The sequence below is a fragment of the Nymphaea colorata genome, chromosome 11 (assembly GCF_008831285.2).
Source record: "Nymphaea colorata isolate Beijing-Zhang1983 chromosome 11, ASM883128v2, whole genome shotgun sequence".
Lineage (NCBI taxonomy): Eukaryota > Viridiplantae > Streptophyta > Magnoliopsida > Nymphaeales > Nymphaeaceae > Nymphaea > Nymphaea colorata.
The window spans coordinates 17,008,181-17,079,441 of NC_045148.1; the positions used below are offsets into that span (position 1 = coordinate 17,008,181).

The 71,261-nt window shown below is 39.9% G+C and overlaps 6 protein-coding genes across 10 annotated transcripts in view; 1 reads left to right on the forward strand and 5 right to left on the reverse strand.

The window, feature by feature from the left end:
* Positions 1-1,166: 1,166 nt before the first annotated feature.
* LOC116264698 (uncharacterized) lies at positions 1,167-1,789 on the reverse strand. The gene has a single exon (XM_031645045.2). The coding sequence runs from the start codon at positions 1,706-1,708 to the stop codon at positions 1,268-1,270; it is 441 nt and encodes a 146-aa protein (XP_031500905.1). The 5' UTR covers positions 1,709-1,789; the 3' UTR covers positions 1,167-1,267.
* Positions 1,790-10,573: 8,784 nt separating this feature from the next.
* Positions 10,574-11,424, reverse strand: LOC116264630 (uncharacterized). The gene has a single exon (XM_031644957.2). The coding sequence runs from the start codon at positions 11,164-11,166 to the stop codon at positions 10,735-10,737; it is 432 nt and encodes a 143-aa protein (XP_031500817.1). The 5' UTR covers positions 11,167-11,424; the 3' UTR covers positions 10,574-10,734.
* Positions 11,425-31,632: 20,208 nt separating this feature from the next.
* Positions 31,633-33,544, reverse strand: LOC116263912 (universal stress protein A-like protein). 2 transcript variants are annotated; one of them, XM_031643736.2, is made up of 4 exons: positions 33,241-33,539; positions 32,998-33,101; positions 32,107-32,225; positions 31,633-31,888 (listed from the first exon to the last, which is right to left on the reverse strand). In XM_031643736.2, exons 1-4 carry the CDS (start codon positions 33,422-33,424, stop codon positions 31,798-31,800), a joined length of 498 nt encoding a protein of 165 aa, XP_031499596.1. In that variant the 5' UTR covers positions 33,425-33,539; the 3' UTR covers positions 31,633-31,797. The 2 variants fall into 2 exon arrangements, with proteins under 2 accessions (XP_031499596.1, XP_049936537.1); XM_050080580.1 differs by lacking the exons at positions 31,633-31,888; positions 32,107-32,225 and adding an exon at positions 32,232-32,796 and having other exon boundaries at positions 33,241-33,544.
* Positions 33,545-36,803: 3,259 nt separating this feature from the next.
* LOC116264638 (MAP3K epsilon protein kinase 1-like) lies at positions 36,804-52,149 on the reverse strand. Its single transcript, XM_031644970.2, has 24 exons — positions 51,700-52,149; positions 51,015-51,149; positions 50,476-50,496; positions 50,304-50,377; positions 50,058-50,148; positions 49,898-49,981; positions 48,914-49,015; positions 48,001-48,132; positions 46,472-46,543; positions 46,202-46,308; positions 45,605-45,719; positions 44,922-45,386; positions 43,840-44,148; positions 43,414-43,458; positions 42,155-42,334; positions 41,910-41,993; positions 41,641-41,732; positions 41,489-41,572; positions 40,510-41,333; positions 38,976-39,364; positions 38,738-38,872; positions 37,921-38,327; positions 37,547-37,661; positions 36,804-37,213 (listed from the first exon to the last, which is right to left on the reverse strand). Exons 1-24 carry the CDS (start codon positions 51,760-51,762, stop codon positions 37,037-37,039), a joined length of 4,302 nt encoding a protein of 1,433 aa, XP_031500830.1. The 5' UTR covers positions 51,763-52,149; the 3' UTR covers positions 36,804-37,036.
* Positions 52,150-61,766: 9,617 nt separating this feature from the next.
* Positions 61,767-66,867, forward strand: LOC116264640 (uncharacterized). The gene is made up of 3 exons (XM_031644971.1): positions 61,767-61,940; positions 62,718-63,664; positions 66,682-66,867. The coding sequence occupies exons 2-3, from the start codon at positions 62,720-62,722 to the stop codon at positions 66,685-66,687; spliced, it is 951 nt and encodes a 316-aa protein (XP_031500831.1). The 5' UTR covers positions 61,767-61,940; positions 62,718-62,719; the 3' UTR covers positions 66,688-66,867.
* A 2,307-nt stretch (positions 66,868-69,174) lies between these two features.
* The window catches only part of LOC116264637 (protein PHOTOPERIOD-INDEPENDENT EARLY FLOWERING 1), a 24,661-nt gene continuing 22,574 nt past the window's right edge, over positions 69,175-71,261 (reverse strand). For all 4 annotated transcript variants that reach the window (XM_031644966.2, XM_031644967.2, XM_031644968.2 and 1 more), the window contains 2 exons: positions 70,398-70,945; positions 69,175-70,097 (listed from right to left, as the gene is read on the reverse strand). In XM_031644966.2, coding sequence (XP_031500826.1) covers positions 69,662-70,097; positions 70,398-70,945 — 984 coding nt within the window. In that variant the 3' untranslated portion in view covers positions 69,175-69,661. The remainder of the gene's footprint in view (positions 70,098-70,397; positions 70,946-71,261) is intronic.

Consider the following 71,261-nt stretch of genomic DNA (forward strand, 5'->3'; position numbering starts at 1 on the left):
ATGATCTTGTCCTTTATGTCCCAAATCTAATTTGTGGGTCAGTATCAAATAACATATTCCATTGCAGTTTGCAAAAAATGATCTTAATTTAACACTAATAAAGAAAGCTACAGTCGCAATCTTATCGCCTCTTTTATAACATTCAAGATTCCAGGAATATAAAGTTAGCCTAACTTTACCTTGTATTTAAAGAATAAGAACAAGAATACCAAAGTAGGGTCCTGCCATGGCTTATTCTATTTTTCAATGGGAAAAAGAATAGAGCAAGGGTCGGAAAAGGAGTGTTATGTTTTTTTATTTTTCCCTTATGGGTTCCAATTAACTGTTTAAAAAGGGCTTACCTTCTCCTTTATAACTCAATCCAAGTTAAATTAAAGAAAAACATGGGTTGCAGGAAGTGAAGAAAACAACTATGTCCGCTTTTCTGCCAAAATTTGATGGATTACCTTTTCTCTTTCCTAGAACCTGAAAAAACCGCCTTTCTTAGATGACATGCACTAAATCAAGGTCCGTACTCGTTCAGTACTGTCTCGAATGCTGTAGAATATGCAAGAAACTTCATGAATGTGAAACCTTTTTAATTTATATAAGATTGATTTAAGTATATGAACTTACTTTTTTTATAATACGAAAGGAATAAAGACAAGTGCTAGCTTATAACAACAGCCAGCATAGCAAATTCTTTCTTCGGTTTACGATTAATATAAAAAATCATGGCCGCTTTATTGCTTTTGGCCGACCATCCTTTTCTTAAGCGTTCCTGATTAGAACTTCAGTTAAATGTGTTAATAATGAAAAACTGTTTTCCAATTCATAAAACTGCACAGCTATCCCTACACAAGAAGGGAAGAAATGTTTAATAAATTGGCATATAAGTACTCCTCAAATACCAGGCGCTTAAGTTGTAAGCTTCTAACCATGGTTAATGCAACGAAATGATGAATTTATCTTAAAATTTCCGTACAAATATCGGGAATGAACTTGTCAGTGTGCTGAATTCCCTGCAATTGGGGAAAGAATTTAGGAAGATAAACATTAATCCTTCTTTTCTGTTCTTGTGATGAAATAATTTCATATGTATCTTGAAATATGACCATGGAAACTACGCCTTTCTGTGTGTTTGATTTGATGTACGCAGAAACACCTTAAATCCCAACAGCCAAAAAGAAACAGAACACTAAGAACTTCATTGGGAACATAGAAAATTTTTGTATTGAACAGCGAATAATTAAGCAGTACATCAGTCCAAGAGCATGCAAATGGTTTTCTAGTGGAGAGTAGCAAGATCTGCGACCCCCTTTCCTACTTCTATCAAGTTGATCAACAGCAAGAAAACAGAAGAGGGGACGCTGAATCCCAGCAGCGCCAGCATCCCCAGAGCCACGCTGGGCCTTGTGTTCATCAAAAACGTCTGCAGCATGCCCACCCCTTTGCATACATCGGAATCATATGAGGCATAATACCTCTTCTCCCACTCCATCCAGTCCGCGGGGGCCTCCTGGTTCCGCTCCACCATCTTCATTTCATTAATCCTCATCCTCAGAACGATCATGTTCTCGTCGACAATCTTGCTGCTGAATTCCCGACTGTTGGCGTCTTTTCTTGATGCAGCTACCACTTGCACGCACAGCCGGCCGGAACTTTGCCTGGAGACCCGGTGGCCTGAAACTGGCGGCCTGAAAACCAGAGAGCTGGTGGCAGCTTCCATGTTGGTGGTTGTAGTGCTTAACTGTAAGCTTTTAAAATCTGAGGAAGCAGCGAGGAAGAGGGACTTTATTTATAGACTTCTTGAAAGGAGGAGCTCTTCATGTGCGTTTTGATGCTTGGTAGAAGGCCGCTTTTGTTACGCGTTTGTACTGTACCGAAGTGACAGACATGCGGAGCTGTTTGACAGCGACACCTGTTTCACATCATTCTTCGTTAATTGTTTCATAAAGTAGAAAAGTTATCATCGACAAATTTGCTGATCTTTTTAGTACTTAACTTTTAAGCCAGAATCGCGTGCATTGGACCGTATCATTTGATTCATATCATATTCTCTGATCACTTCCTTTTAAAATCCGCCGACATGAAGCAGGATCAGATCATATGAGCCAAGATCGGCCGGTAAGTACAGCCATCTATTAATAAAAATTAGGCTGAACTTTATCTTTCTTTCTAAGCCGGTGGACAATATTGCATCGGTTTTCTTCGTTTCTGATACATGACAGGAACCAGCATGCTACGGGGTTATCGCTCATGGCTAATGACCCGCAGCTTGGTACTGTATTAGTTGAGAGCTGGCACCGAGTGCATTTAATATTTAAGCAATCAAAGGGTTCCATACAGAAACCACACGGTTTGGCTTTTTCACATGCAAGAACATGACGAACTTTTGTAGGGCCGAAACATAGGCTTTGTATTTAGACGATTAGATTTATACATCAGAGAGATACTTCAAGTTCGTCGTATTTCTTTGTATTAATTATGTTCCTCTAACGCAGATTACACCTTTAAATGGGGATGGTAATCAAAAGCGGAGCCAGAAATTTCTGGTTAAAGGGCACTCGTAATAAATTCTAATTTTTTAATGGTCATCAACATGTAAATGAAAAGAATTGCTCCTCCAAGATGTCAATATAAAAACAAGTACTTTTTGTGGTTTCGGCAACTGATGCTAATTTATAACGTGTATTTCTCCAATTGCTGCAAATAAATTCCATAAGTCGATTGCGGATTTAATTAGTTTAGGGTTTTGCATGCCGAGTTAGCTCAATGTGATAATAGTAACATCCAACCCGCGTCTGGCCAACTTGGGTTTATGCCGAAAAAGGTCTTGCAATTAGTTCTTGGATTTGGTCTAGCAACTGCATGACTTGCACCTTGAGTTAGTAGACACATATAAATTTGCACCTGCTAGATCAGGCTGACTCCACTATTATTTGGTCCAATGAAAAATAATTCAGATGCTTCTACAATTTCATGTCCAAACCTTGGAGTTCAAATGGATGCTTGGATTTACAGAGAGCCTGTTAGTGTGCTCCAACTCTATAAGTTGTCATTTCTCGCTCTACTAAACTATCAAATTAAGGAGGTCTGAATATCATATTAATTAAGTTGGAGGACGTAGAAAGGTCTACAGTTACTGAATCTGATACGAGTAATCCTAAAGCCAGGTTTTTGGTAACCTCAAAAAGCGCGTCAGATGGCAAACCATGCAGTGGTACCAAGATCTGGATTTGGTGAAGCAAGAAATGTGAAAGAAAAGTGGCAGCCATAAAGACCAAAGTGGACTTGTTTAAAAATTATTTTTCTGTTCATTTCCAAAGTTTCTTTGCTGAAGTGATAAGGAAATGGGGGCCCTCCTTTCTTGAAAGATATAAAGATACAAGTAAAAGTCGAGCAACGAGTCCCAGAAAAAAGTGAAGGTCAGGAATGATAGAAGGAAAATACGAAGGTCATATGTGAACTCACAAGTATGAAACCCCGACAAATGAGAAAAAATCCAGACTCGACGAGTCCCCATCAGTCCCCTCCCCTCCGCCTTCATCTTCTTCGTGAATAGACACACCAGTTTACAGTAGTCAAGCAAGTCATGAGGAAAGTGGGGAGCAAGATTAATGAATAACTGATGAGACAGAAAGTTACTGTGTGAACTAAGTATGAAACTCTTGACAGTGGGAAAGAGACCTGGACTAAACGAGTTCCCATCAATCCCCGTTGCTTCTTCTTCTTCCTTTCTTCTTCTTCACACATATCAAACGATATCCACACACACACACCAAACGATAGGCACTGGTGCACCGTGCACGAGTTTCCTGTGTTTGGGTCGGAAATTTTTCATGCGTTTTCTCCTCAAGGCATGGAGAAAATTGTATCCCTCTTTTCAAGCAAACTAGACTCTGGAAGCGTACTACTTTGGTCTTTTCTTCGAGTTTGGAAAACTTTCCTTTCACCGACCAGATATTGTCAGGCCTCTGGTAGGCCCGGCTTTGCCAACTTGATTTTAAACTTGTACTGGCCCATCAACTTGGTATCCCTCAGTCTCAAACACGTTGGGACGTTTTCGAAAATATGTGATATGTACGAGAAAATCAAATAACATAAAAAAAAGGGAAAAATAATGAGATCTTGAAAGTTTTACCAAAAACGTAAATCTTGTGATTTTATAGTAATTTTTCATTGTTCTTCTTGATATTTTCATAGTTTTTTTTTCCAATTTTTTAGTTTTTTTTTTTTTTAATTTTTCATGATTTTCCAGAGGCCCTCAAAAGGCCAATCGCCAAGCCTCTCGTAGGGAATGAAATTTAAGAAACTCAAATGGAAGAACAGTCCCCTGTTAAGGACACAATAGAAAAGGCCAAAAAACTACAGTTTCGTCACGGTCCCGCTCAAAACTGAGGCCACAGCCTCTTGTTAAAGGAGGGTCGAACACATCAACAGTGCGTGTTTGATAACTTACAGACGGCAGTCCCCTGCAGGCCTCCCTAACAAAAGGCGATGTTTATTTGGCTTATTTGAATGCGTAGAGGCAATCAACTTGCAAGACTTCTTCATCATTGACGTATAACCAAATTTCAGTTGATTTCATAGAAAAAATGCTTACATTTGTTATAACCGCTGCAAAAGGACTCGTTACGCTCATGATTATCAAGGAACAGAAAGGCATTTCAAAGAATCAAGGGAGCCGTGGTCGGTGTTAGGTGGCTTTCAGGGGCCCCATGTTCTATTGTTCCCGGACAGGAGCATTTTGCACTTTTAAGAAAAATTCTTTTCAGGTTTTACTTTTTTCTTCCTAGCTATTTTTTTGATAATTTCTGATCGTTAGAGTTGTTTGGCAATATGAACACTCTAACAATGTCTCATGAATCTGTCCCAAAATTTTTGAAACATAGAGTGTCCCTGATATCAAATGACCTCTTAACACACACAGTTAGGCATAAAGAGCGTAACATATAAGCTGCTATAAAACCAAGGAACATGACGTACATTAGCAGTGGGATTTTGCAACACTCCAAGAGCAGCCCAGCGGAATTACTTTTCTTTGCCGACGGTTAGGGCCGTAGGCAGTTATCAAGAATGTTGTAGTTGCAAGAAGATGTGAATGGGGAAATACGTGAAATTGACGCTTCTGTTGCAATAATAGAGAAGTTAGGATTAAATAAGAAAGCACCAGGGATGCGATGGAAAATATATATATATACGATGACATACACAAAGTATTTTTGGTTCATACATAACGGCCTGGCCGGGCCATTCCAAGCCCATGTTACTTTCTTATTTACCTGATCAGATGGTAGATATACCAATATGTGAAAAAAAAATGTGTTTCTTGATTGTCATTGAGAAATGAGGCACTGGGTAAAAAGATGTGTTTGTTGATTGCCACCCAGAAGCTTGTGAGCAGTGCAACTAAAGTTTAAAACAGCATTCAACTTGACCTCAGTACCACATGAGACCAAATTAACACATCAATTAGTCTACCTGTTGTATCAAACAAATTAACCAGTGTGGTCTCCCTCTCTCTCTCTCTCTTTCTCTCTCTCTGTTTTTTTTGCTTAAAATACTGGCTGGAGAACATGTTCATGGAACAAAAGCTCAATTCAGTCGATGGTGACCTTAACAAAGTGAACTGACCAACAGCAACCACATAATTAGTTGTGTGACTATCATGCCTCCCGTCAACTGTACAACAAAAGCTACTTTCATGGCGGACGACCTTCCATAAAACAACTGATGGCGTAGAGAGAGAGAGAGATGAAGTCATCTCCTTATGTTTCATCAACCTTGAAGGCCTTTTTACTTACCATCACCATTGTCGCATTCCGAAACAAATTCTAAAAAAACCCTGCTGGAGGATAGGCCACTGACCATATTATTACAACAACATATAAAAAATTGCTATGTATAGTGAGAGTCAACCAGTAAGGACAAGAGCTGGTATTTACAAATTAGAGAGCATGCAACATATTCATAACATGGGTTGATTCGGAGGATGAAAATTCTACTATGTCACACTAGAAATGTTAGGCAAAGTCTGATTGTGTACAACTCTGCCTTCAAAGTATCTACACTGCCAGTTCAGCCATAACTTCTTGTTGGCGATCAGGAAGACATTCATGTCCGGTTGTGAACAAAATTAGGGAGGATCTCCTCAAAGGACTAAAGTTTCATCAGGAGAGCCCTTGTGCTAAAGGCCTTGCCTGTAGGATATGGACCCCTCATTTCCCCTTTTAAAGGCAAAAATCACTAACTTGCTATAGTTTGCAAGATCAGATAGACAAGGACGGAGCCAAGATTTTTTTGTCGCAAGTGCCAAACTATGATTTCAAAATTTTAACATGGATCAAAATAGAAATTTTCAAATTTTATATGTAATATTAAACTATTTTTTTGTATATTTACATATAACTTTTTAAAGTTTTTAAAATCTAGGAAGGGGCCTTGGCCCCTCCTGACCCCTCCTTCCCTCCGCCCCTACATACAGACAGTTCTTTCTCCAAGATCACAGGCCAAGCCTCAACTTTACAATCTGTGTTGAGCCACAGATCAAGCTCTTCTTGCTTATTTGAGTTAGACAGGTGTTCGACACACGTTGCCGATCACCATTGGTGCATTGATAAAGAAATTAAAAACTGTTATGGTGTTTCATATCAGATAGAGCTTCTTTGCACACACAACAGGACGCACCAAAAGGGGGTGGAGGGTATTTTTGATTTTTTTTATAAAATAATAGGTATTTTAGACTTTTTAGCCTTTTTACCATCCCTTATTATGTTTTTCAAAGAGTTCCTTTTCATTTTTTTTAACTTTTAATGAAAATATTTTGGTTATTGCATAGCTCTGTACACACAAAAAATTGTACACAACCGGCTTCGGTTTCACACAAGCACCGACCATGATCAGCTCCCTAGTGGCGGTAACCGAAACAAGTCTAATAACTAGAACTCAGTCAGGAAGCTCAAATGTAACCGGACTCCGGTGACAAATGAGTCGAGTTTGAGCTCAATATTTGAACTTTAGTATCAAACGAGGGGAACTCTAGTTTTCAAAATATTGTATCCGGTACCACTACACTCAGAAAAAGTATATGCCTGGGAATGACTTCTTCTTTCTTATCTCACTTTCACTCTCCACCTACATTCTTTTTTTCTCACTTTCACAAATAAAATCACTCTAAAATTCGCTAATCACATGAGAAGAAGAATCTAAACACCATGATTGTTTCAGCTTAAGCTTACCAAACATGTGCACAAGTAGAACTTGAGTTTCATAGCTTGGTCGACTTGAGTTTCTGGGTTTGGGTACCTAGAGAAGCCAAATCTCCTTTTTCTTTCCCTTGAGAAATTGAATGATGACCGGATTTCAATAAGCCTATCGGCCCAACCAACTATGCAAATGCTTATTGAGTTGTCAAGCAGAGTTTCATTTGCAGCTAAGCTCTAACTCAGTGATGGAGTCAGATTTTTTTTTTTTTTTTTTGAAAAAGACACTAAGCATATAGTTAACAAATTTTCAGTTGACCATTATATGAGGGGCCACACACATTTTGTGATCAAGCCGCTGCATTTGGGGTCAATGACTAGATAGCCAAGGTTAGATGAGACTTTCTTTCGTGAGCTAACCTTCTTTGCTTCCTCTTTTCCTCTTTGTTTCGAATGTCCATCCAATCTCTGATTCCAGTCCATAACTTCTTTGAATATAGACTCTGACCCCGGTTTTAGACGGCAGCCCTGACGTGATGAAAGCATCTGGTATGTGTAGAATGTACATAGTTGGGTTGTCGGATCTACTGTTTCCACAGTAGCTTCCTCTGTATCCGCTGATGCCTTTTGACAACCCCCAACAAGGATCCATGTTGCCCTCGCTGCCGAAAGGCAATTACAATTTTCCATCAAACCTTGATGTCCCCCAAAGCTAAAAGACACAAACCACTCGCAAAGTCAAAGACAAAATTCACTATCATGCACCATTGGGAAACCTGTCGGAAAGCCATATATAACAGATTCAGATACACCTAAATTTAACTATTAATTTAGGCTTGCATAGAATGAGGTGCATGCCCCATGAACCCGACATACTTCCACTCCTGCTCTAACTTGGACTCAAATTCAGACTGAGGTAAAACCAATATTTTCAAAGCTGGAGATGCCTTTGCTAGAAAGTAACTCGGCTGGTGTGCAGCCCTGGCTAACGACAACAAACGACAGGAATACGGTTTTCCACCAATCTAGTGACGGTGACAAAGCACAAGGGCCAATGAGTTGAATGCAGAGGCGTTATCGCGGTCTCTGGCGCGCGGATGCATGAATTGAATGCAGAGGCGTGTCAACTTAGCTTTCCCATCGCGATCAACTGAAATGAACAAGCCGAAGTGTTCCTGTTCTCATCACTTCTTACGATGAAAACATATTCAACCAAGGCCTCGCGAGCCCCGTCCAGCCACATTGTCGATTCTTGAAGTATTGTTTGTTTTTCTTATCTGTTTTGAGCTTAATTATATGCTAAATTGATTAGCTAATTTTGGATTAATGAGAAAGAATCCCACCGTTCGAGTGAGAGGCTAAAACCCTTTCCACCCCCTTTCTTTTCTCTCGTTGCCTCTTAGGTTTATAGTTGTTTGAGGTTCTAGAGTGGTAATACGGTACACTTTTCGACTCCATGTCACACGTCACCATTCTCAATTCAAATGAGTAACACTTACAGGAAGACCCTTCCGACTCAGGCCAACCATACTATGTTGAAAGCTATTAACTAATTAGTAGTATTTCTGATCACCTAAAAAGGACCATACGATCAAGTAACTTAATGGTAATAGAATTTATAGATGTAACTTAAGTAAATTGTTAACTAAAAAAATTAATCATGTCAAAGATCAAAAGATGCAATTTTTATGGCTTAAAAAATTAATATAGTTCTGTAAAGCTTAATTTGAAATACCGCCTGCTCATCCATTAAGTGTGTTGAGCTACGTGATCTATTGAGAATGTGTATTTAAGCTAGAGAACACACGGATCCAGGTACAGTGGCGCACCGACAACTTTCAAAAAGTAATATTAGTGCATAAAATTAATGAATGTATAAAAAGTTCTAATTTTTAAAATAAGGTCGACGTTCATGTTACAACGCTCGTATCCCTTTAATGTATACGGACTAAATAATAATAGATTATAATAATACAAGCTTATACACAAGGAAATCCTAAATGGTACTCCATGCTCATATGCATTTGCATTGGAAAAAACCAATGAAATTTATGCTGCTTTCTAAGCCTACCTAAATGAGCTTTAACAAGCTGAACCGAGTGGATCCACGGTTCTTCCTGCCGCTTTCTGTGCATGATGCCTAGTGATGACATCCAGTGGAACAACATGTACATACTTGTGAATCTTTGCCATGAAATGAGCCACTAGGAAAGAAGATACATGAACCACCATCTTCAATTTGGAACTGATTCCTTAGCCCAATATTTGATATTGAAATAAAAGAAACTAGTATACTTCTTTGCGGCACAGCCGCATATGCAATAATTGCCAGTGGCCCTAAGTTCAATCCCTATCTACTCTTAATGGCCCCGCCGCCGGCCACCAGCAGAGGTGGAGCTACAGTATTGCTGGTGTGGGCAATTGCCCACACTAAGACAAAAAGATTACATTATTTACATACAGGAACTTCATAAATTGTCAGTTTTTTATATATGAGTGTCCCTTAAGATTTAAAATTTAGATTTGGGGTGTCCCTCAGCCAAATATTTCTGACTCTGCCGCTGGCAACCATCATTGATCAGTCTTTGTCGTTAGTTTTTGTTCCCTAGTTCCAATCAATATCATAGCCAATGTTTTCAGAATCGGCTTGAATTAAACGATGCCAATAGGTGGCAAGGCCAAACCTGACCACCATTTTGAAAGAAATGAATGTTCAGCATATTGAGCTAGGGTTAGCAACTTCTTCGCTTCTATCTATTCAAGGGGCCAAATACATCTTGTCTTTCATAAAAGGTAATGCCGTGCTCGTGAGGTTCGGTACCTCTAGTTGGGCTATTTAGGTGTAATCAGTCACTAGTTCTAATCTTAGAGACACTCGACCTGCCTTGGGTAAGTTGACAGGATCGAGAAGTGGGAGAATGGCCTCAGCGGTTTTATGTACCTGATCTTTCAGCCCAAGACGGTTTCTTCTAAGGGTGTCCTCAGATCCATGGTTTGCATAAAATCACTAGGATTTCAAATCCGAAGATTTAAGATGGAACCTCTTTTCCTCCTTTACGAAGCACATCTTTTAATGCAGTCTCCAATCTGAAATCAGGTGCTATCAAACACTTCCTAAAGTAACAGTTCACAGAAAGAAAAAAAAAAAGGCCTTTGTTGAGCCAAGAATCGGATTCCGAACGACTAAAGCATTCATCTGGGATCTGGCATGATTAGATTCAAAGACATAAAGGAGGCCAAAATCGACCAGGCCCCAGATCCAACTCATTTGCAACAGAGTACCAAACTTTGGGGTCTGCAATTGGAAACCACCAAGTCCAACGCTACAGTTCAAACAGCGAAGATCCTCTGTTTTTCTTTTTGTGGGTGGTATATATCTGAAAGATGAGTAACTAAAATTTCAAAAGTATATATGCTACTCATTTATTTATACAATAAGTCTTGAAAGAGCAAACGAAAACAGACAACTATAGAATATGGATCATCAGTATTATCATGCAAAGATCAATATTTTTACCACCAAAGACGATATAATTGACACAAGGAGATTCTAGCTAGTACCAATGATTTGATGTCCAGCCTCAATCACATAGAGAAGGGCTGCAACAACAGAAGAGGGCACGCTGAAACCGAGCAGCAGCAGCATCCCCAGAGCCACACTGGGCCTGGTGCCCATGAGAAACCTCTGCAACTGACCCACCCCTTCGCACACGTCCGAGTCATACGAGGCGTAGTACCTCTTCTCCCACTCCATCCAGTGGGCAGGCGCCTCGTAGTTCCTCTCCCCCATCTTCATCTCCTGAATCCTCTTCCTCAGCACGATCATGTTCTCGTCCACCATCCTGCTGCCCCGCCTCCGGTCGCCGGACTCACTCGGCCTCGTCACCAGCACCCGGAAACAGAGCCGTCTGGCACCAGCGCCGCAGCAGGATTTGCCTAAAACCAGCGGCCTGAAAACCAGGGAACCGGTGCTACCCTCCATGGTGCTCAGAGAATGTAAAAGGAGTATATGCCTATACGTATATATCTGTGGACTCTGATAGTCATGTGTGGTAGGATGCTTTTGGTGCGAGGACAATCGGTGCCAACAAATTCATCTCCCTCCTTTTTCTGCGGTAAAAGAATTAAAATTACTATCGGCAGACGCGTTGGGCAGCTGATGGAGACACGTGATGAAAAACCATAAGAATCCTTGAAGAATATGGTGAATTTGGTGCTCAAGAACAAATCTTACTCGAGATCTCAACCATAACAAGTGCACTCTGTGGTTGCCTGTTGATCTCTTAACTCCATCGGTTTTGCACCTTGTTCATGATTAATTTGGAAGTTTCCCTCACAGTTAGCATGATTTTCTTCTAATTGGTAGATAGACTGGAAGAAATGGAAGGAGCCCCGCAGCTTCCCGGGAACATAAACGTCATCATCATGATTATAATCATGAAGACATTGCTCTAGAATAAATGGATCCACCATTTTCAAGGATTTCAACTTGGGGACCTTGTTTGACACTTATTCCCAAATCCCAAATATGACTTTTGTTATGATTTTCATATAATTTATGTAAAGAGGTAGAATATTGAGGATGAATTGAATCCACCACTTTGAAAAACGTAAGCTTTTGTACTCATCCATACTTTGTCTTTAATGGTCATTTAGTTACAAAAGTTCATGAAAGGGGTGCTACTGCCATAAAGTCTCCTTGGTTCTTCTAGTTCAAAGAAAAAGAAAAACTAATGCAATCATCCAAATGTATTTGCTAAAGTGCTTTTTTATTTGATATTTGAGCCGCCTTTTAAAGAGGAAAAAAAAAGAAAAGTAGTATTTGTTTCGGAAGTAGCGACAAAAGGTTGGTCCCGAATGAATCTCAAATGCAGATATAGAACATTGAGTTTCTCTTGATACAAACTATGGCTGACTTGAAAACCAATGTCACATGCCGGTTTTCTTCCTGCTTGTCTTGTAAGGAAGGAAGCGATGTACCTCCTGTGGTTCGATGTAAAAAAAAAAAGGTCATTTGTAGTGTCATGGGTTGACTCCTTTAGCCCGTGCAGCACGGCAAGAACCTGATTGCCGTAAGCCTTCAAACCAGCGAAAGGGGTGCAAAGGTAGTTTTAAAAAACAAGTGCATAAAAAACGCTTTATGAATAAAAAATCTCGTAATGTATTCAACTTGAAAAATTTGTACATCACCAGAAATATAAGCAAGGAGAATGATCTCAACTTTACTTACACAGGATAGGATGGCCGAAGCCGCTTACAGGATTCCCAAACCGACCACCCAAAACTAAGAATCTTAATACATGACACTTAAACCGATGGGAGGGTACTTCCTTACAAGCAAACAAGCGTAAGCAAATGACTCAACATAAGCAAAGAAAGTATAATGTAAACAAAGTAAAGGATTGTACAGACTCTTAGACATGGGGGAACAGGCTCCCCCCTTCAAATCAAGCACCGTCCTCGGCGCCAGTAGCTTCATGATAGGCTTTGATTTCCAGCAGGTAGCGCTGCTTCATATAAAAGGCATACTCCTAGGTTGGATTTTGTTCGTCTATCCACTTTACTTGGTACTTCTTCGACTCCCCTAGATAGTTTGTCTTGTGTCAAAAAATTTCCTCCATCTGACGGTCCATCGCTCGCTTACTCGACGGGGCTCGCTGTAAGATCGGGTCTCGTTCTGGGACGCTTTTGTCAGGGTCTTCCTCATCAAAGTAGAAGGGCTTCAGGTTGCAGACATGGAACACTGAATGCACCTTAAAGTCTGGCAGTAAGTCTAGTTTGTAAGCTAGCTTCCCGATTCTCTTCAGCACTGTAAAGGGACCTTCATACTTGCTGATTAATGACCTGTGTCGACCACGAAAAATACCCATGCGATCAGGATAAAGCTTCACGAGGACTTGATCGTCGACTCGAAACTTGATCACCGAATCGAAACTCCATTGGCCTTCGATTCCGATCTGTGAACTTCTTCATTTTCTTGGCGGCCTTATGCAAGAACACCTTAGCCATCTCCATCTGTTTTTGCCAATCGCGAACGAACTGGTAGGCAAAAGTAGGCCGTCCCTTTTCTTGGGCTGCAAGGGTATGAGGCATCAACGATTGTTGCCCAGTGGCTATCTCAAATGGACTATGTCCAGAAGACTCGCTCTTCTGTAAATTGTAGCAAAATTGAGCTACATCCAACAATTTCACCCAATTCTTTTGATTCGCGTTGACATAGTGCCGAAGATATTGTTCCAACAATCCGTTGATCTGTTCTGTCTGGCCATCTGTTTGTGAGAGGAAACTCGTTGAGAATAATAAATCTGAACCAAGCAAACGAAATACTTCACGCCAGAACTTCCCTGTGAAGCGAGCGTCCCGATCACTGACAATGCTTTTTGGCACGCCTCAGTACTTGACTATATGCTTCACAAATAACTCTGCCGTCTTCTCCGTGGGACATTCCTTAGAGGCTGGGATAAATGTGGCATACTTCAAAAGTCTATTCACAACCACAAGGATGGAGCTGAAGCCGTCAACTTTGAGAGGCATTCCCACGGACGTTTTGGAATAAGAAGAGGCTCCAGGAGACCGGCCGGCTTCTTATTCGTTCCCTTGTCCTGCTGGCAAATCAAACATGTTTTCACATATGCTTCAACATCATTGCATATCTGTCGCCAATAGTAACCATGTTCGAGGAGCACCAGCGTCCGCTTCTGGCTAGGATGGCCAGCCCACAAAGAGTCATGGCATTCCTTCAACAATTTTCACCAAAGGTTGCCCCATCTACGTACGAAAACCCGTCCTCCTTTTGCCATTAGAAGTCCATCACGCAACCAAAATCATCGCGTTTTTTCTGCTCCAGCTTTCTCGACCAAGTGCTTGGCCACAGGGTCCTGCTTCATGCCTTCTCGAATCCGCCCGAGAAGAGCACTCTCAAGTTGTGCTTCGGATGATGTTGTCCAAGTAACTGCCAACTCTGCCTTTCGACTTAGTGCATCAGCTATGACGTTTGTTCCTCCCGCCTTGTATTCCAAGGCAAAATCGAATTCCGCAAGGAATTTCTGCCATCGGGCCTGCTTCGAGCTCAACTTCTTTTGAGTTTGGAAGTAACTTGTGGCTACATTATCAGTCTTGACCACAAATTGACTTTCCAACAAGTAATGTCTCCATGTACGAAGACAGTGGATAATGGCCGTCTTCTTCCTTTCATGGACCGAGTACCGATGCTCTGCGTCCTTAAGCTTTCTACTTTCATAGGCAACTAGGTGACCTTCCTGCATCAAGACTCTGCCAATAGCAAAATCTAATGCATCTGTGTGGACTTCGAACTTCTTCGAGTGGTCGGGTAACCTGAGCACAGGCTCCTGCGTCAGGGCCCCCTTCAATTTCTCGAAGGCATCTTCTTCAATTTCTTCCCAAGCCCAAGTTTGGTTCTTCTTCAACAAATCAGTGAGAGAGAGGCACAACTATCAAAGAATACCCCTCAATGAATCGCCGATAGTAGTTTGCCAAGCCGAGAAAAGATCGCAACTCCGGTACATTGGTCACCTTTTCTATATCCATTCGCAACTGACCTTTACCCACTATATGACCGAGAAAACTGATTTCTTGTTAGCCAAATAAGCACTTCTCGTGCTTCACATATAGTTCATTTTCCTTCAGCACATTGAACACTAGCCGCTGGTGTTCCACATGATCTCCCATTGAGCTGCTATACACTATAATATCATCAAGATAGACTACCACAAACTTATCTAAGTACAGGTAGAATATCTTGTTCATTAGAGTCGAAAAAATGGCTGGGGCACTCGTCAACCTGAACTACATTACCAAGAATTCAAAGGCACCGTAGCGAGTGACACAAGTTGTCTTCGGCTCGTCACCGTCAACAATCCGAACTTGCCAAAATCCCGATCTGAGGTCCAGCTTGGAAAATACTCGAGCTCCCCCTAGCTGATCAAAGAGATCTGCAATCAAAGGTAAGTGGTACTTGTCCTCACCGTTACCTTGTTCAGCGCCCGATAATCTACACGTAACCTTTTGGAGCCATCATGTTTTGCTTGGAACAACACTGGTGCACCAAAAGGAGCTTTGGAGAGTCTGATTATACCTCCAGCTAGCATCTCGTCCAACTGTCGCCGAAGCTCTTTCAATTCTGTAGGGGTCATCCGATAAGGTGTCATTGCCGGGGGTTTGGCACCAGGAATGAGTTTTATGACATGATCCACTTCACGTCGAGGTGGCAGCCGTCTAGGGAGCTCCGCATGCATTGTTCCTGCGAATTCCGCTAAGAAAGGCGCAAGCACCTCTGGGACCAGACCAGGTGTCAGAGAACCACGGTTGGAAGTCTACGAATAATTTTGGAGGTTTTGAACACCTCGTTTCTGTTAATGAGTCGTAACTGTAATATGTGTTAAGATTTGAAGATATTTATTTTACAAAAATCAAATATTATTTTGATGGGCCATGTTCCATTCATGGCTGGATTTTTCCATACTCAAAGGAATTCTGACCCTTCTTTCTACTCTACAGGTAGTTCGTGATAGATTCTGGCTTATGGAGTGACGACCTCAGGCCTTATGATGGACGGGCATTGGCATTCTGGACAGTGCGTCAGTTTTGAGCTTAGTGGTCATTTTAGTTGTTTGGGTCCATATGTTTTATTTTAATACAGTGCATTTATTTATGTTTTGGTCATGACTCAATATTACTTCCGCTATTATTCATTTATGCAATGAAAAAAAAATTGGTGTAAAAAATTGGGTCGTGAAAGCTTTGGTATCAGAGCACAGTGTCTATAGTCCATGTCCAATGCCAATATCGATCACAAGCTGAGGAAAGGTCATCCAAGCCTGTTAGAGAATGGTGTTTTTGATTTATTGTGAATTTTGAGTTATAAAGTTTTATAGTAGTTTTAGCGGATTGTTTTACTTACACTGCATGGAGTGACGACCTTAGGCCTTGTGATGGACGGGCATTGGCATTCTGCACACTGCATCGGTTTTGGGCTTAGTGGTCATTTTAGTTGTTTAGGTCCATGTGTTTTATTTTAATACAGTGCACTTGTTTATGTTTTAGTTAGTTTACCTAAAACATTTGAAACGTTAGTTATGAAGGAATATACTTAAAACTGTCAAGTTAATCTTAAATGAGACATTTGAGGAAAAGATGGAGTTAAGGGCATATTTAACCACATTTTACATCAATTAAAATCCTCATTGTGCTGCAGCCCTAAATGATCACGTCCAGCAATAGAAAGAGAGAGAGAGAAAAAAGAGTTGCTGCCAAGATTTTCAGAGGTAAGGGGATGTTCAGCTTTGAATGGATTATGTAGCCTTGTATTTTTTGTTGGATGTTGGGGGATAGATACACTTATATGCACGTCTTAATAGTAGACCTATGTGTTCTTACACCTAAATAAGAATCGATTTGTGAAGTGTTATATGTTGGAATTATATTCATGCTCTTAGTTTTGTCTATTCTTGATTTACATCCATACGCATATGCATGCATGAAACGTAACTACGTGTGTGCAAAAATGTATATACATATACAATAATAATGAAAACAATAAGGGGGTGATTAGAGCGTTAACATGAGGTTCGGCCATATTTCCGAACTCCCAGGTTAGATGAAAAACCCCTGTTCGGTCATCCTCTTCTGTGAAGATCGAAGCCATCGACTTCTATGTTTCTGTCACGGGCATTGACAGTAGCATCCGCCCTTTCTTCAATCTTCCTGTTGCTGGAGAGCTCCGGGAGAAGGGAATACAGGGAGATTTGCAGCGGAGGCGATTTGGGGGAAAAGGGTTAACACGGTATGGAAGACGCAGGCTTCCTCCAATCGTTCCTCTGTGTGGGCCGGTTCATCCCTGTCGCAACAAATGAGGAGACAGATTTGGGGAGGTCGTCTTCCTCACAGCAGCAAGGTTGAGAGAAGAGAGCAGAGGAGACGACGGCGACGACAGCGACGGGTGGCTGGTGGCGCAGTAGCATGGAACCGAACGACGTTCCTCACTGGAGAATGAGAGATTGCTCGTGCTGGTGATGGGTCGCAGAAGAATCGGTGGAACCACCGTCGGACGAAGCAAGGACGCGAGGAGAGAGAAAAGGGGGCGAGAAAATGAAAAAAATTAGGGTTCGAGCCATTTTATAACGAATTTGGGTGTATGTGAGTGCGAACTTTGTTTTGCCCAGTGGTTGGTTTTGTCCCGGGAGGTAGTGGTGCGCTTGAGCTCACTGTTGACGCACACTCCTCTGTCTGCACTGGAGGGCCCACAGGGTATTGGGCGGCACAAGGGCTCGGGATTTTGCTGTTTCTGTTGGAGAGCAAGGCGTCTCCTCGTTCCTCACCCCGGGTTTCTAGAGGTACCATGCTGCTGCAGTGGTGATTTGGGATATTTCAGGAGGCTTCACTGCAGGTACCCTCGATCTGTTGATTGCTTGGTGAAGAGATGTTATGTTCTGCCCGTCAGTGCCCACGGGGATTTCCATTGTTGCTCGGTACAATGACCATGGCATTGTCAAAGAACCATGGTTGGAAGTCTATGAATAATTTTGGAGGTTTTGAACACATCGTTTCTGTTAATGAGTCATCACTATAATATGTGTTAAGATTTGAAATTATTTGTTTTAGAAAAATCAAATATTATTTTGTTGGGCCATGTTCCATTCATGGCTGGATTTTTCCATACTCAGAGGAATTCTGACCCTTCTTTCTACTCTACAGGTAGTTCATGTTAGATTTTGGCACTTGGAGTGACGACCTCAAGCTTTGTGATGGATGGGCATTGGCATTCTGGACGCTACGTCGGTTTTGGGCTTAGTGGTCGTCACTCCATGAGCCAGAATCTATCACGAACTACCTATAGAGTAAAAAGAAGGGTCAGAATTCCTTTGAGCATGGAAAAATCCAGCCATGAATGGAACATAGCCTATCAAAATAATATTTGATTTTTGTAAAACAAATATCTTCAAATCTTAATACATATTACAGTTACGACTCATTAACAGAAACGAGGTGTTCAAAACCTCCAAAATTATTCATAGACTTACAACCGTGGTTCTCTGACAAAGTCATGGTCATCGTGTCGAGCAACAACAACAACAGAAATTCCCGTGGGCAGTCATGGGCCGAACAGAACATCTTTTCACGAGGCGATCCAACTGATTGAGGGTAACCTGCAGTGAAGCCTCCTGAGATATCCAGATCGCCGCTACAGCAGCATGGTCCCTCTAGGAACCCGGGGTGAGGAACCAGGAAATGCCTTGCTCTCCAACAGAAACAACAAAATCCGGGACCCTTGTGCCACCCAATACCCTGTGGGCCCTCCAGTGTAGACAAAGGAGTGTACGTCAACAGTGAGCTCAGGCGCTCCACTACCTCCTGGGATGAAACCAACCACTGGGCAAAACAAAGCTCGCACTCACATATACCATTGCACACAGTCCATGTTTCGCCTTCGAATTTCAAATGTGAGGGTTTGTCATCACTAGACCTCGTCTAGTACCTCTCACAGAAATCGCCCTCAGGCTCGGTTTCTCAAACAAAAGCAACAAGTCATTTTCTAACTTAATTTAATGACAGTCAAGCAAAGCACATCACGTCTAGAATCCTTAAATAATAATATTATAATCCTCATTTGAAAACAAGAAATTTATTTTTAAATTCTTAGGACGTGGCTTTCCTCCTCTAATGGTTCTGAAATTAATTTCAGAACCATTTTTCTAAAATCTTAAACACAACAAAGAGCATCAAAGAGAAATAAAACATAACATTTCGGTTTTAATTCATAAAACCCCATTTTGGTGATTTCTAAGAACTTGGAGGGTATCAAAACGCCATTTCAAATTAAATACCTGGTTTTTGCTGAAAATCATTTTTGCATGCCTCTTTTTGAAGAGGTTTTCAGAAAAACGTTGTGGCATTAATAAGATTTTAACAGCTTATCTGAATATTTTGCCAATTAGGTGGACCCATTTTGAAAATTTTCAACTTTACTATAAATTTGGTCCACCCCTAATCTCTTCTTCATTTCTCACCGATTTTTCTCTCTCCTCACGGCTGCTCCCTCTTCTTCTCGCTCGACCAACGGTGGGTGGTGGCTTCAACCGATTTTTCACACCCAAACCAATGGAACACTTCTTCTTCTCGCAGCTGTTTCTACCGGCCATCCGACAGCTTCCACCACCGTCGTCTCCTCTGCTCTCGTCTCTCAACCCTGCTGCTGTGTGGAAGACTACCTCCCCAAATATGTCTCCTCATTTGTTGTGACAGGGATGAACTGGCAAACCAAGAGGGACGACGAGTGGAAACTTGTAACTTCCAGGTTGCGTTCCTCCTTTTCCCCAAGTCGCCTCTGCTAATACCATGAAGGAGACGACTGGTTTCCCGTTGATTGGCGACAGGTCCTGCTCGTCGATGGAGTTGGGGTATTTCCTTTCCTCCTCATTCTTGTGTGTTGGTTAAAACTCTTGACCATTGCTGTGTGTCGAGCAGAGCGGCCTTTCCCTCTGTTGACGATGTTCTGGCTTGTTCTTTTCCCCTTTTTTTTCTTGTAATAGGTTCGGGAGGACAGCAGAGTCTTCCCTTTTGGGATATGCGTAGTCCGTTCTGTGGCCAGACCCTTTGCGAGGGTTCTGGTATATAATTTTTTTTTGTTGTTTTGAATCTGTAGTTGGTTTGAAAAATTCTAACGTATCTTTATCTCATACATGCCTGCTCGGTTTTAGTGTTGATTATAGACTAGGTTTCTCATAGATGGAACAATAAGAGAGAAACAACGAGAAACACCTAATCTAGGCATAAAAATTCATAAACCCACGTGCATATGTATCTATAAGAACTTAAAATATGTAAGCTGCATGCTACATTCATGATTGAAAATCCCCATAACTTTGAAAATATTGGCAGCAACTCCTTCCCTTTGCGTGAAGTTCCTTTCTAGCAGCCTCCTACTTCAATCTCAATCTCTCTGTGGCTGGACGTGCTCCTCTAATGCTACAAAAAAAAGAGAGTTTCTCCTTTCAATTACATCTTTATCCATATCCTTTCCCTCAAATGTCTCATTTTGATAAACTTAACCGTTTTTTTTCTTTAAAAGAGACGTGGGTCTTACATCCTTCCCCCCCAAAAAGAAATTTCGTCCTCAAGATTTGAGCATACCTTATTGGAACAATTGAGAATTACTCTTTCTCTTGTCCTCTTCTGGCTCCCACGTGCATTCCTTGATGCTATGATGCTGCCATTCCACTTCAACTAGTGGGATGGTCTTCTTCCGCAACACATGCTCCTTACGATCTATAATCCGCAGTAGTTGTTCTTCTATTGTCATGTCTTCTTGCAAATCAACTTCTTCGTACTCTATCACATGCGAGGGATCAGGTACATACTTCCTTAACATCGACACGTGAAATATTGGATGAACATGACTATACTGCGGTGGAAGTGCAATTCGATATGCAACATCTCCAACTTTTTCCAGAATCTCGAATGGACCAATATATATTGGGCTCAATTTCCCCTTCTTTTCGAATCGAAAAACACTCTTTGTGGGTGATATCTTGACAAATACATGATCTCTTGCTTCAAAAGCTAGCTCTCTTCATCGTTGGTCTGCATAACTCTTTTGTCAACTCTGAGCAGCCAAAAGTTTCTTTCTAATCATGTTGACTTGGTCAGTGTAGTGTTGGATTACCAAGGGATCCTCAATCTTGTTGTCTCCTATCTCAGTCCAACATGATGGTGATCTACAAGGTCGGCCATAAAAAGCTTCAAATGGAGCCATTCCAATGCTAGAGTGATAGCTGTTGTTGTAGGCAAATGCGGCCAATTTTACATGTTTATCATTTTCACCCTTCCATTACAAAACACAAACTCTTAACATATCTTCAAGAGTCTGGATTGTTCGCTCAGACTGCCCATCTGTCTACGGATGAAATGATGTACTCAGTTTCAATTTTGTTCCCAACGCTTCCTTTAACCTTCCCCAGAACTTCGAAGTAAATCTTGAATCTCTATCAGAAATTATTGATTTAGGGATTCCATGAAGTCTCACAATTTCATCAATATACAAATCTGCTAGACTTTCAATAGATTGTGAAATCTTGATAGGAAGAAAATGTGCAGATTTAGTTAGGCGGTCCACCACTACCCAAATAGCATTGTGTTGTCTTCGAGTACATGACAACCTCACTATAAAGTCCATGGTGATGTCTTCCCATTTCCATTGAGGAATCTCTATCCGTTGCATTAAGCCACCTGGTTTCTATGTTCCACTTTAACTTGTTGACACACCAAGCATCGTGAGACGAACTCAGCAAGCTCTTTCTTCATTCCTGGCCACCAAAAGTTTATCCTTAAATTTTGACACATCTTGGTGCTTCCCGAATGTATGGTGTATTTTGTTTTGTGTGCCTCTTCTAGCAGTTTATTTTTCACTTCTGGATCATTCGGAACCCACAATCTACCGTTGAACCATACAGATCCATCATCATTTTCAGAATAAAGAGTTTCTTCATTTTTGTAACACTCAAGTTTCAACTTCGCATATTCAGGACTTCGTTTTTGTTTCTCAATAATTTCATCAAGAAAACTATCTCGAATTATTCCAACACACTTCACTTTTCCATTATCATCTCGCAATGGATGCCATTGCTCAAAGTCTTCAACCAAATTTCATGTCTGCATTAATAGTCCAACAGCTTTAGCAGACGCCTTTCTACTGAGTGCATCAGCTACCACATTAGCCTTTCCTGGATGATACTTTATCTCAAAGTCATAATCTTTGAGATATTCCAGCCATCTTCTCTGTCTTAGATTCAATTCCTTCTGCGAGAACAAATATTTGAGAGATTTGTGGTCAGAAAATACTTCAAATTCCACTCCATAGAGATAATGCCTCCATATTTTTGAAGCAAATACCACAGCTCCTAATTCCAAATCATGTGTTGGGTAGTTCTTCTCGTGCTGTTTCAATTGCCTAGAGGCGTATGCTATGACTTTCTCATTTTGCATAAGCACTGCTCCATAACCTATTCCTGACGCATCTGTATATACCACAAACCCTTTCCTCCGATTTGGCAGTGTTAGAATTGGGGCAATAGTCAAACTGTCTTTCAACATCTGAAAACTCTTCTGACAAGCCTCTGTCCACGTAAATTTCACTCCCTTTCGTAGTAGTTTAGTCATTGGGGTTGCAATTTTCAAAAAATCCTTAATGAACTTCCTGTAGTAACCTGCCAAACCAAGAAAACTTCTGATTTATGTCACATTAGTTGGCGCATTCCATTGTTGCACAGTTTCTACTTTCATCGGATCAACTGTTACTCCCTCCTTAGATATTACGTGTCTCAAGAAATTCACTTTGTCTAACCAAAACTCACACTTGGAATACTTGGCATACAATTGATTTTGTCTCAATATTTTCATCACTATCTCGATATGTACCGCATGCATTGCTTCACACTCTGAGTACACTAGCACATCGTCAATAAACACTATAATGAATCGGTCTAAGTACTCATGAAATATCCGATTCATGAGATCCATAAAAGCTGCTGGGCCATTTGTGAGTCCGAAAGGCATTACTCGAAACTCATAATGCCCGTAACGTGTGCAGAATGCTGTTTTGGGAATATCTTCATCCTTAATTTGCAATTGATGGTATCCCGGCCTCAAGTCTATCTTAGAAAACACATTTGCTTCCTTTAATTGATCGAATAAATCTTCGATTCTAGGCAATGGATATCTGTTCTTGATTGTAACATGATTCAACATTCGGTAGTCAATACATAACCGCATTCACCCATCCTTCTTCTTTACAAACAGGATCGGTGCTTCCCAAGGTGACACACTTGGACGGATAAATCCCTGGCTGGCTAAGTCTTGAATATGTTTCTTTAATTCTTTCAGTTCTGCTTGTGTCATTCTATATGGAGCCTTAGAAATAGGTGCAGTTCCTGGTATCAATTCGATGCCAAACTACACCTCTCGTACAAGAGACAATCCAAGTAAATCTTCAAGAAACACGTCTACGAAGTCCCTCACTGTACGCACCTCACTTAATTTCTGCTCGACTGCGTCTATGTAACCAAATATGCAGTGCACTCATTTTCCATGTATTTTCTTGCCTTAACTGCTAAGACAACCAACTTTTTTTTTATCTTGAGGCATTTTTACCCCAAATTCAATCTTTTGAGTGTTCTCCAACTGAATCTTCAACTTATTCTTTCTGCAATCTATTGTCGCATAGTGATGGTATAACCAATCCATTCCTAGGATTATATCATACCCCATAATATTTATTACCACCAACTGTGCTGGTAATAATTATCTATGTATTTCTATTTTCACATTTTCTAGATACGTTCTGCATGTGTCTTTGTTTCCCATGGGCACAGAAACTAACAATTCATAAGGCATATTCTTTCTTTCCAACTTTAAAAGTTCAACAAAACTCTTAGAAACAAAAGAATGTGATACACCAGTGTCAAACAGAATATGAGCCCAATGAGATTGTACAAGAAGGGTACCTTCAATCAGGTCGGTGGATCTCAAGTCCTCTACCGTGGTTGCATAAACTCTCTCAAGTACCTTCTTCTCTGCTGGTGGGTTGGCTGCATCACGCTTCTGTTTTACCTCTTTCTTCTTTGGGCACTCACGAATAAAATGTCATTGCGTTCCGTAGTAGAGACATGCCCCAACATCTCTGTAACATGGTTTACCAGGGTGCTGATGATGACATTTGGGGCATTCCTCGCCCTGCCTGGATGTTGATGGTCTCTGCCTCTTGAATCTGTCCCCTTGGTTCACTCTGTCACTGCGCCTCCTCTTGAACATGTTCGGCCTCGACTTGGACTGCAAAAATTCATTCCTCTTATCTGTTCCATGCATCCGTTCTAGTCCTCATCAAAACGTGTGGCCATGTCAATCGCATTGTCCAAGTCTCTTGGACGACTACCCATCACTTTGCTCTGCAACCCGTCTTTAAGTCCCCTGATGAACTTATTTGCTCTGTCTGTATCAGATGTGTACACATGGGGCCAGTACTTTTCCAAGTGTCTGAATTTGATGACATATTCATACAGACTCATACTCTTTTGTTGCAACTCCAAGAATTCCTGCATGCGCTTCTCTCGTGTGAAGGCTGAGATGTAGGCGTGTGTGAATGCTTCCTTGAACTTTTCCCAAGTTGCTTCGTGATTTGCGAATTTCACTTCACGTTGGGCCTGCCACCATTCCTCAGCATCACCTTTTAGTATGAATGTTCCATACCGAACCTTCTTCCTGTCAGGCACTTCCAGGGTGGTAAAAATTTTTTTAGTTTCTTTGATCCACTCTTCTGCATCATCAACAGTACCTTTCCCATGAAACTTCAGAGGATGCAAGCTCAAAAACTATTGGTGAGTTGCACCCCTTGCCTCACCATTCGTTGTCCCGTTTGTCTCCGTACTAGTTCCTCCTGAAGGAGCATTCTGCGCCAGTCCATGCATCAACCCCGTGATCATATGCAAGGTGTTCATGATAAATACTTACTGTTGTTGAATATCTCCAACAGGTGTCCCAGCTCTGGTAGAACGAGTCTCCACATTTCGACCCCTAGTGCTGCGGGGACCTCTGCGTCTACCTCTAGCACTTTTTCCTCTAGTACGTGCCATTGAACTACACCGCAGGGAGGAAAACAAAATATACCAGTTGTATTTGTAAGTAAAACAATCCGTTAAAACTACTATAAAACTTTAAAACTCAAAATTCACAATAAATCAAAAACACCATTCTCTAACAGGCTTGGATGACCTTTCCTCAGCTTGTGATCGATATTGGCATTGAACATGGACTATAGACACTGTGCTCTGGTACCAAAGCTTTCACGACCCAATTTTTTACACCAATTTTTTTTTCATTGCATAAATGAATAATAGCGGAAGTAATATTGAGCCATGACCAAAACATAAATAAATGCACTGTATTAAAATAAAACACATGGACCCAAACAACTAAAATGACCACTAAGCTCAAAACTGACGCACTGTCCAGAATGCCAATGCCCGTCCATCATAAGGCCTGAGGTCGTCACTCCATAAGCCAGAATCTATCACGAACTACCTGTAGAGTAGAAAGAAGGGTCAAAATTCCTCTGAGTATGGAAAAATCCAGCCATGAAAGGAACATGGCCCATCAAAATAATATTTAATTTTTGTAAAACAAATATCTTCAAATCTTAACACATATTACAGTTACGACTCATTAACAGAAACGAGGTGTTCAAAACCTCCAAAATTATTCGTAGACTTCCAACCGTGGTTCTCTAACAAAGTCATGGTCTGAGCAACAACAACAGAAATCCCCATGGGTACTCACGGGTAGAGCAGAACATTTCTTCACCAGCGATCCAACAGATCGAGGGTAACCTGCAGTGAAGCCTCCTGAGATATCCCAGATCGCCACTGCAGCAGCATGGTCCCTCTATGAACCCGAGGTGAGGAACCAGGAGATGCCTTGCTCTCCAACAGAAACAGCAAAATCCCGGGCCTTTGTGCCGCCCAATACCCTGTGGGCCCTCCAGTGCAGACAGAGGAGTGTGTGTCAATAGTGAGCTCAGACGCTCCACTACTTCCCGGGACAAAACCAACCACTGGGCAAAACAAAGCTCGTACTCCAATATACCATTGCACACAGTCCACGTTTCGCCTTCGAATTTCAAATGTGAGGGTTTCTCATCACTAGACCTCGTCAAGTACCTCTCACAGAAACCGCCCTCAGGCTCGGTTTCTCAAACAAAAACAACACGTCATTTTCTAACTTAATTTAATGAAAGTCAAGAAAAGCACATCACGTCTAGAATCCTCAAGTAAAAATATTATAATCCTCATTTGAAAACAAGAAATTTATTTTCAAATTCTCAGGACGTGGCTTTCCTCCTCTAATGGTTCCGAAATTAATTTCAGAACCATTTTTCTGAAATTTTAAACACAACAATGAGCATCAAAGAGAAATAAAACATAACATTTCGGTTTTAATTCATAAAACCCCCTTTTGGCGATTTTTAAGAACTTGGAGGGTACCAAAACGCCATTTCATATTAAATACCAGGTTTTTGCTTAAAATCATTTTCGCAAGCCTCTTTTTGAAGAGGTTTTCAGCAAAAACGTTACGGCATTAATTTATAAAGATTTTAATATCTTATCCGAATATTTTGCCAATTAGGTAGACCCGTTTTGAAAATTTCCAACTTTACTATAAATTTGGTCCAGCCCTAATCTCTTCTTCATTTCTCGTCGATTTTTCTCTCTCCTCGCTGCTACTCCCTCTTCTTCTCGCTCGACCGACGGTGGGTGGTGACTTCCACCGATTTTTCACACCCAAACCAATGGAACACTTCTTCTTCGCCCGCGATATCCAGCGTTCGTCTTCTCGTAGTTGTTTCTACCGGCCATCTGACAGCTTCTGCCGCCGTCTCCTCTGCTCTCGTCTCTCAACCTTGTTGCTGTGAAGAAGACGACCTCCCTAAATCTATCTCCTCATTTGTTGCAATAGGGATGAACTGGCAAACCAAGAGGGACAACGGGTGGAAACTTGTAACTTCTAGGTTGTGTTCCTCCTTTTCCCCAAATCACCTTTGCTAATACCACGAAGGAGACGACTGGTTTCCCGTTGATTGGGGACAGGTCATGCTCGTCGATGGAGTTGGGGTATTTCCTTTCCTCCTCATTCTTGTGTGTTGGTTAAAACTCTTGACCATTGCTGTGTGTTGAGCAGAGCGGCCTTTCCCTCTATCGACGATGTTCTGGCTTGTTCTTTTCCCTTTTTTTTTCATGTAATAGGTTCGGGAGGACAGTAGAGTCTTCCCGTTTGAGATATGCGTAGTCCGTTCTGTGGCCAGACCCTTTGCGAGGGTTCTGGTATATAAATTTTTTTTTTTCTGAATTTGTAGTTGGTTTGAAAAATTCTAACGCAGCTTTATCTCATACATGCCTGCTCAGTTTTAGTGTTGATTATAGACTAGGTTTCTCACAAATGGAACAATAAGAGAGAAACAATGAGAAACACCTAATCTAGGCATAAAAATTCATAAACCCACATGCATATGTATCTATAAGAACTTAAAATATGGAGGTTGCATGTTACATTCATGATTGAAAATCCCCATACCTCTGAAAATCTTGGCAGCAACTCCTTCCCTCTGCGTGAAGTTCCTTTCCAGCAGTCTCCTACTTCAATTTCAATCTCTCTCAATCTCTCTGTGGCTGGACATGCTCCTTTAATGCTACAGAAAAAAGAGAGTTCCCCTTTTCAATTACATCCTTATCCATATCCTTTCCTCAAATGTCTCATTTTGATAAACTTAACCGTTTTTTTTTTAAAGAGACGTGGGTCTTACACCAGGGGAGTCATTAGTCACTTCTCTTTTTCACCAAGTACGTCTCTTCACCGTGCTTTAGGTCTTTCTTCAACTGAAGAGCAGATATCATCGCGGTCTTACTCTTGTCCCTCTTAACTGATATTGCTGGGACCATACAAGGAGACTTCTCGTCCATGATACTGATACTGCGCAGGTGCGGCATCGGGACTATCTTCACTGTACTGAGGAGCTCCATTCCTAGGATCATTCGAAAATCGTCCATCGGGACCACCGAGAAGTTGGCTCTTCCTGACCAACTCTTAGTCTTCACAACCGCAATCCGGGCTACACCGTGGATGGGTTTTGCCTTTGAGTTCACCGCCTTCATGCGTAACTCTCCCTTCACAAGGGTGATGCCCAATCTCCTTGCCTCTTCATCTGAGACGAAGTTATGCGTGGCCCTAGTGTCTACCATGGCCATAATAGGCCTTCCATTTACCAAGATCTCTAGGTATATGAGCTCATTGGAAGGTGTCGCTGTCACCTTCGTTTTTTTCTCCCTTTTTAGGGTGTTCAGAAGTTGAAGTTGAAGTGCACCCATCTTTGGTCCTTTTCCTTCTTCACCTTGTACCACACTAGCAGATTATCTTGAGGAGCTTGCTTGATTGTTTCTATTTAGACGCTTCGGACATTGTCTTGCCAAGTGGCTACCTTCGCAAAACCAGCATTTCAACGCTCTATTATGAGAGTTGTCATTTTTGCGAAAGAAAGTCCACCTCTCGACTTGATGTTGAGTCGATGATTCATCTTTACGTTCTCGTCAATCTTCTTTCTTCCCTCCATGGTCAGGCTTTTTCGAGGGCTTGAAGGTGTTAGCGTAGCTCTTGCGTTGAGTGTCAGCCAAGCGTTCCGCTACCACATGAGCATCTCCACCTCGGATTGTGCCCACGATTGAAGTCCCAAAATAAACCAGTTCAGTTTATCTTGTTCATGCATATCTGGCACATCTAACATGAGCCTCTAATAGGCCCTCACATAATCTCATACGGATCTCGTATGTTTTAATTCACCGACCATTCGATAGGCATGGCGTGTCGCATTCGGGGGCATGAAGTAAGTCCTCAACTCTCGTTGAAAATCATCGAAAGTGTCTATTTTGCAGATCCCCTTTTGAATGTTGAGCCGTTTTCATCTCCACCATGCCACTGCATTCCCCTCAAGCAACATAGGTGTTGTCTTGACCTGAAGGTCGTCCCCCACAACGCCTTGCAGATCTAGGTAGTATTCTACTTGGAATAAAAAGTTGTTGATCACTCGACTATCTCTATTTCCGTTGTATTTTGCTGGCCTCTGAACATCGACCCTCGCTGGCTGATCGTCACCTCCACCTTCAGAGACTTGACACTGTAGTGTGCGGTTCTTTATCTGAAGTTCTTTGACTTCAGCTTGCAGTGCGGTCACTGTGTCAGTAAGTGACCGATTCATGGCCACGAGATCGGCCATTTGATCCCGTAGGATCTTCATCTCATCCTTCATTTCCCCAAAGGACTCAGTTGCATTGCCCAACGCTTTTTCATGAGTAGTTACGTCGGCAACCAACTTGTTCACCACCTCGGCCAGGTCTTCCTGACCCTGGGATCTACCCATCTCGTCAGACTAGGCTACTCCCTTGCCCTTGGTGTTTCGCAGATTGTATTGAGTCGCCAGGACATCATCTTCGATCAACGATCGCCGGCATATAGTTCTACACCGACTCTCCAATTGCTTCCCCAGATTGAGCAGAACTTGGCTCTGATAACAGTTGTCACGGGCTGACTCCTTCAACCCGTGCGGCACGGCAAGAACCTGATTGCCATAAGCCTTCAAACCACCGAAAGGGGCGCAAAGGTAGTTTTAGAAAACAAGTGCATAAAAAACGTTTTGTGAATAAAGAAATATCGCAATGTATTCAACTTGGAAAATTTGTAAATCACAAGAAAGGTAAGCAAGAAGAATGATCTCAACTTTACTTACATAGTATGGCCGAACCCGCTTACAGGATTCTCAAGCCGACCACTCAAAACTAAGAATCTCAATACATGACACTTAGACCGGTGGGAAGGTACTCCCTTACATGCAAACAAGCGTAAGCAAATGACTCAATATAAACAAAGGAAGTACAATGCAAACAAAGTAAATTACTGTATAGACTCTTAAACACAGGAGAACATGCAGGGTGACCGAATTAAAGTGAAACACCATCAAGACCACAGTAATTTTACTTAATGTTCTATTAGAGTGAGATTGAAAGCCAATTAAAATTAAGTATGCTTAGTTGTCATATGTTGATAAGTGCAGTCCACCTCATGAACCCTTAATTTTTTTTTTTTGTTGAGTTATCCAATTTGTATATGTTCATTTCATTGTCACGTATATCGTGTACGAGAATTATACAATGAAAAATTTCTCAAGTATAGTACAACAAAGTTATATATCTCAGGAATATCTCGAAAAAATCTGGGTAAATTTTAAAAAAAAATGAAAACATTTAATAAATCTTGAAAACTATAAAAAATAAAAATTAATAAAAAATATGAAAAAACTCGTCTAATTATCATTTTATACGACTGACTTATTTCTCGATTTTTTCTAATAATACGCATTTTATGTGACAATAGTTCATTTGCCTGACTTGGTTGACTTAACAAGTGTACTACTTTTTACCTACTTCCCAAAACAGTCTTGAACCTATGGGGTAGGGAAAAGGAGGTATGATTTGGGTCTTTTCGGTGTACCTCCTCCCAATCTAAAGTAATAAAGCAAGTTTTGGAACCTACATGGTCAAATGATTGTAAATGCTAGATAATGTTAAAAATTTAAAAATATATAAATTAAATCTAAACTTCTTTAATTTATCTAACTAATATTTTTATTTGATATAAAATTACCAAAAAAAAAAGATGATGTCAGCCTGATATCGATGCATTGAGCATTATTGACAACACTAATTTATCGAGGCTTTTGGTTTTCTTCGAATTGGTACTTGGATTTCATTGCCAAATGGAGCACCAATTTCGACTATTTAACAATGATGACAAGTTGATAAGAACTTTCAACTTAATACTAGATCTGACCAGTATCATGTCACAAGTAAGAACAAAAAATTCTTTTTTTTTTCCCTTTCTAGTATGGTGAATTTTCCTTTTGAATATTGAAAGACTTGCACTGGCTTAACGTATCGATCGTCTTTTAAAAGTTTCTTGACTTGAAAACTCTAATATTATAGATTTTTCGCCTCAGTAAGCATGATGATTACTCTACTGGTGAGTGGGGGTGAACATGAGCCGAGGGGGGTGAACACGAGCCGAGGGGGGTGAACACGAGCCGAGTCGAGCCCGAGTTCAGTCAGCTTGAACTCGGCTTGACTAATGAAACCTCGAGCTCGATGACTCAGCTCGAGCTTGACGGAAGCAACTCGACTCAATAGTTACGTGTTGAGATCGAGCTCGACTCGATTAAGGCTCAACAAACTCGTTTGAATAGAATTGACATTCATCTTTACGTGTTGCGGTCGAGCTCGACTTGATGAAGGCTCGACAAACTTGTTTGAATAAAATTGATATTCATCGTTGCGTGTTGAGCTTAAGCTCGACTCGATTAAGGCTCAATAAACTCGTAAACTCGTTTGAATATATTAACTTGATTAAGGCAGGCTCAAGCTCGAATCAACAGTTACGTGTTGAGCTCGAACTCAACTCGATTCTTTGAACAAGCCGATTCATGGACTCGAGCTCGACTCGTTAAGCAAATGACTTGGCTTGAACTCGTTCACGAGCCAAGCTTTAATGAGTCGAGGTCAAGTTGTTCACCCCTTGCAGTGGGGCTCCACAGTCAGGTTCAAACTCATAACCAACTATATATTAGCCTTGAAGCATTGTCACAAAGAACCTGTGGAGAAAAAAATGTGTTTTATAGTCAACAATAGTCACCCTAAAAGAAACCAGATTTTTTAAAAAACCCAAAATTTTCTTAAGGTTCTCAAGTTTGACGTATTATAGTTTAAAAGATATTTGTGACAATGATTTTGAGGTTAAATAATACTAAGCTTTTGCTAGAACTTGAATATAAAACATACACCAAACAAAAAAAAAATCTTATGCTTGATTATACATTAAAGGGAGCTACATAAAGCTGAGCCCGCCACTTGCTTCTGCTTACGTGACAGGCCACTTGCTTCTGCTTACGCGACAGGAGAAAATCCTTCTAGCCTTTGAAATTACATACAAACTTGCAGGCGTGCAGAAGGATTCAAAAATATTGTTGGGTTCTCTTGACTACCATCACAGGGCACTTAGCATGATCAACACAATACCTCCCAATATTGTTTGCAGAGAAGAACCTGCAACAAAGTAGAAAAGGGATCAATTCCTTGCGAATTGGAATCCCCCTCAATTAAAAAAGTTCTTTTCGCCTTTTTTCTTGCATTAGCGAATGTCATATGCCGTGATCAACCTGCTCACTGGCAGAAATGATTGCCTCTTCACTTCAAAGGCTTTAGTGACCAATCAATTATGCAAGAGAGAGAGAGAGAGAGAGAGAGAGAGAGAGAAGGAGAACCTTTTGATCCAACCACCCTCGTGAGACTCAACAACAAGAAGGTCCACGCGAAGTTTCTTGGACATTTCGCATATCACAATCTTTGGCTCACCAACGAACATCTTCGATTCATAAGCGACCTGCGCCAATGACACCTATCATGTGAACAAGTGTAGAGAATAGCAGAACATGAAGATGTCGTTTAATTGCTGGAGGTAACCCATCGTTCGAGGAAGTTGGAACAGAACAGATTTTCTGCCACGGTGTTACCTCAGTAAGGGAGAGGGAACGCCTGGAACACAAAAAGTGTTCCCTAGAACACTTCTCATGTGTTCTTGACGTCCCTGGATTGGTCCGAGTGTGTGCTTTAATGGCCTTGAAAATCACAACTTTCTTGATGAAGGACAACTAGTAGAGTTTTCCATTTTCCGTTTTTTACTTATGTTATCTTGAGTAATCCTGTTCTTGTCCACAATCTTGTGAATCCATTTTTCCTTTGCGATAGTTCTGTTTTTAGATTACCGTCGATAAAATGTCTTTAATTATGACCCAAAAGGAAAACTCCTGCACTAACGTTACAGTAACTGCTAGAAGCGTTTACCAAATTACCATAGCCGCCATGACTACATTAATAAACAGACAGCAGCTTAAGGGGTGCATTTTTGCTGAATGGTCACGATCTTTAAAGCCTTCAGCTTTTCCAAACAGAATCTGCTCAAAAATTTAAAGAAAGATTTACACTTTCTTTGCTGCCAAAAGTAGAAACCAGATTCTTTAACAGAAAAAAACGATGTTCTTGAGTTCAAATCTCTAAGCGATATGAAATTAATCAAAAGCTAACCAGAAGCCCAGTTAATTTGTTCCTGACATTCGCCTACTGAAGTACCAAAAAATTAAGCAGAAGGGACTTACACCATGCTTCTGACACAGCTTTGTAGCTTGCTCCATCACTTTCTCTGCCATTCGCTTTTGATTTCTCTTCAAGACGCCAACGACATGGCTTGAAAATGCAATTTCTGCAATAGAATAACAAGTGGGTTGAGCCCAACTCCCAGCAGTCTTGCGTAGGAATAACAAGTGGGTTGTCATCAAATGATGAGATAAAATCAACAAATCCATTGAAGAAAGTCATGTTCCCACGCATAAAGATTATACCTTTCCCTGTTAATGGAGTGCTTGCCATAGCCTCCGGTGCAGCATATATGAGCACAAACTTACTTGAATTGCAACCGATGACTGGGTTTATGAGATGATTCAAGGCCCATTCCAAGGCGTAGAGGCTTTCCTCATTGTCGTGAAGGGCCACCATGATCTTCCTTGCCGCTTTGTCAACCTCCATTCCGATTTACCAATTTGAGAAAAGTTGCCTAGAACTATTGATTGCATTCACCGCCTCTTTCTTCCTTCTCTGTTCCCCTCTCTCTTTTCTCACAACAGAACTTGTATGAGAAGAATGCAAAGGGTGTGCTCTGCATAAATACCATGATTGATCATTCAAATACGTCAGCATCAGCAGTACCGTGTTCCCTTTTTCCTCTGCACAGTTCCATTCTTTAGATATTTTCACAAAACTTATCTAGTGAAGATCTATATTCATTCTCTCTCTTCATTTCAAAAGCTTAGTATGACTGACATCCAAGAGGAATGGATAAAGACTGAACCCAGCAGCCCCTTTTGCAAAAAGGTGGTGGAAAGGAGTGCGCTTTTAACAGTGGAACATGAATGGAATCCAGATGCTACAAGTTGGCCAAAGGAAAGGATATTAGGTGCTGCATTGCTTTAGACTATAACAGATATCATATCATGGTCACTAATTTGGGTGGGGTGGCCTGTTTATTGAAGGACCCACATAGTGGCAATCAATTGCATTGTTGTTCTATTGTACTGAGTAACAATTTGAGGGTGGATACAATAAAAGAATCGTCTGACTGCTAGATCATATGTCCACTAGTTAAGATTCATCAGATTGCCTGGTGGCTTATGGACTATAGAAATGATCAGAGACTTGGATTGTTATGGAGCAGCAGAGATCCGGCTTGCATTTGGAAACTTCATCAGTAAATCTACCCGCATGAGACAGTTGTTCAAGTCTTCAGACTGCCAACTGCAATCTAGTTATCATTTAATCAGAGAAAATACAGCTCAGGACTTGTATCACTGATTGGAACTTGAGCCTCGACTTCCATGTGTTGATGAAACGATAATCAATTGCAAGAAGGAAATCAAATATGTTAAGTCAGTTTATCGATTAAGAAGAAAAATAGTTCTTTTTGAATGGGTTTTCTTTTGCAGTTAAAGTTGCACATTCTGTGCGTGAAAGGAACAAGAATAAAGCGGGAACAAAACCAAGATGGAAAGGGACCTCCATGTGCTAAGAAAAAAGGGGCAGTTTCATTCTGTGGGAGGAAAAGGAGATAAGCAAAACTGTTGGCATGAATAGCTAGAAGTATATTCTCCTTGTTACCTGAATGGATGCTTATCCTGCAAAGTGGAAATAAACAAATAAAAAGAAAAAAGATGTGTTTGGATGGCAATTATTAGCTTGTCCTATTCATGTGCATTTCCATTGCAGAACTACCTGTACAGCAGCAATATATTATATTATATATCCATAAGTGGGATAAGGTGCACGCCGTACAATGAGTAGGACACCATCTACTTGTGGGGTCTTCCAGGTAGATGATATGATACACATGTAAGTGGTTGTGGCTTGCTTATTGGAAATCACGTTTACTTATGGCAGCTGAGTTTTGTAACTTTCTTCAATGCTTTTGGTGTTTGAGGATGACGTTCTCAATATGCTTTAACTTGCATAGTGGCTATTTTGCAGCACAGAAAGTTCAGGTTGAGAGAATTGAAAAAATGACAGGCTATTTTGCAGCACAGAAAGTTCAGGTTGAGAGAATTGAAAAAATGACAGCTCCCACCAACCTCTTTGAGAATAATTTAAATTACATCAAAACCCTTGAGATTTTCTCACTAAAAAAAGGAAAAGAAAAGTTCAGTTCTGTTCTGTTGGCGTTTGATGCGTATGGAAAAAATCCATAACTGAGCGCCCAAGTTTTTCTCGAATCCAAAGTGGGTTCAGGAAAAAATAGAACGGAAGGGTCCGACTCTTTCCTGCCGAATTTTTTTTTGCCCGTCGGGAGTGCAAGCGACGTCTTCGTGTGTTCGCATCTACTTGTGCTTCGTTTCAACATCATTCATTTCCTTCGATATCTCTCTCTTCCTCTCTCCTCGGCCGGCCATGGCTCTGCTGACACAAGCAGGGGAAGCAGTCTTCTTCAAACCTTGCTTTCCATGCTCTGCAACTAACTGAATAAAGGCCTGCTTGAGAGGAAACTGAAACCTTTGTCCAAACTTCTGTCTGCTCCTACAGCGAGTAATCAGGGGCAAGATAAGTCCATTAATCCTGTGGTGTATTGCCGTCCATCTAGTGGAAATGGCCCTTCTGTGCTGTAATTGAAGCAAATTGGAGAACTAATTGATTGTGCAACTTGCGGGATTTCGTTGTCGTAACCTTTCAAACCAAGTTCCTTAGGGTGCGTTTGAACGTGAATTATACTGATCTTCCAGCTTTCTGTAGCACTGCAGATGTGCCACAGGAAAATGAGAAAAGAGGCTCGACGATGAGTCGTGGCCCTCTCCTCCACCATTCAGACGCCTGGAGAAGTCTCTTGATTCATTGCATGTTCATCTAGAATTTTCCTTGCAGGCATGAAGGGAACTCTTTATTCATTATATGTTTCATTTACCATAGAAGTCGGGATCTGTATCCTTCTGTTGTTCCAAGTGGAATTGTAGATAAGCTTCCTCAGATTTCCATAATGATGCTTTCCAAATTTCGAACTCCTTTTTGTCAATATAGGTCGGTGGGAAGTACATATTCTGTTGTCGATTTCAAACTTTTTTTTTTTTATTTGAGGTATAGCTAAATTGACATTTTGCCATATGATGTTTTCACATCTTTAAGGTTTATGGCAAAGGTCATCAAATTTATTTAGGATTTTTTCCCCAACCCATCAGACGATAGAAAAAGTGTGGTGCCATCAAACACTAGCGGAATTTGGAACGGAAGAAAAGAAAATTTCTTCCACCCTATTCCAGGAACTTATTCTGGAATAAAAAATTCTGGAAATTTTTCTGTGGCCACCAGATGCCTCATTAGCTTTTTTAATCACCGAAACTTCCCCGATATACAGTCAGTTTTGGCAAAACACTAAACAGGATACTTAACAAAGTAAGAAAAAAATAAACTTTAGAACTTAGTTAACGATAGCCTAGTTGAACTCTTAGATCGTTAGATATTCTACGATCTTTTAGTTACACAGCAACCGAACTCTGACCATTGATCATAACTAAAAACACACATTCGGTGAACTGCACAGAAGCTACAGCGGCAACAGTGATTATACCGCCTAATGACAGTTCGTGATCAAGTGATTGTTGTAATAAATTGCACGACCGCCTGCAGCTTTCTTTTTTATAACAGCCAGATGAATATTCAAATGACATCTTAAGGTTTCATTTTTCTTTAACTATCCAAAATCACGTTTTGCAGCTCCAAGATGAGGGCAAAGAAATCCATCGGAAAATCAAGGCAAATGGTGATCGCTAGTTAACAGTGCAGTGCTTTTGAAAATGGCCAAGAGTTACCTGTTGATTTTAGGGCCTTCTGTTTATGGTCATGCACATGCTAAGTGCCAAAAACTCAGTCATTGAACACACAGGAGAAACATATACCTACTCTGCAAAAAAGTGTCACAATTACAGCTTATGAAAAGGCCAACATAAAAAAAAAACAGCAGCCTTTATCCCCCTAATGACCTGATCAGATGCACATCATCAATTTTGTTTCCCTTCTTCACCGGCAAGAAATTCATAATATACAAAATATAGAAAAACTAATTACATGATGGCTGAACCATGAACTCAACAAAGCATCATTCTGCTATAGGACAGTGTTGATATGGAGAGCTTTAAGAAGTGCCGTCGCCATCTGTTTTACCAGGACTTGACCCCCAGACCGCTCACCATCTCTACGCTCTTCTATCAAATTCTGTAGCTTCTGGGGCAGATCATTCTCCACTATGAGTTGCTTCGGCCGTGGATGGTGCTCATACACAGCCTTCATACAAATATATCGAGATAAGTGATCAATAAAGGAAAGAAATAACGAATTCATATGAGAAAAATCTTCAGCAGAATCCATGCAATGAATGTTAAAAAAAGGGACCCAGCGAGAATGAAAATCAATAAATTGAACTACAGAATCACAAACTCTCATTATCCAAAGAAAGAGCTTGTGCAAATGGAGATGCCTGACCAATATGTAGGAGTTAGTTTTCCAGTTGACATACGGTACTATTTTAAGCGGATCTAACTGAACAAAGATGGATGCGCAGACAAAAGGCAAAAATGGCTATCAGCAAACAAAGAAAGTTAGGAAATTTTATCATACCTTTATCAATTTGAGAAGATTTAGCCGAGCGATAGCATCTTGATGGTCTAGCCTTGCAATGAGTAAAGGTGTCAACCCATTAACAGCCAATGTAGTGTTAATCCGGGGAGATTTTCTGTGTTTCAGGCATGAATCATTTAGTACGGTAGTCAATCAAAATATTGAACGAGTATCATCTAATGAAAATTTACAAGAACCCAAAATTTATGTAACACACTCGAGATTGAAAAAAATTCAGTCAGCAATTTCCTTGTGCATATTTCAAGTGCTAAACATTAAATGAAAAATGTGATTTTTTTTTTTATCTTTTCAACAGTTTGTCAGATTTTTGCAAAATGTTTGGTATTTAATAAATCCAGAGAGACAGAACTTACGTTATAATCTTCAAGAAAGGTTCCAAAATGTGTATAAAGGATGTCTCTGGACAGCACTGGAAGAACTTCACCAGCTTCTGGACAGCTTCCTTTTTCAATAATGCTTGCTCTACTTTCTTATGATCATTATCATGTGCCAAGCACACTGCAAGTGAGTCCAGTGAAGTCACTGACCACACTTCATCATCTAATAAACTTAGGTACACATCCAGGCCGCCATGAGCTCTTAACTGCTCCCTTGAATTACGAGAAGCATGTGCCATGTCACATAATAGAGGCAATGCATACTGTTTCAACGGAGAATCAGACATGATAAATCGCATCAAGTGTGGAATTATTCCATTTTCAGCTGCTTGCTCCTGCCTCCTCTTATTTATCTTGCAGAGGTTGTATAATGCATTCAGAACCTTCAACAAGCACAACAACAAAAAACGATATTAGTATTGAAAATTGAAATTCAGCTGAGATAGACTTCCATTTAGGATAAGAATGAAAGAATTAGTTCTTGGGCATGCATAAAGATCCTACATTGAATAAAAAAGTATAAAACAGTAATAGTTAACAAAATTTATTTTCGGTTGTCATGAAAACATTGCAAGAGTAGAACACAATGCATATGCAAGTTGCATCCTAAACTGAAAATTTCAACAACAAATGCATAATCAATATGCTAAAAAACAAAAAATCAAACCAAAGTTTACGAATTGCTCGACAATAGATACTTAGAGACAAAAGATAAGCCAAACAAAGGCTATACAGCTAACAAGATGTTACGATCTGCATCCACAAGAAGCCAAAGAAAAGAACGAATGCTGACCTCAGTATGAATTTGAGAAACTAGAGGTCCATCATGGAGTTCAAGATTTGGAATCAAATGCTTTATTGCATCTGCACGCTGAAGGTTCTCCAAGCAGTTTGGATCAGTTGATAAATTGTTAATACACTTCAACACCTATAACAATAGAAAGAGAGAACTATGTCATGTATTCATGGTAGTTAAAATGTTTAACTAAAGATTCAACCAAGTTACTAACCGATCAATGCTTGCAACAAACCTTTAGAAGGATAGGTGGCTCTATTTTATTGAGCATCTGGAAAAGACGACAAAGTAAACCTTGACTACACATGTACGACTTCACAGTAGTGTCAGCTCGAGAAAACTCAAATAAAAGTTCTGCAACTTTCTGTAGATATTCCCTTGCAACATCAGCATTCAATGTGGAGACCATATGGGAGAGTAATCCTGATGATGTCGTACTTCCAGGTCTTGCATTGAGGACACCAGATCCAGACAATATGCCAGATGCAGTCTGCGACACAAGACCAGATGCCAAAACAGTTGCTTCAGTAGTATTTGATGATCCTGAAGCTAGTGGACCAACCTTCCTGGTTGCTTTGGGTGTTGAGTCTGGAGGACCATTTTCTCTCCCACGTGCAGATGCCTCTGTGAACCACAACATGCATCCTTCACTAGATATCCAAAAAATACAAGTGCATCACGTAAAGAAAAATTAACAAAGCAAAATAGCATCACGAAAACACCATAGTAATTTAACCTGTAATTTATGACTCCAACCTCCACCTTAGATCAGACATACCATATAGCCAAAAGATGTAAAAAATGAAAAGGCAGATGCATGCAGCCAATTAACGTTGGAATCTGTACAAATGTGTGTTGCAACAGCAGTCTAAAAGTTGCAAGAAAGATATACCGGTGTATTCAACTGCTGCCTACAAGTAGCGAAGAGATGTATTGTATAAACAACAGAAACACTACCAATTACACAGTAAGATAACTTATTCCCATCAGCTATTTAAACTGAATTACTTCATCGCTCAAGCTGGACAAGCCACCAATCAAACGGCATGTATACACATAGCTTAAAAGGCCGAATGTTCTCCTCTGTTTATTTTCCAAAATTTACAGCATATTTACATTGTCAATCATTAACCCTAAATGTCCAGATTACCTGGTCAGTTGGTAATCTTTACAACTCCTAGTTGCCTTAGTTTGCTCCCAAATATTAACACCTGTCAACCATTTTATGACATCCACAAGTAGAAGACCAGTAATACTCATATTTTACAAGAGTTTCCTGTAAATTACTAAATACTGGGATCCTTGTTTAGTTTCCATGTTCTACAGCATACTTACACGATCAACTATTAACCAAATTTCCTGGTCAAGTTTACAACTTTTAATTGCCTCAGCTTATTCCCAAACATTAATACCTCAACCCTTTCATAATACCCATATATTTTTGCAAGAGTTTCCTGCCCAAATTTTAATTGCCAACTGTTTCAATAACATTCATAATAGCCAAATGTAAATCTCAATTTCTTTTCCAAATGATTGCTGCAAGAAATATTGTAAGAAAGGCCCATGTCTTTGCTTCAAGGCTGCCCAAGGAATTTACAGGAAAATGCATCAGATAAAAACATGCTTGCTTGAAAGGTGGCAACTGGCAAGATATTTCTCTGCTGCAGTTCTAACTGCATCTAGATGTCACAATTCAAGTTCCACCTTTCTATGTAAGCAAATTTTCTTCTATTATAGAAAATAACATGCTTTTAAGAAAATTACTATACCTGTGAATTCTGCAATTAAAAAATCCAATTCGCCATTTTTCCTTTCCGCAGCTGCTTGTAGAAGCGGAAGAATATTCTCATGCCTCTCAAAACCAGAAATGTGTTTGAAATACTCAAGCTGGCCAGAAACATGCCGAGAACGAGGTTCCTTTTCTAGCAAGCTTAAGAGAGGTGTGACCTGCTCATTCTGAGACACATGAGTATTAGAGCTGCCAGCAGTTCCATCTGATGGACGATCCAATTGCTTTAAAGCCTTATCAACTGATAACCGACTTGGATTAGTAACACGTTGCTGCCTATGACTGTCAGCCTCTACCTTTGATGCTTCAGTTTTTCTCATATCCAACTGATCCTTGGCCAAAGAATTTAAAGCATCTTTACTTGTTGAAAATCTATGATTTTCCTGAGATGCACTCTCAAGAGGCTTGGAAGTAAGTGATAGATCTGAATGCTGCTCTGGCCTTTGAGAATGTGATACTGAAGCTTTAGATGACTCCAGAGTTCCAGCTAAAGAAAACTCACTAAGTGGTATTCTAGCCTTCAAAGGCTCATGTTCATCGAAGGGTTCACATTGGACAGAAGGAGGATTGTTAGCATCCAAAGGACCGGAACGAGGCCGTGAAGTCGCACCATCAGCACCAGTAGTCTCACCACCTCCAGATATGGAGGCCAACCTAGCAGCCTCATTTAAACTGTGAAGAGTGTTCACAAGTCTGAGAAGTATCCCATTCTTAGCAGCTATTCTGCAAAAATCATTTCGAGGTGTGGAACACTGGAGCTTGAAAACCTGCCACATACCATCAATAGCAAGATGGACCATTTCCCTGAGTAGAATATCAACAGGAGAAGGTTGGTCAAATACAAAGAGAAGAAAAGGAAATATAAAATTTGAAATGGAAAAAGAATAAAGATAATTGACGTAGCACACAATTTAACCAAGAACAAAGACATCAGTGTACAGAAACAGAAAATCTACTACCTGTACTTTGCATAATCTGCCTCTAGAAAACCCACTAGAACTGGTATTCCACGACATGCAATGAACATTTGCAGAGTTAAGGCACTGGACATTAAACACCATTGTTAATAGACAATTCGCTGACATAATTTAGTTGACAAACTCACCATTACCTTGACTGACAGAGCTGTTGCAAGAAATATGCTGCCTGCATACGAACTTCACGAGGACGATCAGGCACTGCAAATTCCATAACGTGAGGAATCTGCAATTCCATTTTCTTGCACTCATCAGAAAATGGGAACAAGTTTGAAGATTACCAAAAATACAACAACAATTATAACAACAATAACATCAGCAACAACTTTAAAAGGAAAAAAAAAATTAAAATGAAGATCTGAAAATCTAAGATACTAAAAACAGTGTAATGGAAAATACTCACCAATCCAACCAGACAAGCATTTTCTTGAAAATCAGCGTTGTCTTTCACTAACTGATTGATAATTTGTAATACAGAACATATAACCTGCACATGTAGAACAGGGATTATCAACTTGTATGCAAATTGATCCAAAATGACTTCATACACTGCAGCAGAAAAAGTATTTGCACTGATGTTATATATAGCAGCAGATAGAAAAAAGAAATAGCATGTCAACCTAAAGATTGCAAATAGGATTTACTCACACGAGTGGCTGGAACCTCTAGAAGCTCCATAAGTGGCAGCAAGCCATGCTGAGTAATAAAAACATGCTTCTGCTCAGGACGATCTTGAAACAACAATATAAGCTTTTGACAAGCAGAGACAATCACATCTTCAGGCTCCTCTGGCTTTAATGAACCAACCAACTTGCTGAATTCTACGGCCTGTTGCACCAGAAGAAGGAAAATAACATAAGAAAGGTAATGCATAGAGTTGCCTCCATTTGATCGCTTACACTTCCCCTTCCATCTGACTGCATTGGGGTCAGGTTGTAAATGAAATTGACCATGAAAATTCAAGAGTAAAAACAGAGACCAAGAACATGAACCCCATTTGGATGCCTCTAACAGAGCATGTATTTCTTCCATAGATAATACTCCGACTCTCACAAGAATACGACCCACTTTACAAATAGAATTAGAAGGAACCAAAAATTATTTCTAGAATAAAAGATAGAAAGGACAAGAAAATATGAACTCAAGTTGGTTTATACTTTATACCTAGCATCCTTTAATAATCTGGAAATTACTTTCAATTAAAAAGGAAACTCATTCACGACTTCAACATCAGAAAAGCAGCTTTGACTTATCTGCGAAGGTGCACCTTACAATTATGGTACTCTATGGCTATACATTTAAGAATACAACAGTTCAGGGACATACTAGGGTTTGAAGGGCACTCTCAAGTAATTTTAAGTGAGACAGGTGATTCTCACCGTGTTTCTGGTTGAGTATCTGAAGTTTAAAAAGCTAAGAAAACTAATTACAAAAATTCTTTCTAAATAATGTAACATGCTTTTAGATTTTAGAATCATAGTTTCTCAAAAGAGATGGATGAATGCAGGAAACTGCAACAAGATGATCTGCAACTATGCTTTTCTTTTTTTCCTTTTTTCTTTTTTTTTGAAGAAAAAAAGATAGATTCCTGGTGTTAAGTCTGTTAGACACAAAAGGTTAGATAGATAAACTGCATAAAGTTGTGCCATTACATCAGTAAGCAAATCTGTAGAAAAGAAAAAAATGAATAGTGGAAGTGCAGCACAGCTGCAAAAATAGTATAGCAGAAATCATGGATCATCTTCAACTTTCTGATAGATCCAGAAAACATTATCATTTTTTATATATAAATAATGGGAATTCAAAGAAAAATATTCAGAATGCATTCATAATTATCAGAAGGTAAAGACAACCTTACAAGCAGAGCATGTCAGACATGTAACTTTCGGACATTATAAATAATTTACCTGTATGGGAAAGAGGTTTTCTCCAGACAACTTGCCATCAAACACCTGCAAATCAAAAATGTAAAAGGTGAAAAATAGTTAGCTTTAGATAAGTGAACTATCACCATTTATCTAAGACACATATCATGGGAAAACATCATACGCATATTGACTCCCTCAGCACAGTCACTCACATGCATACAGGTGAAGCACATACATGCAGAGACATGGACGTCACATAGATATTAATTAAGTGAACCTAATAAAAATATGTGAACCAATGCCGCAGATACATGCTGGTGTCCAATACAAAGTCACATACAAATGCAACACAATTTTGTTGATATACGAGTATACTTGGACAGCAAGCTAGAGAGCCTAGCTCTATTACAGAAAACGTTTTGCAGGAAATTAGACTAGCTAGTTATATTTATTTTGATTGCTTACCAGACCATCAATACCCATTATGAGAGACATCAGGTCGCTGCCACTTTTTTGACCTTTTTCATTTTCCCTTCGTTTCTGAACCATTGTAGCCTTCAGCTTCTTCGCTAGGTCAGTCTTCCCAGATTCAGGTACATTTCTGTTGTGTTGGTTCAGCATTGCAGAAGCTGCAGAGGTTGAGGCTTCAGCTAAGTGATCGTCCGGCATTCTATCCAATGGCTCTTGAAACAAGTCATCCAAGGAAGAATCTGCTGGGGTATCACTGAATCTACTCAATTCAACAGGTCCAGAAATGACAGATGGTTTAACGTCCTGCCAAGATAATTATGTGAATCACTTGCAGATTGCATGAAAAACATGAGCCTAAACAATAATTACCAATATCTTTCTCACCAATATTATGATTGAGAGTTTTGTTTTTTGCTTTGATGTTTGATTTTCTCTGTTTGATATTTGATTTACTCTGGCATGTCCGCACAAAGTTTAGAACTGATCTTTAAAAGTATACCTTGTCAGAAACTTGGACTAAATCCATTCTCAGGGAAAGCAGCCAGTATTTGAAAACTAAAAGCAAAACACAGGCATTCTTTACGCATGATAAGAGGAAAATAAAAGTTCCCAAAACTGACAGCTGCAGGGCTCAGATGCACTGGAACTCCAGAAATGACCCATTCAACCATGGCAACTAAAGGAATTCCTTGCTGGATTCTCCAGTGGAGGAAACAAGGAACCATAAGACCAGTCTTCATTAATTTGGCAATCATTTTCTTGCAATTAAAACCAACAAATCACAAAAGATAATTTCTAGATTTTACAAATTTCACAGCCTCAAAAACTGAGTGGAACCATGTGAACAGCCGAGTGAAATTTTAGCTCTGTAAGTTTGCAAATTTTAAGCATGATGTTCTACAATAAGAACCTGATATTGAGGTCCACAGACTCCACACTATCACATATTTCAAGCCACTAACCAAGGAACAAAACTTAAGCAGAGGATGAGAAAATCTATAATTACAGGACTTACATAATCAGAGAAGCTGGTAGAGAAGGAAGAACTAATAGGGAAAGGAGAAAAAGGAAAGCACCTGTTGAGATCTGTACTCTTGAACACTCTGGTCAAAACCAACAAAATTCCTGTTTTGATGTATTAAACCTTCATTTCTCTCAGATTCTCTAGATTTACCATCAACTAATGAAGCATCAACTAAATCATTTCTCTTCCATCTTTGAGAGTTCACTTCATCATTTAAAGAAATTCTCTCTAGCACATCATCATTTGGCAACACAGGCTCCAGACGATCAGTAGCATGCAATGCATGCTCTTCTTTGGAAGATAACACCTTATGTGGATCAGTCATTTTCAACGACTCTTCACGAAAGGTTAGTGTGGGATCTTGACCCAACAGTAAGTTTTCCTTAGCCTCAAGATGATCTGGGTTTAAATCATTTTCTGAAGGAGTTGCAACACCCTCAGCACTTGCACTATTATCCATGTCTGGCCTAACAAGTTCAGCAGCCTCAGCTGACAGTACATCATTTGCAGCATCACCCTAGCAAATCAAAGCATCAGGGTAGCAATATTCAATACAGAAATAAAGCTGGATACCAGAACTTACTTGTCTCCAATTAAAAGTTTCAATATTGAGTTTGTTGTGAAATATATGCTTTTACCCAAATCAAATGATAATGACTTCAACTCGCTGCTCAGTAATCTGGCCTATGGGGAAAGTAGCATACTTTATCAAGAAAGAGGAAAATTAAATCTTACAGATTCTAACTCAGAGGACTCCACTTTTTGGTTCCCGGCAGAGTTGCTTTCGTCACTCCTTTCACCATCACCAATAGACCTCTCAACTACAGTGGAAACATCTTGAGGAATATTCCTGAAATTAAACAAAATTTACCAACTAGTTTTGTTAAGTTACGAAACTAGTACCTACAAAAGTTTTTTACATCTTCAATAGGTACACATTAAAAATTATGCAGATATTAAGATGGAGATGTGTCTCAGTCTAGTAGTTATTAGACACAAGTAAAGTTTGCATAATTAGGTCGTCACTTGTCACTATGTAGCATCAGGAATCAGGATATCCCAGACATGCACAAACAGCAGACATATTTGCCATGCTGTTTGACCCTATGTCCATGCAGGCATGCACATATTAGTTGAAGAACCTCCCAGTTCAACAACCTCAGAAATCCTTAAGAGCTTGTATTCTTAGTTTAAGCATCAAAGGTTAGACTGTTTTCTCTTTTTTGTCCAAATTCTCTAAGAGAATCTAGGGACAGGAATTACTCGTCATTATGAGATATTGAATATCACATAAATCTGTCTAATACTCTAACATAAAGCAAGAAGCACTACCTCATCATTCCACCAGTTCTCTGAAGAGAAGACTGCAGTGCACGTCTGGAGTTCCTAATCCATGGGTGCATAAGCAATTTTTTTGCATCTGGGCGCTGCATCGCATCCTGAAAGAAGTTTTAAATGTCACAGACAGGTTTCTGATAAAAAATCTAATAACGCATGCAGGAGAAACAACGATATAAGCACAATTTCAGATACATTTACTAGAAACAAATCAAAAGCACATAAACTACGTTTGGTGGTCCATATAATTTTACACCCTCTCACCTTCCTGAAGCACTGAAGCAGAAAATCTGTTATGCCTGGTGACAGATAATCAGGTATGGGAGGATGATCATCCTGCATGAAGACAACCCATCAACTGCAGAGCCCAAGTATAAAGAACAGGTTAAAAACTGTCTCACATGGGTGCTTCTAAAAAGCTGCCGCACCCGTGTCAACACAAGTTGGGTGCTGGTGCTTCTCTGACACAGCACATCCGCTGTGGTCACCCGAACTAAGTCAAAACTCACCATTTCAGATGCACACTTGACTTAAATAGCCCTAGTACAAATATTACAATTACTAAAATGTAAATATAGGAAAATAACGCTATTAAATAGCTTATTGACTATATAATAGATTTTATATATATATATATATATAGAGAGAGAGAGAGAGAGTCTTTCCTTACACAAGCACCCAGCCGAGCAACCACCTGGCTGGTGTGGGCCGTCCACGTGGCTAATCCACTTTCACTCTCTTTTGAAAAAGGAAAAGAAAAAGGATCATTGGAGGAGGCTTTGACATTCCCTTGCACCCTTGCAGGGAGGAGGAAGCCTCCTCCATAGCCAGCGACCTCCACCTCTCATTTGCGAGAACAGGGGTGCCACCTGTGGTGGGGGAGGCATCGTCTTCCCCTTCTGGCCTCTGCCCTCTGGCGGCTTCCGTCTGCCCGACCTCTCACCTCCGTCAAAAAAGAGTTTTCCGTCAATCAATTTTTTTTTTAGGAGGGGAAGGCGTCACTGCCTCCACTGCCAGCGGCCTCCCTGCCAACCCTCCTATCGCTGGCAGGCCAGAGGGCTGCTGCCATCTTGCCGGCTAGAGGAGGTGGCAGTGGAGAGGCCACTGACTGCCCCCTCCACTACTTTCTTAACAAAAGGGGAGGCCATTGGCCTCCCCTTTCTTCTTTCTCAGGAGAGGGTTGCCAGCCTGCTAGCCTGCCAGCGAGAGGAGAGGCAGCGATAAAGCTGCTGGTTGGGGAAGAAGAGGCCTCCCCCTCTGTCGTGAGGAAGGCATATCAACCTGATGTGCTTCTTTTTTTTGGCAGTGAATGTGGGCCATCCATTTGGACAGCCCACACCAGCCAAGCACTTGCTTGGTTGGGTGTTTGTGTAAGGAAAGAGACTCCCTCTCTCTCCCAACGCTCTCCCCCCCCCCCCCCCAACCCCAGATCCCCATATATATATATATATATATATATATATATATATATATATATATATATATATATATATATATCCTTGCTGCACCTACATCTTTTTTCTTTTTCTTTTTTTTGTTGAAAACCGCCTACATCTTTTTTCTTTCTTTCTTTTGTTGAAAAGTGCTGTATCCACACCAGCACCTACACCCTGTATCCATGTGACAGGATAAAAAGTTCTCCAACATCTCATGAATTGCCAAATGTCTTCAAGAATGAATGTTAAGAACTCAGAACATGATTCTACATAAAGATGTAAACAGGGTGGTGAAAAGAGAGGGATATTCTAGCAACAAAGAATCATTAGAAAAATAGCATGTACTAGAGAAGACACCTGAACAATCCGAAAAAGAGCTGGCATTGGCTGCAAATCATAGTAAGGAGGAACACACGTCAAAAGCTCTATTGCTGTGCAGCCAACACTCCAAATGTCAGATGCAGCACTAACCCCTGACATCTCAATGACCTGACAGGGAAATCAATACTGACATATATAATTCTCATTTGTTGCACTTAACAAAGACAAATCGCAACAAAGACAAATCAAGCATATTATGGAGCACAAAGAAACCAAAATGTTAGTGATATCAAGCATTACTTAATTCTTAAACAACAGGAAGAGAAATAAATTAAAAAATAAAGACAGAAGCAAGAGACAGAAGACCATCCAACCTCAAAAAAAGGCATATACCAACTTATTTTTCTATTTCTTCTTTTTATCATAAGAATAATAATAACAAAATTAATCATAATAATAGATACCTCCAATATGCCAAAACAACATGTGAACAGCACAAACAGTCTATTATGGATCACCATATAGACGCAGTAGCACCATATGGTACCACGGCTCTAAACCACAATATAAATACAGGTTGCAAGCCAGGTTTACATGTTACCAGCCTGACCTCTACCACAATGACCTCTTAGGCATGCATAGACGCTCATATGTGTGGAAAGCACGCTCAGAAGATAAAATGCTGGATGCCTCAGAGGTTCCATGGACGTGGACAGGTATCAAAGAACTAATAACATGAAAAAGCTATAACCCATGCATCAGATCTGGTCAAACAGCCTTATCCAACAAACCTAGAGGTCAATTTGTTCACTATGGACCATGGAAGTACTTAAAGCAAGCATATGAAGGGAGGAGTTTCCCTATGTTAGTAAGGCAAACCTCCATATGTTGTCTATGAAATGAAATCTAAATGGTGTCAAAGCAAATGTCAGCAATTGCACAGAGGTACCTCAGGGGCCATCCAATAAGGAGTTCCAACAACTGAATGTGTGTTGACATCTGCTTCAGTGAGCTTTGTTGCAACACCAAAATCAGCAAGTTTAACTAGGCCCTGCAAACATGTATGAAGCAAAAATATCATCTAAATGAATGAATACATCATTGAAAACTGAAATAGTGAAATAGTAGCAAATAGTCAATGGATGTGGTCACATAAAAGAGCAGCATTTTGCAATGCTAAGATATTATTGCACAGCATGAGTCTAAAGATGAAGATCCTAGTAAGCATAGAAGATAACTTGCCGGTTGCATTAATGCTTTTAAGTCACTACTACAAGCAATATGTGCATTCCAACTTAATTGGAAGAAATTTAGTACACTTTAGATAGATACAGTAATTGATCTCCTAAAAGTAATTCGTGAATTAATTGAACTGCTTAACTCCTTCAGTGAGAGAGGTTAAACAAACCTCATAAAATACAGCATAACCAACAACATCACACAGTACACCAACCATATACATGTAAGTGGTACATTGGTTACTTGTACCACTCAAACGTGTAAATACATAGTGCCAAGACAAAACCCATACCACAATTAGCTTAAATCATCACAAAAGTCCATGTTTCCTTGCTCAATGCTATTCCTTTATTTTTATTGGGTAACTTTTTCACAGAATGCCAGCACAAATTCTAGTTTCAACATTTACTGCATCTCCTGATAACAAGGAAGTAAGGAACATTATGCGGAAGGAAGAACCAAGTTTAAGATCAAGTATGTTCCATCTGGTCATAATCGAGGGGTGCAAAATAGGCACAACTAAAAAGCATAAGTTAACAAAAAATACTGAAATTTTAATTTACTTTTAGTTTGAAAAATAATAAAAATAAATATATCAAGATAACATATTTACTTCCAAAAGAAACCTATTTAAGTAAAGACGAAATGATTGCCCAACAGAAATTGACTCTAATATATCAAATCTCAATATTACCTCTTTAGTTGTCAATATATTTGCACCCTTGATGTCCCGATGAATAACACCTTGTTCATGAAGGTACACCAATCCTTCCAAAACCTGTTTGTTGTAATTATTGACATGTAATGAAGAAAGAATACTTAGGAGGCATAAAAACATTTAGCTCCTCACATACCTGAGCTATGTAAACAGCCACCAGAGATTCTGGGAAAGGCCCAAATTTATTTGGTTTAACAATGCTAGCAAGTGAACCATTTTCTACATATCTACAGAAAATAACTAATGATCAATTCATATAACCATGGAAGAACATCCACAGTAATAATCATAGTCCAACTTATACAAAAGCACAAAATGACTGCCTCTGAAGATAGCTACATTTTTGCCAAGCGTGAACAGGTCCACCACGATAGTTACTTACTCAAGAATAATATAGAGATGAGTCTTTGTCTTGAAGGATCCAAGATACTTCACAATATTCTTATGGTTTAGATTCTGCCAACCAAATTGAGTCAGATGTCAAAAAGAAAAATTTTTAGGATATTTTTTGCAGAAATTAGCCATTTTTTGTTTTGAAAAGGTAAAGCTCAAACCTTCAGGAGATCAATCTCTTGCTGAAACACATAAAGTGTCGCCGCCACCAGCACCAGACATGACAATAGAAAAACAAAACCATGTAAGACTTGCAGTTGCACAAAGGCAAGCATACAATATTAAGAGGCGCACATCTATCCCTCTATAAAGGGCCAAAGCCGCTTCTATTCACTTCACTGGCAGGAAAATATTGGAAAAGGACATTTTGATGAAGAAAACTGAACTTAGCTATTGGGCATTTTTACCGTATAGATGGACTTAAGCAATTTACAGAACCCACTTTAAGACATAAGATAATTTCAAGTACAACTTTTAAAGAGCTTCATAAGCAACAGAAGCTGTTCTTCCCAATTGGTCACTGTTTTGTGTTCATTTAGAAAACGAAAGGGAAATCACAGAAATAAACTAGGTGACTTGCAATTTTCAGCTTAAGGAACCAAATATGCATGTAATGCCATCAAACTTAATAAGAAAAACAGCAAATTCCACCACAAAGTTTAACAAAAAAACTCAGGAATTTTACTCAACAAGAAGATACCATGATGATGTTGAGGTCCTCCTGAGGAATGTTTTCCAGGGAGACTTGTTTGATTGCAACATAGTTCCCATTTTCCAAATCCAACCCCTTGTAGACGCGCCCATATGCCCCCTTCCCGATTTCATCTCCAAGCATCTATTGAAGACCAGTACCATGAAACCAAAGTCATACAACGAGAACACGGAAATACTAGAAACAACAGAAAACTTCAATCCCAAACCCTAAAAAGCCATATATTCTTCAAGAAGAACTTCTTCTTTCTTCGTTGCCTAAAGAAGCTATATTATCTTTCGGCGTTCAGTGGCATTTAGAAATTCAGAGCTCAAATCCCTTTTGCTGACCATAGAGTACCAGCCAAACGCTCCAATAGAGGGATCGAAGAACTTCGAATTAGGATATCTTCCTTTGCGCAAAATTCTTTTTTTTTTAATTAAATTGCGATTGTTGCGAATGGCAATGCTAAAATCCTAAACGGCTGTTGACCTCCAGCAGCCACCAAGCTTCAGAACATCTTCGTTTAAATGAATGACAACATATCCTTTTCGTGAACTTAATACCTCAAACCGAGAATCCTGACTAATCGTCAAGGAACTCGGAAAAATGCTCCTCTCATCAAAGTCGAAAGAGGAAAATTCGTTCACATGCCCCAAACCAAACGAGAGAAAGAGAGAGAGATGACGCTCACGTATTTGTCATTGAGAGTCTTGGATTTGTTGTGAAACTGCGCCTGAGTCGGCTGCCGAGACATCGCGCTACCACCATGCGAACTCGACAAAAAATTGACGCAGAGGCGTAGGGACTTCGCCCTAAACCTGCAGTTCAATCACACGAACGAGGGAGAGATCGCGGTCACGTATTTGTCCCTGCGTCTTGGATTTGTTGTGAAACTGCGCCCCAGTAGGCCGCCAACACATTCGCGCCACCACCATGCGAACTCGACCAAAATAGAACGAATGCTGAGAAGGGATTAGGGAAGAGAGAGAGAGAGAGAGAGAGAGAGAGAGAGAATCAAAACTTAGTTCTGCATCAACCCCACAGGTATCGGTTGCTCCCCTGAATGGAACTGGAACGAAGTTTCAAAGAAAATTGCAGGAATCGTTGGAATGGAAACAAAATGCACAGTTCCAAGATCCCTTTGTAGACATGGATCTGCGTCCTGGAAACAAATTTCCCTGAGTGGGTTAAAAAGGAACTTAGACAGTGGTTTGAAAATTTTGCCAAGATTATAAGACATTCAAGTAATTTTGTTAAAGGACGCCGACACATTTTGAAAATACATATAAAATAGTAAGGCCGAAATGAAATTTTTGTATAAAAGCGTTCGACATTTTTCCGTCTTCTTCTTCTCATTCTTTTTCCACCCTTCTCTCTACTTTACCGTGAAACCAACTGGCAACCGGAGCCTAACGAAATGGGAGCCTAACGAGATCGTTGCTGGCATCACAGTGAGAAACCAAAGCATTTACAGGTAGGTTTGTCATAATCCTTTTATTTTTGTTTTCACTTTTTTGTGACACAGGAAAACAACCGTCGGCAATTGTTTCTCTCTCTCTCTCAGCCTGGCGTTGAGGGTTTCAGCTTGAAACCCTATCTGTCGACAACACTCGATGGACCGAATCCCTCTCAGTCGATAATATGGGTCGCTGAAGACTCTCGATGCAGAGATTGAGGGTTTCGGGCACCTGATTTGCTTTTAATTTTTGTCACCGGAAAAAAAAAAGGGCGGACTGCGCCAGTGGCATCACCGGTGTTCTTCTTCTTTTCAGTGCGTGAGTTACGTCGGAATATGAAAAGTCGACTACCATGCACCTGGGCAGATGTTGCGCGTGGTGGAGTTTGAGAGGACAAAAAATAGACAGCGAGTGGCGAGCCAAATGATCATATATTCTTGTCCATGGTTTCTTGCCTCAATCTTGAAGTGGGACGAAAATTCAGGAAGCAAATTTCTGGAATCATCTCCAACGATCAAAATTTTTATCCCCAATTTGATGAAACTGGGTTGAAATTCCAGACTTTTTAATTTTAATTTCTTCTTCTACAATAAATTTTCATACCATCAGAAGGGCCCATAATGACATATTAATTCCCCTACAATGCCATGAATCTCATAAACCTAATGGCGAATGATCAATAAATAAATAAACAAATATGGTCTAGAGCGTCAAAACCCCTATCTGTAAAGGGCTATAAGTGTCTATGCCTTAGACGTCTGAGAGTATCTACATTGAGGAACATGAACCTGGAGGAACATGAACCTGGCCGAGACAGAATCTGCAACTGAACTCCCGCATCAGGCCAATCACCTGCATTGGAGACTGAATGTGGAGTCTGAGCTTCTGAGCTGCTCTGGTCATTCTCCCTTGATTGAACAGAAGTTGTATCTGCCTCCTTGTCACCACTTTAAAGAAACGTTGTATCTGCCTCCTTGTCACCACTTTAAAGAAACATATTAGAGACATTAAGAGGTCGGTCGTTTGATTGTTGTCTATTGGGACAGGACGTCGTGTCCATTACACTATTGTCATGTCCTTATGGACAATGATCATCCTTGTCCACCGTTTGATGATTTTAAGAACAGAACACCACGTTCTTCTTGTCCGGCGTTTGTTTCGCATGTCTGTTCTGTCTGTTTTGTCCGTCTCCGTTTGACGTTTGTTCGCATAATAAACAAATCTAATTACAATTATGAAAAATAAATTAATACTCTGTTGTTTTATTTATGTCAATCTAATGTAAATTTGGGATATGTCAATAGATCAAGATTCATATTAGATATCTAATTAACCAATCAAACTGCTTAAACAAATTAGGTTTGGATGTAAAAAAAAAATCATAATCCAATTAAGAAATGGGATATGTTCCAAATTTAAGAACTAATCAAATTCAAATTCCTTGTTAAATGAATATTCTAACGAATAATAACCATTAATAACGTCAATATCTACATACATAATCTGAAAGTCTGTTGTTAAAAAAAGCATATATAATGCAGTTCATATTTGATAAGTTGTGAACTTAACTGTAGTAATTTGGAAGTTAGACTCAAATGTGTATAAAGTTTTTCAACTACCAATTAAATTCAAAGTATGTGAACATTCCAATGAACCGAATATGACAAAAAGATTCATGCAATTTGAATACAATACATTGACATTCGTGCATCCACCTTGAACGTGCTCAACAGAGACAATTTTAATACAGGGAACCCTATGAAAAAGCTGCTCACACTGAATCTACTCCAACAGCCAATTCTTATCTTGAGCTTCTGGCTATCTCAAAACCAAGACAGCTTAAGCGATGAAAATGCAGTCTTTTTGCTTGAAACCATCTTTTTGCTTGAAACCATAGACTGCCACTTCCTCCCCTTCTTCATACATGAGAGAATTTGCAGGCAAACTTCCTTCCCACCAATAGAAGGCCAACCATCGAGGATGATGCCATGAGTGGACCAAACTCCAAGCGCTGACAATGACTTGAAATACATAAACTAAAACTCCTCAGTAGCGAGAAATGGATGGCAGTAACTCACTGGCAGCACAGGCAGAGGCATTGACGTTCCCCCCACCTCTGTGGTAACTGTTTTGCTTGTGTCATGCTAATGCCGGCCTGACTAGTTGTTGGGCTATTCTGAAGATGCAGAGGCATACTAGGTCAGATTTGATAACTGTCTTCAGTGGGTCACAACAATTGCTGGAAGGGGTGCTTGTACAGTTTACAGAAGATCTACCATCTGACCAACTAGGAATTAGGATACAGCTCGTTCACAATGTTAGTAGAATGTTGCGTTGCTTCTTCTGGAGACATGGTACCCAATCTCTGCCATGCATTCCTTGCACATATCACTGAAGACAATTTCTTCATCATCGCCAATATGCAACATCAAATTCATGGTTGACTACATATGCAAAAGATGAATTGCCAACAAAAACATAAATTTTGTGTTTATCAGGTTAGCATTATGACAGGATGCAATATATATTTCAAAATAAATATGCTTGCAACAATCAACTCTGATTTACAGGTCATTGCTTCTAGACGGAGCTAGAGAATGAAACAAGCAGCTCATGGCTCGACTTGGTTTGGTTCTGAAATACTGTTGGAGCTATAGATGCACAACTGAAGTAGACATCAGGTTACCACCTGTCTACCAGATCGCCAGCCACAAAAGCCCTCTACTTGATTCAGTACTTTCATTAATATGCTAATTAGCTAACATGTTTAAAGATGTTGCACCGCAGAGAGAGCAAATTTAAAAGTAAGTCCACATGCAAAATAAATTATTCAAATCAAACAAAGGGCTCTTCGTTTCAGCTTGGCACATACAAGCTTGCACAATTACACATAAATTTAGAATATGCTACCATAAGCATACGGACCGCTAAAAATTTCACTCACTGGGAAAACCAAACATATTGGAGAGAAGAAGCTAGCTTGTGATCGACTCACAAGATTCTGGCAGCAACAAGTTCAGGCCCACTGGGCTTCATGGTTTGTTCGGAGTCCATTTCACAAGCAAAATTCAATATCTAGTGAACAAATTCCTAATAATCAGAGCATGTTTTGGTTCAATTGGGAATGGTTGAGGAGTTTTATCACGGCTCTGAAGACGGTTCAGGTTTAGATTTCCTTTCAAACTCATCTGGAAACCATCATCATGCATTGAAACATGCAAAAAACATATAGCAGAACTGAAATTTGATGAATTGCATTTGTAGAACGAGAGTAAAAGATCAGACCTCATAGGCTCCATTTTTCTGAAGCCTAATCCTCCCACCCACGGTGCAGAGAGAGAGAGAGAGAGAGAGAGAGAGAGACTGTTCTTGACACATGGAGGAAGGAAGAGAGACAACGATAGAAAGAGAGAGAAGAGAACCCCAAATCGATGCAAAGGAGCAAAAACCCTAGTTATGCAAATCAGAGACAAATAAAAGGAGGGAGTGAGAGAGAAAACAAGAGAAACTGGATCTCATTTGGAAAAGTTATTCACCATAACGATGGAGCTCCTTGCAGCAATGAAGGTGATTGCAAGACCCGTCGGTTGATGGAATGGAGGAAGCAAGACCCGTCGGTTGATGGAATGGAGGATGAGAGTAACAGAGAGAGCAAGGGAGCTTAGAACAGTGGGCGAGGAGGAGACTCAGAAGAGAGAAGGGGGAGAGACGAAGGAGAATGAAAGAAGGAGAAAGGGGGAGGAGAACACAAGAAGGAGACTCAGAAGAGAGAAGGAGAAAGGAGGAGGAGAACGAAAGAAGGAGAAAGGGCTCGAGTTCGACTCGCGGATAGCTCGGGGAAGAGAGATGAGTGTCTTGTTCCACGCTGTTCCGAGGGTCAGCTCGGAACAGCGTGGAACATGGTGTAATTTATACCCCTTGTTCGGTTATCCATCCTGTCCATCGTGTACTGCAGACAGCGTTTGATAGGAAGATTGATTAAACAGGACACGCGTGTCCTGTTCTGCATGTTCTTTGGCTATCAAACGACCTCTAAAGGTTGGCGATATGTGTCAATCCTCAAGCAGGTTAAGAAGACATATGCTAGAGGATCTGAAAAGGTCCATGCTTATGGGAACTCAACTTATGGTGTATACCAACAAGGAACCTCTCTGACCAACCTCAAAGTTCACATGGGACTTGTTGGCCTCACAACTCTTCTCCAACTTTTGCTTAACCTGCTTATGAATATATTTTAAGTGCTGAAGAATAACTGGCGCTGATGGAGCAGGATCATTAGGTGAGACCAAATTCCATCTTTTTAATATTATTATCTACCAAACACTTGAGCAAGTTTTCAATGTCTTGTTAACGACTTCGGTTTAGCCATATATTTGAGGACAGCATGCACTATTGAACTAGAACTTAGTTTATGACAAAGACTGTCATTTTAGGAAAACTATCAACTACGACCAGAATGGAGCCAAAACTACAAATAGTGTTAGGGAGGCCAATGATAAAAATCTATGAACACATGCTCCCAAATAGTTTGAAAAGATCAAGTTCAAAAGAGTAAAGTTCTTTGCGCTGCTCAAAACAAAGAACTTGTATTGACATTATCACAAGAAGGCTATTCTTCCTACTATGGGCATCAGCAACTTTATTCAATGTGTTAGACTAGTGTTTGATTGAAAATATGTATTTTTGTAGAAAACTTGTCCACTTCACATGCCTAACACCGACTTTTTTTAGCTATTCAATTACTTCAGTGCCTCATGGTCAATACAACATAAATTCATTAAAAATCAAGTTCTGCTTCCAATATTTTAAAGATTGAACCACAACATAAAATTCTGAATCATATATAGAGCAATTGCAGTTGGACTGCTTCAACTTTTCACTACAGAAGGCAACTAGTTTTCTATTTTGACTCAAAACAGTGTCAATACCTATATTAGAGGCATTACACAACTTCAAAAATGAGAGAAAAAAAAAACAGGGAGAGCGAACACGGGGCCATTGGTCACCTTTTCTTTGATGAGATGAGGGTGAAAGCTGTAATACCTCAAATGTTTAGTCATGTATCGAAGATTGTGAAGAATCTTCAAGGGTTTATAAAATGGGTCATTGATGAGAAGATTGTCTTGGTTCTTGGCTGGAGCCAAAATTGCTAGGAGGCGGGTTGAGATCCGTTGAACCAAGGATCGAGCCCAGGAGTGGGTCGAGTTGTTATAAAAACTCTCTTAACTATAGGTGTCTAATGCCATGATGGTGCTGAAATTTTGTATGAACCATTGATAGAAGGTGGCTAGCCCATGAACACTGGAAACATCACCTATAGTTGGCAGGATTGGCCAATCCACTATTTGCTTACACCTTAGATGGATATGCTTTCACACCCTGAAATGAAACAATAACACCCATGAAAACCAAACTGGAAGTAAGGGAAATGACGCTTTTTAAAGTTAACAAATAGCTTTTCTTTGCTAATTATTTTGAAAACATGCCATAGATGAGAGAGATGGTTTGACACCAACTTACTATATATCAAGATGTCATCAAACTAGACTCCCGACATTCCGCTAGGGAATCTCTATAGGATAGACCAACGAGAATAGGTGATTTCTTAGGCTTGTCAACATGAGGGAGTCTTGTCTCCGTAATACGCAAGAGAACAATCTTATGTCCATCAAAGAGACAAGAATATGTGTTCTTTCACCTACCATACTGCCATGGTTGCCCAAGGAGGTAATGGAAAACATTCATTGATCGACACCGCACCATACCTCATCCTTGTAATTGGGATTCATAAATAACTTAACAAATGACATATGTATAATGGGAACCGCATCACCATACATCGCGCTTCGAAAATGTTGGTCCTAAGCCAGCTAGACCCTTTAGATGCACAGTGTGCAGTCAAAATATAACGAATAGACAAGTTATCTAAGTTAGACCCATCAAACTATATAATATCCTCGACATTGTCGGACTCAATGTCAGTAGACTTATCAGCAATAAGAAACTGGGCATTGGGTTCCTTAGCAGCATATTCTAGATGGCTTTGCTTAACATAGTTCGAGCACCATGACTGTATGTGACCTACTTTGGACACCTAAAAAACATAGTAGAGGGATCAGAATTACGAGTTTTTGACCAAATGTTACACATCGAACCGGACTTATCTCCACTAGATGTGGTCTTTGATATGGGTTTGGAGTCCCAAGACTTAGAGATACTTGCACTCTCAATTGGAAAACTCTGGTTATGGCAACTAGACATTATTTTTCAAAGCTCTAAACTTTTGTTTTTTTTTTTTTGAAAGCTTGCTTCATATGCATCGCATAACTATTAGCTCGATCAGGTGAGCAGGGTTTCTCACCATCCAGTAGAAGACTGTAACTTTCACACAACCTTTTATCCTCCATAAGATATATGGTCTGCTTTTGATACCCCAAAGTGTCGCTTCTATTGTGCTTCTAGCCCCGATCAAGATTCTCTACTGTACCCTTTCAATGACAAAGTGATTTGAGACAAAGTGATGGAACTATGACCCATAATGCTTGACATGACCTTGTAGGGTCCAGCCAGCGTGATTTGAGGGAACAAACTTTGCCATAAATTTTGGGCCAACTTAGGCTTGCTGCTTTGACCATTTTATTCTCCCGTATTGAGAATATTACAATGCTACCCCATCCCGTTTCCCTCTGAAGCTTAGAAAATCCGATCCTTGTTACGTGAACACTCCTTTTCACAACAAATTGTGTCTAGAAGTGTCTAATGACTAAAATATCTTAATCTAAAAATAATAAATGAACTTTTTTTAAAAAACAAGAAGGATTGTGAAAAAATTAAAAAGTTTAAAATATATATTGTTTTATAAAAAATTAGAAAATACATTAATTCCCTTCTTATGTAGTCTAAAATATATATTATGAGACCAAAGTGCTGCAAAAGCAGTGAAGCTATTTTATACATTTTTATGTAGTCTCTGACTATCTTTGCTTGATTAGCTCGTGCTCTGTTTTAACATTCTGTATTAGTCATGCAAAAAGTTGGAAGAGAAGGCTGGATGGTCTTCTACAAGGAAGATTCTGTATGCAGCTAACACTCAGTGGAACACTCAGTGGAACATTCTGTATGTAACCCTGTTTTAACGCTACATAGCAATTTTTTAAAAAGCCAGTTTTCATAAAACCAAATTTTTTGAGTTTGTCATCTAAACGCTACATAACAAGTTTCGTTTCTTCAAATTTTTTGCTACAATGTTTCAAATAAAGTTTTATAGATCTCTAAGTACTGTGAGATTTTCATCCTACTGAGATCTATGCCTATAGATGAAATATGGCATATTAATAGAATCTATGCATGCTTTTTTTAATTTACAGTTGTAAGTGCAGACCTGTGAATTTGGAAAAATCAAGTTAATATATAAGACCAGGCATCAGTCAGCCTCACCATACGAGGAACAGGAACGTGGAATTGACTGGTATGTGATAGACATTTAAAACAGGGGAAAAAATCAATTATTCCTATAGAAACTTCTCCCCATCACTTGGATATTCTGCTAATCTGTTGAACAGGTTTCACTCCTATTAGTAAATATTGTTCACGCGATTTTATCAACAGTAGAAAATATCGGCGTAAAAAAAAGTAAAAGAGTCTCATTCTTCGCAAGCTGTAATTTTATCACACCCCAATTCAACAAACGGGCACTATGGCCTGCTTAACTCCAGCGTTCCAGAAAAATCTGATGGTTTGTTGATAAAAACGCAATCTTATTAACCAAATAATAGTTTTATCATGTTCCAATGACTAAAACATCCTTTAAATTTCTGGACTCAAGAAGATTAATGAGAAGGAACTGCAAAAAAATTTCCCAAAGAACGGGAAAAGTTCACAGCTTGAAAAAGATCAAGCAGCAAGGTGTTCCAGTTCAAAACTTTCCCCTTTTTTTATGGTGGAACTTGTTAATTTACTACTTTGATAAGTATGACTTCATGGCAGTTGCATTTGTTCCTAATTACTTGTATTTATGAAGTTTAAATTTGCAAAGCCTTCAAATAAAAGATCTTCGAAGTTCAAACCAATGATGAAGATTACTGAGTTCAAGGTTGTTTAGTGCATGCTAGAAGCATGTGATAAAAAAAGAATTAAAGACATTTTTCTATTTTTTAGTCTTAGCTACGGTTAATAGCTTACAGCAAATGAATGTGTTAGTAACGAACTACTTGTTTCTTTATTAACAAACAATTGCTTATTTTTTGGTCTCCCAGTATATTTGCACCAGCATCAGGCAGGGTACCGACAGGCTGGTTATTTGACACTTGGGCTGGCCCGGTAAAAAAATTCATTGGGTTGAGCTGACTCAAGTTGGGTATTAGGAGCTTCACTTGGCTCAATATATAGATCTTAAACTCATTTGATCACCACATTTATATATATATATATATAATCTTCCTCCATGTGATGCCAGTAGCTGCCTTGCTTAGAAATTCTTCGTCCATTGCCAATGGTTTCCTTAGAAACTCTTGGCATGCGACTGAGGGTTTCTAAGATATTAAAAACTGAAATGCTAAAAGGTTTCAAATAAATGTTGGCAAAAAATTTTTAAATTAATCTAAGACATATCAAAATGTATGAACATGTTCCACCTTGCAGCCTATCTTACGAGTCACTGACGGGTGGCATTTTTTATAACACGGTTGAATCGGCTAAGAAAAAGAATCACAGTTTGATAAAGGCAGGTCTAAAGTTTCAACACCATACCCTACCTGCTTTCCATCTGAAAAATCATGAATGCGAGCAGTTCATACTTCATACTCGAGTTCAATCTAGTTTTTACTGAATTAAACGTAATCAGATTTTTAAGTAATTATATTTAGGCTTGGTTGTAATCAGATTCTAGTTAAAATTCAAGAGTTAGATGAGGTCGACTATTTAACAAATTCGATCATTATCGAGTTTAGATTGAAATGAAGTTGGCAAGCTGCATGCAGAAACTAAATTTGGTGAGTGATTGAATGCAGTTTTTTCTAAATTTGGATAAGTGGTTTCAAATTCAAAGTAACTTAAATCTATCCAACCTATTGACATCTTTATTTTTAACTCCTGACATTCGAGACACTATAGATGACAAAACGAAAAAATAGTTGAACTTGTGAATTAGAAAAACGTGTGAGGCATTGAAATAAAGGAATGAGGTGTTCTGAGCCGTAAAATAACAGATGATGGGGCCAACTCAATTACTCAACTCGAGTATGGAGAAAAAAGAAAAGAAAAGAAAGAAGAGCAATATAAATTTTTGTAGAAGCCATTAGAGACCATTGCCTGTGCAAATAACGGCATCCATTGTTTCCCTTTTAAAGCAAGGGGGACGTGCCAACGACCATTCCCATCCTCCTATAAGAAGACCGACCCTCCTATTCACCGCAACACTTCCCTCTGTCCTCGTCTTCAGATATTGTGACTCTTCGACACCCTCCATCGCGATCAGGTAGACCTCTCTCTCTCTCTCTCTCTCTCTCTCTCTCTCTGTGTGTGTGTGTGTGTGTGTGTGTGTGCTGAAGTAGGCATCGAGTTCTTAGAGTTAGACACGATGATATTTGACTGGTCAATGATTTTTCTGCGCAAGTGTTCTCCTTGGATCAATTTCCTGTCTGTTTTTTCGTTTTTTGTCTCTTTTCGTATGTTGGCTTTGTTGATCAAGGCACTCCGCATCCCCATTTCCGAAAACCTTCAATTTGGGGACTGCAATCTAGATCTACTAGCTTTGCAGGATGATCTGCGACAATCTTCGAGTCAGTTGATCGTGCTGGCTGTGAAAGATCACAGCATCAAAGGGCCCCATTTTCAAGAGTTTCAAGTTATGGTCTACGGTAGATCCATGATCTGATTCAGTAAAATTGGCTGCCAATTGCTGTGTATCAAAGAAACCACTTGGTCTTAATGGGTTTCTCTTTTCTTTTGTTTTCCGCTTTCCCGTTGACTTATGGTAGCTTCACCGATCTTTGCTGTCATCCTGCGTCCCTGAATTGGTTACAAGCCTCAAATGGATTTCTTAAAACCCCATCGTTTCCTCTTCTTTTTCTTCTCATCTTTCTTAACTTCGAAATTTTCAGACAACATTGCCATTTAGATCCAAACAGAGATACCCAGTTGATCACCACTCAACATCTTTTGCTCATTTTCTCGTTCTTCTTATTCTAGTTGGAGCAAATAACTGATTTTGATGTTGGTTCTTACCTGTATTTCACAATGCATTAAATGCAAGGTATGGCATCATCCGATGAACCAAACGTGTCAGAGAGGAAGCTCAAAGATCACGAAAAAAAGGAGGAAGACAAAGATGAGCATGGCGGGTTCATTGACAAGGTCAAGGATTTCATCCACACCATTGGGGAGAGGATTGAGGAAACTATTGGTTTTGGAAAGCCGACTGCAGATGTCACTGCGATTCACATTCCAACCATCAATCTGAAGAAGGCTGACATTGTTGTAGATGTGCTTGTAACAAATCCGAATCCCATTCCTATCCCATTGATCGATATAGACTACCTTGTTGAGAGTGATGGGAGAAAGCTTGTTTCTGGGTTGATCCCTGATGCGGGGACTATCCACGCCCACGGTTCTGAAACAGTTAAGATACCTGTCTCTCTGGTCTATGATGACATCAAACAAACATATGATGACATCAAGCCTGGAAGCATAATTCCTTACAGAGTGAAGGTTTCTCTCATTGTTGATGTCCCTGTTTTTGGCCGGATCACAATCCCATTAGAGAAGACTGGCGAGATTCCAGTGCCATACAAGCCTGACGTTGATCTAGAAAAGATCAGATTCGGCAAGTTTTCATTTGAAGAAACTGTTGCTATTCTGCATTTGAAGGTTGAGAACAAGAATGACTTTGATTTGGGCCTCAACAAGCTTGACTATGAGATGTGGCTTGCTGATGTTAGCATTGGAGGTGCAGAGCTTGCGGAGTCTAAGACAATAGACAAGAACGGTAATACACTGATAGAGATCCCCATCACATTTCGTCCAAAGGACTTTGGAGGTGCACTCTGGGATATGATCAGGGGCAGAGGAACTGGATACTCCATGAAGGGGAATCTTGATGTTGACACACCCTTTGGACCCATGAAGCTACCCTTTAACAAGGAGGGTGGCACCACTCGTCTCAAGAAAACGAAAGATAATGGTGAAGAGGAGGATGATGAGGTAATACTGTATTCATTTATTGATGTCATTGGAACACACCCACTTATCCAGATTCACTGGTTCAGTTGGAAATTGCATCTAATAGAGCATGTGGCATCGGACTTTAGTCAAATTTTCTGAATGGATATTGATATCCTAACTGTTCCTTAAGGTTTTTAGTCTGGTCACTGCTTTTCATTGAGAGGCAGGTAAGATATCTCAGTATTTGCTTATTATTGTATGTACGTCAGTCCTGAGATCATAGCAGCAAATTGCTATCCTGAACTTAGCAGGTTATGATCTGGCACATTGCATGTGCAAACAACGTTCAGGATGGCTATTCTTTCTACTAGTACTAGCACAGTCATCATCATTTTAAAGGACCAACATCATCATTATTACTGTTCTGTTGATTTTGTTGTCATCACTGGTGCTGACGGAAGGAACAAAAGCGAGTGGATCAGTGAAACAGAGTAAAGCAGCCAGATAGAGTTAATATAAGTGAAAATGTTTGATCCTGAAGTAGTCATGGTAATGAAATTGAGTAGGAATAACATAGACAGGTTATTGCAAAAATGAAAACAAAAATCTTCTGGTATCTGTCTTTAGAATTACCATTTGATGAAATGCCCCCCTTATCAAGTTATTTCTTCAATCATGGTCACTCACGTTCATTGCTTAAGAAAAAAATTACCTTTTTCTGTCTTCCAACACCTAGCATTTTTGTCATGTCAAAAATACCATTGGGAGCACGATAGAACTTGCAGTTCCAGATAGTTCACCAAAATGCATCTCTTGGTTCAGCCATCCCAGTTGGGTTCTTGTAGATTGTGCAATCCCAAGAATATGTGCCAAGCAGAGTCACTTTGAAAGTACGGCTGTATTTATCTACTAGAGAATAAGTAGTACCTAGCCATCCAAATGAAGTTACCTAAGTAATGTGTCCCTTGCCGAAATACTCTAGAGGAGGAGGAGGAAGTGGAGGGCGAAAGGCTTCATGGCAAGGTTTGTGTCCTTGGATAATTGTCTCCATCTAGCTGGTCTTCTTCACAAAATATTCTCCTGCCAGAAGCAATATTATTAAACTATACCAGCTTGGTACGTTTACAGTTTAAACTTGGAGCTACCTGTAAAAGGGATGAATCTGAGAGACTTCTCTTCTGGCCTATACTCTTCACAAGATTTCATAAATTACTGTTTTCTTGCATCTGCCATTCTTCTTTTCCTGAAGTTTCCAAGGCGAGTTACCTATCCTTTTCCGTAGCTGTTTCCATTCTCCAATTTGAGCTCCACTCCCATTCCCAGAGTTTTCAATCATCACAATTTCATTGATGGATATCACATGCTGCATATCTTGCTCTAGCATGCACGTGAACACATACACATATATCATCTTATCTTCATGGCTTCCTATGGTGGAAACTGTGAATAATTTGCTTTCCTGCCCAAGACTGTCAGAAATAGAAGTATGGAATTCTGAAACCATGTTGGAAGAAGAAGCAAGGAAGAAATGGGGAGAGAAAAAAACAATAATTAAGAACAATAAATAAATAAGTGGAACAGTCAAAATTCTTATTGAGGCTACTAGGTGCTCTGTTTAAAAAAAATAATAATAATAATTAGAAATGCATACTCGTATAGCAGTTACCAATGTGAGTGCTAAAGCACATTTTTGTTTACAGTGTAATTATAGCGTTAGTTTATATTCCCTACTGTTCTGCCTTTCTAAGATGTTATTTTACGAAATATAATAATCAAGAAAAAAATAGTAAAAGAAGTTTCATAAAACATGCGTTTATGCATTATACAAAGACAACGTGAAACATCACACGTGTTCATACAATGACTAGAAAGTTTCCACTGTCAGTGCTTGACTTTTTTTCAAGATGAACAACCTGAAGTAGTTCTAGATTTAGTTAGTATGAAGGTACATTTTTTATCAAATCAAATAAATTTGCTGTTTAGGTTTTTGGTTTCAATATTACAGAAGTTGGTAGACAGTAAAATTGTGTCCATGCTCACTAGTCCAGTTTTCAGAGATTTCATATCAACCCTGGATTCAATTCCGTGACTAGTACATCACAGGGAGACTGTTTTTCTTTTCAGTTAACGTCTAGTGGTTCGATCCTATGTTAGGACCATTGTGGCATTGAGGTTACTTCTTGTGTTTCTTGCGGTTGTTTGGTTGAGTTTAGCGGATATTTCTTGACAAACTAGAGTTCCTTCGAAGTTCAAAATATGTTAGTTAACTTGAAGAGCTCGGTTTTCCTTTGTTCCCCCTTGAAGAATGTGATTTATGGAAAATGAATTTATAGGTGTGACATAGTAGTCAACCTTAAAGAAAAGAATGAGATGTTCTACAAGTTTGTTTCAACTTTGATGCGGTGGTGTTTATATTTTTATCTTGTCAAGGCTAATCAATTCTACTGGGGCCAACATTTTTAGTAAAACTGGCCTCTCTCATCTTGCTTCCTTTTTTGTTGAATAATCAATGTGTATGTAAGGGCTTAGTTACTTTAGATGTTCAGGACATATGGGAGTGTCATACTATCATTTATTTATATGATTACCTTCAACAGGTTTTAACATGTTAAAGTGTTTAGACACCACAAAAAAAAAAAAAAATCCTATAATATAACTATGCAAGTGCTTCTAGTAAACTGAGGCTGTGAATTTGGTAATTTTGGGTAGGGTTTTAATGAATGAAGTTTAGGTTTAGAATATCATTGATGTGTTCACTAAGGACAGACAAATCATTTTGGAGTTATTGCAATTTTTTTAAATCTTTGATGGCGATACCCTCCATTTTTTATGGTTTTTCTCCTAGTCAGCTTCTCTGAATGGCTGCATTCTTGAGTTTTGTCTATGTGGTTTCTCTTGTAGTTGACGTTATAATTGGGTGGCATAGGCCATGATTAAGATTTTCTGCTATATGGCTTTTCTCCCTTGTATTTGTTTCTTTTCAAGTACTATTCTTTCCTTGATGATTTTCTAGTTCCCTGACGTGACAATTCCTTTTTCCTTCTTTCCGTGTGCAGGACTGAGAGCTTGATAAATCTCCTGTTTCATATCGTTGTACTGAAGTTCATCAGTAGCACTTAGCACTTAGATAAATAAGCAACGTATATTTCTGTAGTTTTTCGACAGTGTGCCTTGTACTTCTTTTGTGACATGAGGTTGCCGTAACCATTTGCTCCTATATTTGCTGAAATTTCTTTCTTTGAGTTTGCGATCTCTGTTCTCTGTTTCCCTTGTTCTTAATCCACAGCAGCAGTCATTATGAAAGCAAAGCTGCTTGGGTGATTTTATCTCATCTCACTTAATTGACAGCTTCCAATATTGACACTCATAGCGTAACTCTGAAATCTAATAGCTTAGTTTATAGGTATCAAATAATGTTCAACTATTCCTGCGTTATGCGGTTCAAGTCCTGATTAATGGGGGTGGGAAGTATCGCGATGGGTTAGCTATGTCACAGCAATATGTGATTGAGCGAATGGTAGATGCAAATGTTGAGGAACTTGTGCATGCCTAAGCTTGAACAGGAAGAGAACCGTTGGCAGTGAAGATGGTTCAGGTTTTTTTTTTAAAAAAAAAATATTTGGTGGGGATTGGCTGGATAGCCGTTCGGAGGTTTATCCTTCCAGACTTTTTCCTCATCACAAGACTCTTCCCTAACAATTGAAGCAGTAGCACCTTACAGCTTTTGGGATTATTGCATGAGTGTTCGGATCAGATATCTGAACTGCTAAAAAAAATGGAGATGGTAAAAATATGTAGCATTTAGTTAAGAAATCGGATTAGATTCAGACTTAAAAATGATATTTGACTGGATTCGGATTCATATTTAGCTTTAAAATATTCATCCACTTTGAAAATCGTTTCTTACCATACATCGGTTTGGATTCGGCTTAAAAGTCAGATTAAACTCAGGTCAGATTTCAGATCAGTTTTGGAGTCCAATGTGGACTTTTCTTACTTTGTATTTGCAATTCGACTTCAAATTTATATAGTCTTTAGCAAGGTACAGACTTGAAAACAATATCTCTGGAGAGAATAGAGAGAGAATCCAGGAATAAAGACAAGGGAAAATGAAAATCCAATTTCATTTTTTTCAGATTCCAAGGTTTACCAAACACCACACCTAAAAAAATAAATGAAATTTCAACACCCATGAAAAAAAGTGAAAAAGAATAAGTGATTTGCAGTCATAGTGGAAAAGAATAATGAAAAAGGGTCGTTGGAGCGAGCTCTTAGGCATTAGCATTCGGATATACGTATAAGGAGAAACAAAGAGTGTCTTTTTTCATATTATCTGTACGTATCAAGAGAGAGAGAGAGAGAGAAGGGGAGAAGAGGGGGAAAATAATCGGTTCACTGTGTTACCATGAAGAGAGCAATCAAACCGTGACTACGCCACTCAACCGGAACGGAAAGAGAGAGAGAGCTTCCCTCCATTCTCCGATCGGGGCCTCATCCGCTTCTCCCCTCCGCTCGCGCCTCTGGAACGTGGCCTGGATTCTGGAATGTAAGGGATCGACGTGCAAAATTACCGGAACGATTGTCCTCCCACACTCGACCATTTTGGCGCGCTCCATGAGGCACCACCGCGACTCTGCCTACCACCTCGACAAGATGGGAACCAAAACTTCTGACCTCTCTATGACATAGATAGACATGCCTATTCCTCTGGGAATCTTCATTTCCAATGATTTGGTTGCTTAATGCGAGATGGCCGGCGAAGCCATTGGGGTTTTCTCCTCCTCTGAAGGTCAGGAAGGCGTCGTACTCGAATTTTACCCCGTCTGGTGTTGAGCACGCATGCTGCGATGGGCCGTTTGAAATCATCCCGCCGCCGCTTCCAACTCCCGTAAGGACTAGTGGAGCTGCAGCAGGCTCCCAGCTATCGCATGTTCTTTGCAACTACTGCTGAGCAAGGACAAGAAACCAGGCCCAATCCATCTTGGCCAGGGAAAAAGGAGGGATTCTCAAAATTGTCATCTTGCAGCATGCTTTTTTTTTTTCTTTTTTCTATATGATTTACAAACTTCCGTGGAGTCATCGTTTCACCCAACTGGTTTCCGGCCCCACCAAACGTTAGAGAGGAGAAAAACAAACCGTGTAAAGTTCTAGGCGAGTAGATCCAGTTTATGCCCACAAGGTTGCAATCTTCTTGACATTTTCGAAAATTGACATGAACACGTTCTAATATATATATATATGCTCCGGCCTCTTAATAACTGCATGAAGAGGCCAAGTGACAAGATGCATAAAGAGATCCAGGTCCTGTATACACATAAGCCTTACCTTCCAAGGCAAGCCCCAGTGCGTCAAACGCCTGCCTGAAGACGGCGAGTTCGTCGGTGGTGATCCGGTGTTGATGCATAAACAGGTAAAGAGTATTTGTGCTTTTCACATTCATCTCGTCAGGTGGAGAAGAGGTTTAGAAAACAGGCCAAACTTTATGCGGTGCACGCAGTGAACGATTTTACCAAAACTCAAGGAAAAAATTGACTTATATCAACTCACTCTTAAGATTATACTAAAATTAGATTATAAAAAATAATACCAATTTGTTTGTCAAGAATATAAGCCTTAATAGGTTAAAGAGATTGATTTTTCCACTACCTCTTTTCTCTCATGTATATTTTCCTGAAACATAAATTACAAGGCTTTTCGAGCAGTACACTAGGGAAGAGACCCTTTTTTACATTCCCGGCCTTCAAACCATCAGTGTTAGAATTGCCGAGTCGCCACATCAAACATCCGCTTCCTGGGTATAATCAGGTGACACAATCATACCACCCCGTTCTGCCCTTGAAGCGCGGACGACGGCAAGCCAGCCATCTGCTTTCCAGAGAGTTCCATCCAGAACTGCCAAATGCTGCAAGCAAGCTTGCGCCTCCATAAGTCAGGCGTTTCCATGATATTCAGAAACCAGAGAAACTTGCAAGGTTGAAAAACCGATTACATTTCCTTGGAATTGTGCACGTGAGTTGATGCTTCGCTTGCAAATTCTTAAATATGTAGGAGAATTTCATTCAAATCTTGTAACCCCTGGAATTCTTCAAGACCAGAAACCATGCCTGGAATGTACTGCTGAGGCAGTGGCTCAAAGACATCTAACGTTGCTGGAGGAATATCATCCAAAGTGCCCCCAACAAAGATTGAGCAAAATTCTGGTGGAGGTGATACAGGATAAACTGCATCTGGAAATTTTGGATGTACATCCTCCGGTGCAGCAGAACCAGATTTAGTAACAGCAGATTCCTCATTCACATCAATAATTTTTGCAGTCTTTGGTTTTGGAGGCTTAATTGAATCTGAAATAGCCTTGTGCTTTCCTGTAGACAATGATTTGGAAGTTTGGCGGGAAGTGGGCACATCACTTTGTTGGAATGCTAATGTTGCCCAGCTATGACACTCTCCTTCTAAGCAGGCCACTGATGCCATCCTGCATTCACCAGAACAAGAAAGATACGTCAGGAACTGTGAGAGTATGATCATTGTACTAATTCAAAGTATCTTCAACCAGCAGAGAGTCTAGTTCAGGTAAAATAGAAATGGAAAAGCTGACAAGGAACCCAAGAATGGATGATATCCCAAGGTATTCCAAAAGCCGGTCAACCCGACCAAAGGAGCCAATCTTATTTTTCTTGCACGGAAATAACTTTTCAAAAGAAAAGAAAATAACATCCACAAAATAGTATTTGAATTACAGTGCAAATGATACGGAAAACAGGAGATTATGGACCTGTGACGGTCATCAGCTGTATGAGCCGAACAATCTTTTAGTAATTCATCATGCAGTACGTCATTCTGTAGGAATGATACAGATTCCTGCAATGATACAGAGATATTTGAAGGCAAGAGGGATTGCTCTTCACAGTTGTCATCTAGGAACTCTATTGTTATCTCCACATGCTCTGAAGATTCAGATGCTCCTTGGTCCTGCACTGCCACGACTGTTGAACCTTGGCGACTTGAGGACACCAACGACTCTTCTTGTTGTTTCCCGGGAGCATCTTTGAGTGCCCATGCCACTAACTTGCTGTTTCGGGATGATGCAGAAAAAGTATAGCTTGTGGTGGATTTCCTCATGGACCTCAAACTGGTCAAAGCAGAAACTGATGAACATACGTTACCATGAGAATGTCTACCCCGTGAAGCTGTGTTACTCCAGATATCATGTTTAGTCTTTGCTCTCCAGACAGAAGAAAGTACAGCTGTAAAATGTTTCTGAAGGAGCAGCTCATTATCAGGCAGCTCACTGGCAACATCCAAGAGAACCTGAACATGATCCTGGAAGCAGAAGTAAATACATAAGTTTCCATATCTCCTATTTACAAGTAGAGTAAGATTTTACAAGAGCAGAAAAATGAACTAGGACAGCACTACAGTCATACCTATATATGTTTTGTGTCTGTGTGTATGTGTGCGAACGTTTGTATGCACAAACAAACACAAACATATATATGTATATATGTGTGTGTACATATAAAGCGAGAGAAAAAGGGAGAATGAGAACAAACAAATAAATAATGTTTAACTGACCCATGCCAAATATATGCTTAATCATTAAAATTCTCTCACAAAAAGATTGACGTTGAGATTCTTT

Excerpts from the sequence above, each read along its gene's own strand:
- LOC116264698 (XM_031645045.2), bottom strand. The coding sequence starts at position 1,708 with ATGGAAGCTGCCACCAGCTCTCTGGTTTTCAGGCCGCCAGTTTCAGGC.
- LOC116264630 (XM_031644957.2), bottom strand. The coding sequence starts at position 11,166 with ATGGAGGGTAGCACCGGTTCCCTGGTTTTCAGGCCGCTGGTTTTAGGC.
- LOC116263912 (XM_031643736.2), bottom strand. The coding sequence starts at position 33,424 with ATGGAGGTTGACAAAGCGGCAAGGAAGATCATGGTGGCCCTTCACGAC. Across the intron at positions 33,102-33,240 it reads CACTCCATTAACAGGGAAAG|AAATTGCATTTTCAAGCCAT; the intron begins GTATAATCTTTA and ends ATTCTATTGCAG. Across the intron at positions 32,226-32,997 it reads AGCTGTGTCAGAAGCATGGT|GTCGCTTATGAATCGAAGAT; the intron begins GTAAGTCCCTTC and ends TCATTGGCGCAG.
- LOC116264638 (XM_031644970.2), bottom strand. The coding sequence starts at position 51,762 with ATGTCTCGGCAGCCGACTCAGGCGCAGTTTCACAACAAATCCAAGACT. Across the intron at positions 49,982-50,057 it reads TGGCTGTTTACATAGCTCAG|GTTTTGGAAGGATTGGTGTA; the intron begins GTATGTGAGGAG and ends TACAACAAACAG. Across the intron at positions 37,214-37,546 it reads ATCTTCTCAAATTGATAAAG|GCTGTGTATGAGCACCATCC; the intron begins GTATGATAAAAT and ends ATTTGTATGAAG.
- LOC116264640 (XM_031644971.1), top strand. The coding sequence starts at position 62,720 with ATGGCATCATCCGATGAACCAAACGTGTCAGAGAGGAAGCTCAAAGAT.